Source organism: Gasterosteus aculeatus, chromosome 4 (assembly GCF_964276395.1).
Source record: "Gasterosteus aculeatus chromosome 4, fGasAcu3.hap1.1, whole genome shotgun sequence".
Classification (NCBI taxonomy): Eukaryota; Metazoa; Chordata; class Actinopteri; order Perciformes; family Gasterosteidae; genus Gasterosteus; species Gasterosteus aculeatus.
This window is the reverse complement of record NC_135691.1, coordinates 25,214,090-25,286,178: the sequence shown is the minus strand read 5'-3', so window position 1 is coordinate 25,286,178 and position 72,089 is coordinate 25,214,090. Positions and strand designations below refer to the sequence as shown.

The 72,089-nt window shown below is 42.3% G+C and overlaps 2 protein-coding genes, 1 long non-coding RNA gene and 2 other non-coding genes across 9 annotated transcripts in view; all 5 read left to right on the top strand.

The window, feature by feature from the left end:
• The first annotated feature begins 5,426 nt into the window (after positions 1–5,426).
• Positions 5,427–7,576, top strand: LOC120818255 (uncharacterized). Of its 2 annotated transcripts, none has more exons than XR_005712108.2 (4): positions 5,427–5,545; positions 6,500–6,600; positions 6,720–6,907; positions 6,996–7,576. It is a non-coding gene; the product is annotated as an uncharacterized LOC120818255 (transcript). The 2 variants fall into 2 exon arrangements; XR_013467324.1 differs by having other exon boundaries at positions 5,465–6,078.
• Positions 7,577–15,673: 8,097 nt separating this feature from the next.
• On the top strand, positions 15,674–18,097 carry LOC144406228 (uncharacterized). Of its 2 annotated transcripts, XR_013467427.1 has the most exons (5): positions 15,674–15,777; positions 15,857–15,905; positions 17,025–17,125; positions 17,247–17,434; positions 17,523–18,097. It is a non-coding gene; the product is annotated as an uncharacterized LOC144406228 (long non-coding RNA). The 2 variants fall into 2 exon arrangements; XR_013467428.1 differs by lacking the exons at positions 15,674–15,777; positions 15,857–15,905 and adding an exon at positions 16,424–16,586.
• Positions 18,098–22,442: 4,345 nt separating this feature from the next.
• On the top strand, positions 22,443–23,998 carry LOC120818256 (uncharacterized). Its single transcript, XR_013467426.1, has 4 exons — positions 22,443–22,635; positions 22,887–22,987; positions 23,134–23,321; positions 23,420–23,998. It is a non-coding gene; the product is annotated as an uncharacterized LOC120818256 (transcript).
• A 10,809-nt stretch (positions 23,999–34,807) lies between these two features.
• ntf3 (neurotrophin 3) lies at positions 34,808–61,481 on the top strand. Its single transcript, XM_040175299.2, has 2 exons — positions 34,808–34,962; positions 59,984–61,481. The coding sequence occupies exons 1-2, from the start codon at positions 34,945–34,947 to the stop codon at positions 60,842–60,844; spliced, it is 879 nt and encodes a 292-aa protein (XP_040031233.2). The 5' UTR covers positions 34,808–34,944; the 3' UTR covers positions 60,845–61,481.
• A 9,080-nt stretch (positions 61,482–70,561) lies between these two features.
• LOC120816923 (uncharacterized) overlaps positions 70,562–72,089 on the top strand; it is a 4,998-nt gene continuing 3,470 nt past the window's right edge. Inside the window, exons 1-2 of one of the 3 annotated variants that reach the window (XM_078101476.1) lie at positions 70,562–71,357; positions 71,577–71,659. In XM_078101476.1, the coding sequence (XP_077957602.1) occupies positions 71,618–71,659 (42 nt within the window). In that variant the 5' untranslated portion in view covers positions 70,562–71,357; positions 71,577–71,617. Of the gene's footprint in view, positions 71,405–71,576; positions 71,660–72,089 lie in introns of all 3 variants that reach the window. The other 2 variants (XM_040172607.2, XM_040172606.2) reach the window with 2 other exon arrangements.

Genomic DNA, 72,089 nt, shown 5'->3' with positions numbered 1-72,089 from the left:
GTGGCAAGACTGTCAGCTATTGCTCCACAAATGCAGTTTTTACACTGTATTATTCATCAGTCCGTGTTGTGCGCAAAGCTCAGTGGCGAGCTAAAAAGCACCATGGACACTGTCATGAACATTGTAAATTTCATCCGCTCAACCTCCAGTCTGCAACATCACATTTTCCGTCAGCTGCTTGCTGACACGTTTGCTGAACGAACACACCGACTTACTCATCCATAACGATGTCCGATGGCTCAGCAAAGGAAAGGTTTTAGATCGTTTCTCTGAACTGCGGCAGGAGATTGTGTCTTTCCTTCGCACATGTAAACACAAACGCGCAGGAAACCTCTTGGAGCGCATGTTGGACGAACAGTTTATGGCAGAAGTGTACTTTCTGTGTGACATCTTTGGACACTTGGAAAAATTTTGGAATCTCGAAGTGCAGGGGCGGGAGAAGTCAATCGCTGATTTGGTAGAGAAACTTCAAACATTCAAAACAAAGCTAGCGATTTTCACAACAGATCTGACAACAAAAATGCTGCACTTCCCACATCTCCGTGCATTCATGAGCACAGCACCTGGAGCACACATAACGCGTGTCATGACAGATTTCATGACAAAATTGACTGAGAACTTAACTGAGCAATTCCAAGGCACTCCTATTGAGGTACCGCAGTTTGCTCGTGATCCATTTTCCATCAAACCTGAGGCAGACTTCTGTGTAAAAGCAAAAGAGGTAATGTATTGTATTGATGAGAGCATCTTGCAGATGGAGCTGGTTGATGTGCAGTTCTCATTTGCTTTAAAACAGCACTTGCAGTCTGAGGGTGCAGTGGACTTACCTACTTACACCTTGACCAATGAGAAGTTGCATGAGTGTCTTAGGATTGCCCTGACTACTTAGGAGCCAAACTAGGTTGAAATAGCAAAATCAAGTCAGTGCAATTTCTCTCACTGACTCAGCAGGTTCAAAATGCACTGTTTTTGGCATGTAATGCCAGTTTACATTCGTCTGGATAGATACTGTTCTACTGATTTAAAAAAAAAAATATGAATGTTCTAAAAGCACTTTGTCTGCTATGTCTGATTTTTTTTTTCTGCATGACATTAAAGTGAAAGAAAGGGTGCATTACTGGTTTATTCCATGTAGTGTAATACAGTATATACATTAACATTATACTAAGTTATTTATAGCAATTTTTAACCAAAATAATTGGTGTGGCCCACGAGCACCCAGTGATGTTCATATTTGGCCCACTTGGTATTGAAGTTGAATAGCCCTGCTCTAGGTCGTCTTTGACAAAAAAACGTTACTCCACCTTGTCACAGGCAGACGCTCCCCGTCCCCGGAATATTGAGGTGCGAAGATCGGGACCTCAGTCACCCCTCTGTTTTGAGCCATAATGGTTTGTGCCATCTGGGATCAGCCCACCGACTCACCTGGGGCTCGTCACTAATCAGAGCCAGCCCTGTACTTAAGCCTGTGACTCCCCAAAGCTCCTTGCGAAGTCTTGTGCATGTTCCATCACATTCCGAGCGTTTTCCCGATCTCCTGTTCTTGCCTGTTATTGACCTCTCGTTTGTCCCAGACCTCGTTCCTGCCTGCCTGATCCTCAACGGTACTTCTGTCTAACTCCACGTAATCCCGGCTTTCGACCACCCACCTGTACTCCGGATACGACCACGCCTGACCCCCTGACGGTGCCTCTGTTTATCCCCGCTCTCCTGGCTTTCGACCCTCTGCCCGCCTACTGGACTCGACCACGCCTAACCCTTGTCTGTACTTCCACAATAAAGCTGCGCTCTGCGCTTGGGTTTCACTCCTGTCTCTTGTGATGCGTTACACACCTATTGTTCTGGCGGTGAATTGCTCTGCAACACACGCAAGCCTTTTAGAACCATGAATGAATTTCAAGACGCTTTATGGCAGAGAAAGAAGTTGCGACCACAGCGTTGTGAGCGACGTTTCCTCGTTCTGCGGAGCGAGGCGCAATGAACAGACGTGTATGAGCTGTGTGTCATTTGTGTGTCCGGTCCACAGGAGGGTGAGGAAATAATAAGTAATGAATGATTTCTTTGTGTAAAGGTGCTCTGTTGACAGTTAGCTAGCTAGCATGGGGATTTCTGTAAATACATATATGAGTGTTTGTGTGGGTGTCTAGTTCATTGTCCGGCGTGCCGCACTAGCCGAAATGGCACCACGCCGTCACGTCTATTGAGAGTACTTTGGCTCTGAACATTTCCTGTACTGTAATATTTTCTATGACTGGTAAGATTTACCATATGTTTTGCGCTTCGTTTTGAATATGGTAAATAAATGTAAATTCTGCGGAGCGAGGCACAATGAACAGACGAGCAGTGTGTCATTTGTGTGTCCGGTGCACAGTACAGAACTACAGAGAATGCTGTAAAGCTATGAGGAGCTTAGTAAGAAACATATGCAGTGTATTATCACCCTTAATACACAGTCAGTTTCCTCACAGCCCTCAGCAACACAGGTTGCTACGCATGACCGAGAGGCACTAGACAGTAGTGACCAGTCTAAACCCAGTATTCTTCAACCAAGTGAGAAGGTAGTCTCCATCAGATAATTTTGTAGTTTTCTTCTTCTGTTCTCCCTGGGTCACGTCACTTCCTGCCTTGTCCTATCGTCTCCTGTGATTGTCTGTCCTGTCATGATTGTCATGATCCCTTGTGTATTTAAGCCAAGTGTGTCTGTTGTCACTTGTCGCGTCATTGTTCAATGTATGGAAGTCCAAGTCCCGGTCCATCAGGAATCCGGAATCAGGAAACATTTATTTGCCAAAATATGCCAAACATACAAGGAATTTGTCTTGGCGGTTAGTGCGCGACAGTAGACAGACAAGACAACAGTGCACGAGTAATAAAATAAAGTAGAATGAAATGCTAATGCAATGGGTTAGTAGAATAAGGCTAAGGCTATGGGTTAGTATAAAACAAGGGAATAAAGTTAAAAATTTTAAATATTAAAAAGTTACAAAGAAAAATATTAAGCATAAAGTGCACTAACGAACAAGTAACAGACAAGTGACAAAGTGACGAGTGACGACAAAGTGATGAATTGCAGTTAAAGTGGCATGTGCAGTATGAAGGGGAGTGACCGGTGGAGTGTTATAGTCAGTCAGTGGGGGATCATGTCCACGTCCACGGTCTTGTTCTGGTTCTGGTTCCTGTCTCCGTTTTTGCCCCTTGGCCTTTTGCTTTTGAAAATCTTTTGACGATTAAAGTCCCTTTTCTTTTTTGAAAACTCTGCGTCTGAGTCCTACCTTCCCCGCCATGCAGCTTCCTGACAATTATATCCTCATGGAACTAAAACCTCTTCTCTCAGATGCTGAAGTGAAAGATGAGACAATTCTCAGACATGTGGTGAGAATAACAAGTGAAGTAAGTGAGAGTCAGTGGAGGTTAGGCCCAACACCCCGCCAAAAAAAAAAAAAAAATCAAACTAATGTTCGCAGTGCACAATTTGGTGCCAGTGCAACACAAGAAGAGTGTGCTCAGCAACAGCTCACCGAACGTGCAGCTGGAACGGACCTAATATAACAACTCTCAGCCAAAATTGAGGCACTCACCAGAGTAGTTGACTCAATGAAACAACCCATACAGCCACAGAAAACAGAGCAGGTGTGCCAGTGCTCAATGAGGAAAATGACTAACCCAAGAAGGGAGAGAACTAATGGCTGTCCTAGGTGTGTGCAGCAGGGCCCGTCTAACTGTATACTTTTACTGTGGTGAAGAAGGTCACAGGGCCGTGGGTTGTCTCAAAAAACCCAAGCACAAAGGAAACTGGAGCCGGTCGCTGCAGGGGGACTCAAACTTGATACAGGGGCTCAAGTCAGTATGATTGACCGGTCCTGGAAAGAAAAACAACTACCTCACCTTGAGACCCGGCCAATTGCTGAACTGATGAAAGATGACGATGAGCTGCAAGTGTATGCGGTGAACGGATGCCTCATCCCATTTGATGGTTGGGTTGAGATAACAGTGAACTTGCCTGGGAATGAGAATCCCAATCTTCTGGTCAGTGTCCCTTTTTTAGTGAGTACTCAGTGGTTGGTTTCAATGTATCGGAGGAACTAGTATTGAGTCAACCAGAGAAAATCATTCCAACATTGGTTACCCAGTTAAGTGGGGCCATCTCAATCCCAACAGACAAAGCTGAGGCTGTAGTAAGCTGCATGTCCACCACAAAGCTCAGCATACAGCATGGATGCTTGAGAGTAGACCAACATGACATGGTCATTTCCGCTGTTCCATCCAACATGGGTCCAGCTGACCGCCTTGTATGGTTTGAACCGGATGAAGACATCGTGCCATTAGAACAAGTAGATGTTGGTGAAGGTCTGCTGGAAGTCCAAAAACAGAAGCGACCATATTTAGTCGTGCCATTAGGGAACAACACAAAACATGACATCGCCATACCACAGAAGACAGCTCTGGGTAATATTCAACCAATTGCTAAAATAGTTGAAACTTAGTCTGCTGACCACGACTCACAGGATCACTTAAAATAGGATGTGACAATCAACAGTGCTGTTGTTCAATCTACCGGTGAAAGCCCATCATTCTGGCACCCACCAGTTGATGTCAGCCACCTAGAAGAGGAACAGCAAGAGGCAGTAAAGAAGATGTTATATGAGGAGTCAGCAGCTTTTGCACAAGATGGTGATGATATCGGCTGTATTCCAAGTCTACAAATGTCGATCAATCTCAAAGATGAGATTCCTGTTGAGAGAGCATACTCTTCTGTGCCAAAGCCATTACTCAGGGAAGTCAAGGAGTACGTCCAGGACCTTCTGGAAAAGGGATTGATTGTTAAATCCAAGTCTTCTTACTCTGCCCCAGTGGTGTGCGTTCGAAAAAAAGATGGAACATTATGCCTCTGTATAGATTATCGTCTATTAAACCAAAAGACGGTTCCTGATCGTCATCCACTACCCAGGATCCAAGACCTGACTGACAGCGTTGGTGGTTATTCATGGTTCAGCATCTTGGACAAGGGAAACGCCTACCATCAGGGTTTTATTGACCCAGTATCCAGACATCTGACAGCATTTATCACGCCTTGGGGACTCTACGAATGGGTGTGTATTCCCTTTGGCCTTTCGAATGCGATTGTTTCACAAAACCAACACACCACAGACAGTAGGTGATGTCAGAAGGATCCCATGTTTTCTAAGCTACTACCGATCCTACATTCAGGATTTCTCTTGGATTGCAAAGCCTCTTTACGAGTTAGCTAGCTACTATGTGGATTTCTGTAAATACATATATGAGTGTGCCGCACTAGCAGAAATGGCGCCACACTATCACGTCCACCGAGAGTACTGTGACTATGAACATTTCCTGTACTGGTAAGATTTACCATGTTTTGCACTTCGTTTTGAATATGGTAAATAAATGTAAATTCTGCGGAGCAAGGCACAATGAACAGAAGTGTATGAGCTGTGTGTCATTTGTGTGTCCGGTCCAAAGAATCATCATCATCATCTGCCTACTTGGTACCAATCCTGGTGCCTGTAACATCCACAACCATCAGGTAAGACCGTAACATTCTGTAAAATGACATTCTGTAATAATCCTGTAAAAGTAATTTAAAGGTAATAAGCAGCTGTTTTTGACAATTTATTTTAAGCTTGTCACAAAAAAAGAAGCATCCTTTTGAAATGTCGCCAGTTGGACTAGTTTAAGAGCATACTGTGTTAGATCGTAGATGAATATGATGAAGATTATGTGACTCTTTTAATCTTGAATATACTGAAATAGGCCATAAAAACACAATCTGTGTGGTGAATTAAAGTGTTATTTTACATTCTAGTGACACTATGTAGAACATTTTTTTAAAGAAATTGATTTTCATTTGTAATAAAAAAAAACTGCATATATAAATAATAATACATATAATTGATGAAATAGTTTGCAAAAAGTGTTGTTGCTAACAACATTAGAGACAGACTTTAACTGTAAAAAATGAAATGTTGATTTTGATGCAGTTGATTTATTTTTTATTGTGCTACTTGTTCTCGGTTGTAACCCTTCTCGTTCCCCTCCTCGTCGCGTGCAGCCAGTGAGGTACGTTCCGTTTAATGTTTTGTCATTTGTTTTCAATACGTTTGCAGCGTTTTCCCAAAGTTTACAACTTCGGGGGGGGGGGCTGTTATACTGGTAGGGGAAACACTGGTTCGTATGATGTCAATGCGTTTTACTTCGCCGGTGGATGCCAATGTGGACGGCTAGTTGGATATAAAGGTGTACGAAGGTGTATGAAGATGGTGTGGAGAGAGAAATGTCCATCAATGAGGATTCGTGGTCTCGTGTATTTCCTGGAGGGAGTGACACAGACGTTACAAATGTCTTATTTCATAATGATAATTTTAATTCTTTCTACATTTCGCAAGGTATTACTTTGTTAGAATGAAGACATACAAAATAAGTTATAGCTATTTGTAATATTTCTGTATTTGCTCAGCTCTTTACTTCTGTGCGTCAATAGGTTCATTGTTTACCGCCTGGTTTTCTCCTGAAAAATGTCAACACAACCCATGGAAGACTGGAACACTGACTTCTGTGATTGCTTTGAGGAGGCAAATACCTGTAAGAGACAATACACAAAATTTGACAATTTGGATTGTGTTTGGATTGAAGCCTTCTTTAGCAGCTCCCCTTACAGTTTCTACCACTCAATTGTCGTATCTACGGTGTGTGCGTTTTAGGTTGCTATGGCTTCTGGTGCTGCCCATGCCTCGCCTCCACGGTTTCGGTTCGATTTGGAGAGAGTCGCTTTCTCCCACTGTGTGACATGTGCAGCGTGACCATGTACACAGTCGCTGGGATACCACTGTGTGTTCCTCCTGCAGCCCTGGCTCTAAGGGCTGCCATGCGAAACCGATACAACATCAAGGTATGATAATAAACAAAGTTTAATAAAAGTCAAACAAAGTTGCTTTAAGGCTTCAGCTTTACATTAGTTTTCCCTTGGTTTTCTGCAGGGATCTATCTGTAACGACCTTGCCGTCTCCTGTTTCTGCGGATGGTGCTCCTGGTGTCAGATGCATCGTGAGTTGAAACATCGCAGAAAAGCTCCTACTGTCGTCACTGTGCAGCAACCGAGCGTTTTGCAATTGCAGCCGGCTCCAGTAATAATGGCTGCTTACCCCCCCACAGCTGCCTATCCAGGGACAGTCACTATCTTAAAGTGAGCTTTGTGGCCTCTCATTAGTCTGGTATGTTTTGTGAATGACATACCTCGGCTCAGTTCAAGTTCCTGTTTGTTAAGTTAAACTGAAATACTAAAAGCATTCACTGGGGAAGTTTGAAGATCATTCTTAATTCATATTTTTGATTAACGAGTTATTTCAATTTTAGACAAAAGATCGTTTTTTTATTTTAAATCCTCATTCCTGGATTCATTCTAAACATTTTACTTTCTGTGAGGCTTCTGCCGGTTCACCAAATATGCACAAACTTGTTGAACGCACCTAAATTGACAATATATGGCTATTGTATATTTTTATACTTTATTTGACATTTATCCCTATGTCTCTGTTTTAATAAACTGTATGTAACCATTGACTGCTTCCTGTGGTAACTTGATTTTTCAAAGGACAGTAGGGTGAGGGATTTTAACAGAGCTGTTGAACAAAGCTACAGTTCTGCTTGAGGAATCCATCTTCTTCAGGTCTCTTCATTTTTTTTCACAGTCGGTATGATAAAGCATCAGTTTGCAATGGAAATTGTTTTGATATTTAAGGGTATGACTCATTAAACAAATAGAAAGCAGTCTACAGATTGGGTTCTCTCTCCTTCACAACCACAACAATAACAAACGCAAAGGAAGGTAAAGTCTCTTTTAATAATCTTTTTGGCCGAGGCAAAAATAGAACTCAGGTAGCCACAAGGCAATCTCACAAGCAAAAGGTCTCTCAATGTTTAACAGAAGAATGCGGGTCGGCAACGGGAACCCCGGTGAAAGCAGGATAGCGAGGTCCAGGCCGAAAGAGAGCACACCAGACAGCAGACGGCTCACGTCAGCAGGAGGCTGGGTAAAGCAGAGGTTTAGCAAGGATACAGTACTAGTTCAACACGAACCGTGCAAAGTAAATGCTCTGGCGGAGAACAAAGGGAAGAGGAAGACTAGAAATAGAGTCTTATAAGAGGAAGCGGGAACAGGTGAGGGAAAGAGGGTGATGAGATGAGAGAATGAGAAGCAGCTGGGAGTAAATGAGCGCGTGTAATGAAGTGTGTGTGTGTGTGTGTGAAAGGAGGGTGTGTGCGTGTGTGTGTGCAAATGACAAGAAAGAGGAAAAAGAAGAGGAACGTACCCGGTTCATGATAGTTATTACCGAGGAAATACTTAAGTGCACAGAAAGCCATGAGTGTCAAAAACACTTTCTGACACATGTTCCCTGGAAGTTGTTGACAGGAATTCCCTCACTCACTGAAAAAGAAAAACATTACCAAGGTTGTGGAAAAAAAGCACATTGAGCAAATCCTGTTTCTTAGTAGTAGTTAATAGTTAATATTTATGATAAAAGTTTACTGTTGGTTGATTTTTCAACAATTTTCAGTGTAGAAAAGGGCCACCGCATGCTATTTCTGAAGCTTAAAAAAACGTATTTTATATTTTTTTGAATCATTGGAATCTTATCGGTTGTTGGCCGGTTGCCTCCATTAAAAGAACGAACACTGTAGAGAACGTGCTGCAATGCTGGAAACACATAGCAATGCTTTGACATGAACAAAAACAAACACCTTCAGTGATCCGAACACGTTTGCGCAAAAACAATCTTGCCTATACCCTTTTGAAAAGGTTCGATTCTCTGGGGGCAGCAGCTCCTCGTATTAAATCAATCCATGAATTAAATAATGTCTGACTTGATGAAAAGAGGTGGAGCAGGAAAAAAGCCTTTTACCAACATCTGCTCCTCTTTTGTCACCTCTGACATGCAGACACATTGTCAGTGTTCCTCATTACAAGACAATAAATAGCATAGGCCTTTTTCTTTGTGAGACATTATGTCTTTTGATTTTTTTATTCATAATTGTAAAAGTATTCTTGAGGATGGGTTCATTTTTAGACATGCAGTTGTCACGATCCAGCGCTCCCTTTCCCCGGAGTACTGAGGCCTTCAATATCTGGTCCCCAAACTCCCCCCTGTTAACTGTCTAGTTGGTCTGTCCCGTTTTGTGTTGGTTTGTTCCATTGTGTGTCTGTCTGTTGTGCACGCCCACTCATCCCTACACACCTGTGTCTGGTTCCCCATCAAGCTGGTCTGTGTATATATACCCCTTATCCCTCTGTGTTCTTTGCAAAGTCTTGTGTAGTTATCACCACATTCTGAGCGTTATCCGGATCGCCTGTTTTGTACTCCTGTTGAAGACCCCTTGCTTTGTTCCAGACCTCGTTGCCTACTGCCTGATCCCTGTCTGTACCTACGCCTATCTCCGTGTTCCTGTATTCCGACCTCCTGGCTGTCTACTGGATACCACCTAGCCTAATCCCTGTGTAACTGTTGCTCATTAAAACTGCGCTCTGCGCTTGGGTCTACTCCTGTCTCCTGTGGTGCGTTACAGAAGACTTCGCCTCAGCCAGACCCGGCGGAGAGTGTCACAGGCCTCCTCCTGCCTTTGAGGATGTCGGAGCCGGATCAGCATACAGTAAGAGGCCCCAGTATGCAACAGATCACCGAACACCTTGCCGCCGTACAATCTGAGCAAGGTCATAGACTCAGCCAAGTCGGGGACTCCCTCAACAATTTAGCAGCAGTCTTTCAAGATTTCAAACATCTCGCGATGAACCTTTCTGCTCAGACCCTTGCGCCTGCTGTTCCAGCTGGGTTTTCTGGTGCTGTAGACCCCCCGGCACAAGCCACTCAGCACTCTGCACTCCATCTAACCGCACCCCAGCGATATGATGGCAGCCCTGAATCCTGTAGAGGCTTTCTAACCCAGTGCTCTTTGGTTTTTGAACAGCAACACACAGTTTGTCTCAGGTCGTGCTAAAGTGGCTTTTATTATCTCTAGGCTCACAGGAAGAGCCCTGGAGTGGGCCACAGCAGTGTGGGATCAACAGAACCCCGTTTGTTCAGACGGTGATGTTCATGCAACAGTTAAAACGCGTGTTTAACATGCAGGAAGCGGCTAAACGCCCCCTGAATTCTGGTTCTGCTCTGATGACAACCTTCTATCACGGCCTCAACGACATCATTAAGGATGAGCTGGTAAATCGGGAGTGGGGTACTACCCTTGAGGACCTCATCGACCTGGCTGCTCAACTGGACCGCCGCATGAGAGAACGACAGCTGGAAAAGAGTTCCAGGCGCAGCAATGTCCATTGCCCCAGGGTCTCTCCACATCCCGTCTCTCTTTCGGCCCAACTCAACGGATGCAACTCGGAGGGGACCCGATTGTTTCTTGAGGAGTGTGAATGACGGAGGGTGAAGCGTTTGTTTTTACTGTGGTAAAGCTGGACACTTTCGGATCACCTGCCCACGTTTGATGACTGGATCAGAACAGCCTCTAAGAGAGTACGCTTCTCTGTCTGAACATTTTTCAGCAACAATGCCTGTTACCTGTCTCTGGGAGTATGGGTCAGGCAACCGTTTCAGCCTTGATAGACTCTGACTCTGCAGGAAACTTCGTAAGTCAACGCCTGGTTCAACAACTTCAACTGCCCACGTCACTCTGTTCTCCTCCACTACCGACTACATCCATTGACAATCAGCCCCTTGGTTCTGGCTTCATTACCCAGGCTACAGTCCCGGTTACTCTGGTTGTGGGTGTTCTTCACTCTGAGAAATGATCTGTTAGTTATAGATCACATAACGAACAATGTTATTTTAGGGTTACCATGGCTCACTTATCATGAACCACAGATTTCCTGGTCTACTAATGAACTGCTCCGTTGGGGTAGCAAATGTGTTTCCCATTGTCTGGCTACACCCATCAGAGCAACCACCATAGAGAGCCTGTCAGTCGCTGTCACACCAGATGTCCCCTCAGCCTATTTAGACCTGGCAGCCTCCTATTTAGTCAGACAGGCAGACTATTTAGTCTTCAGCAAGAGGAGCGCCACCTACCTGCCACCACACAGACCATGGGACTGTGCCATAGATTTGGTGTCTGGAGCTCCTCCACCCTGAGGTAGGATCTATCCATTATCATTGCCTGAATCCCAAGCTATGGAAACTTATGTGGAGGAGGCTCTCGCCAATGGTTTTATCCGCCCGTCCACATCCCCCGCAGCCTCGAGTTTCTTTTTTGTTGGAAAGCAGAACGGTGGTCTCAGGCCATGTATAGACTATCGGGGTCTGAACTCTGTTACTGTACTAAGTATCGCTATCCTTTGCCTTTGGTGCCTGCAGCAGTAGAACAACTCCGGGAGGCTCTGATATACACAACTCTATCTTCGCAGCGCCTATAACCTCATTCGCATCAGGGACGGTGACAAATGGAAGACTGCTTTTCACACAACGATAGGCCATTATGAGTATCTGGTGATGCCTTTTGGATTAGCCAACGCCCTTCAGTGTTCCAGGCTTTTGTTAACGAAGTTCTCCATGAATACATTGGTAAATGTGTGATCGTGTACATTGATGACATTCTGGTCTACTCCTCAGATCTGGGTGAGCATGTCAAGCATGTACGCCAAGTCCTCAACAAGCTCGTGGGAAACGTCTGTCTGTCAAACTGGAGAAGTGTGTTCCACAAGACCGAAGTACAGTTTCTGGCGTACAGAATATCCTCCCAGGGGGTCCAGATGGATGAGGGTAAAGTCAAGGCAGTGGTAAACTGGCCTGAGCCCCAGACCGTTAAAGAGCTTCAGTGTTTTCTGGGCTTTGCAAATTTTTACAGAAGTTTTTTTCGCAATCAGTTGCCGCACCCTTAATGTCTCTGTTAAAAGGGGCCACAAAGGGGCCTCAAGCATCCGGATTCGGATCTCCCCTTCGTTGTTGAGGTAGATGCATTGGAGTCGGGGGTGTGAGCTATCCTCTCCCAGCGCCATGGTAAGCCCGCCAAGTTACACCCATGTGCTTTCTTTTCTCGCAAATTGACCTCCGCAGAAAGAAATTACGATGTAGGAAACCGAGAACTCCTGGCGATCAAACTTGCCTTTGACGAATGGCGGCATTGGCTTGAGGGCGCCAGGCACCCTTTCCTGGTGCTAACGGACCACCCTAATCTTGAGTACATACGGTCAGCCCAACGGTTAAATCCACGCCAACCTTGTTGGTCTTTGTTTTTTACTCGGTTTAATTTTTCTCTAACCTTTAGACCAGGCTCAAAGAATGTGAAGGCAGATGCCCTCTCTCGGCTCCATGATTCCTTCTCCTCCCAGAACACCCCGGAGCCAATCCAACACATCATCGCCCCCATCAGACGTGTATTAACAAGAACTAAGAAAAGGGATCATGTCACTCCTGTATTAACTTCTCTGCACTTGCTCCCTGTTAAATCAAAAATAGATTTTAAGGTACTTCTCCTCACCTACAACGGTGCCTCACCAGCAAGTGCGTTGTATCTTCAAGAGCTTGTAACACCTTATTGCCCTACAAGGCAGCTGCGCTCCATAGATGCTGGGTTACTTGTTGTTCCTATGGTTTTAAAAAGTAGGCTGGGGGCCAGAGCCTTCAGTTATCAAGCTCCTCTTTTGTGGAACCAGATTCCACTTTCAGTCCGGGGGGCAGATTCGGTCAGCTCTTTTAAAGTAAAACTTAACTTTCCTCTTTTGATTCTGCATATAGTTAGGGCTGGCTCAGGTTAGCCCGGACCAGCCCTTAGTTAAGCTGCTATAGGCTTAGAATGCCGGGGGAATTCTTAGGACGCACCGAGCTCCTCTCTCACGCTCTCGTTCTACCATAAATCAAGTTTTATTAATGCACCTGACTAATTCCACTTCTTTCCGGGAGTTTTTTTTTTTGTGCTTTCTCCCCTATCAGGTCTCCGTAGATCGTGGTTCCTTCGGGACCCTGGTCCTGACACCTACCGTGGCCATGCTGACGCCTGCTGCTGCCATCATCATCATCATCATTATCATTATTTTAGATATTAATCATATTACTGTACTCGTAAACCAACATTACCCTCTCCTAAAGTCTCTGTGCTCTCCCTCCCCATAGGCTTCTGTGGATGGTGGCTCTATCTGATGGTGGTTGCCCCTGCAGTGGTCCTGCTGTGCGCCTGGCTTACTACTCACAATTACTTGAATCATTTCTGTCATAGGAATTGCATGTATTATACATTGTTCATTCTGTACACATGGCATCCATTGTAGTCTGTCCATCCCGGGAGTGGGATCCCTCCTCTGACGTTCTCCCTAAGGTTTCTTCCCTCTTGGAAGGGTTTTTTTTTGGGGAGTTTTTCCTGTGCCGATGGTGGGTTTCGGATGTTGTATGTGTACAGACTGTAAAGCCCTCTGAGGCTAATTTGCGATTATGGGCTATACAAAATAAAATTAATTGAATTGAACAGATGGGATGTCCTGGAACACATTCAACAAGCCTTGCCAGTTGATCCTGCGCCCCAGGGGACTCCTGGTGGCAAGACCTATGTCCCCACAGCTGTCCGTGCTCAGCTCCTCCAATGGATTCACTCGTGGATTCGCTCAAGTCATCCAGACGTGATGTCATACAGTACGTCAGGTCTTGTGCTGTGTGTCCGCAAACAAAATCTCCCCGTCAACTACCCTCAGGCCTTCTGGAACCCCTCCCCATACCTAACAGACCCTGGTCCCACATGGCTGTGGATTTTATCACTGACCTTCCCTGTTCCCAAGGTTTTACCACTATTTTGGTTTCAGTGGATAAGTTTTCCAAAGCATGCCGTCTGATCCCTCAAGAAGCTGCCTTCTGCCATGGAGACCGCGGAGTCTCTATTCCACCATGTGTTTCGGACTTTCGGCCTACCTGAAGAGATTGTGTCGGACAGAGGGGTCCAGTTTACCTCAAAAGTATAGTCATCGTTTTTCACACTGCTAAACGTGCAAATTAATCTGTCATCAGGTTATTATCCACAGAGCAACAGAGTCTGAACCAGGAGATTGGCCGGTTCCTTCACACCTACTGCTCTCAGCAACAGGGGGAATGGAGCAGGTTTTTGCCATGGGCAGCATATGCCCAGAATTCCCTGCCCAGTTCTGCGACAAAGCTCACGCCGTTCCAGTGCGTCCTGGATTTCCAACCAGCCCTGTTCCCATGTCTTATTGGGTACAGTTGCCCTCTCATTACAAGATAAATCCAACTTTCCATGTCTCCTTGCTCAAACCTGTTGTCAGAACCCAGGATGGCAAGTCAGGCCCTGAAGCTCAGTCGGCACCACCACCCCCTTTGCTTCTGGATGATGGTGTGGCATATACGGTCAGATCTCTGCTGGACTCCTGTCGTCGCCGGACTGGCCTTAAATACCTCGTGGACTGGGAAGTTATGGGCCGGAGGAGAGGGCCTGGGTTCCAGCCTCGGACATTCTTGACCCTTCCCTCATGGCTGACTTTCATCTGGTCCATCCAGAGTGTCCTGGCCCACGCCCACGTGGTAGGCTGCCTCGTAGAGGTCGGTCTTGGGCTTCTGGAGCCGCCCGTGGAGCAGGGGGTTCTGTCACCATCCAGCACTCCCCTTCCCCGGAGTACTAAGGGCTTCAATATCTCGTCCCCAAACTCCCCCCTGTTTACTGTCTAGTTGGTCTGTCCCGTTTTGTGTTGGTTTGTTCCATTGTGTGTCTGTGTTGTGCACGCCCGCTCATCCATACACACCTGTGTCTGGTTCCCCATCAAGCTGGTCTGTGTATGTGTGTAAAAAAAAAAAATATATATATATATATATATATATATACACCCCTTATCCCTCTGTGTTCTTTGTGAAGTCTTGTGTAGTTATCACCACATTCTGAGCGTTATCTGGATCTCCAACATAGTACATGCACACACACACACAACACCCCTCTCAGTTTGATGGATGTTTTTCCTACTGTTGACTTTTTGTCATGTCATCAGAACTGGAATTCTGGGAAACACCCTCCTTTGTCTTTTTGCTGGTATCTGTGTGGTTTTACCAACATCTGCTCCTTTTGTCGCCTCTGACATGCAGACACTTGTCAGTGTTCCTCATTACAAGACAATAAATAGCACAGGCATTTTTGTGTGACATATCTTTTTATTTTTTAATTCATAATTGTAATAGTATTCTTGATGATGTATATCTTTTTAGACATGCAGTATTGATGGATTAATATTCAAGATAAAAATCCTTTGTGCAGCAGCAGCTACCCAGTGTGCCTTCGCTGGACAGAACCAGCCGGGTTTTGTGTTTGTAAGACCGCAAATGTCCAACATAGTACATACACACACACAACACCCCTCTGTTTTTTCTACTGTTGACTTTTTCATTCATGTCATCAGAACTGGAATTCTGGGAAACACCCTCCTTTGTCTTTTTGCTGGTATCTGTGGGGAGATGCTTCATCAATATAGTCTTTAATTGATCAATTTAATGACAAATGTAATTCTAATAACTCTGTATTCAACAAACAAAACCTTTTGGGAGCATGTCCACCGCTTGGCCTTTTCTTTTTTCAAATAGAACAAGTTAACACGTAATAGTCATCAAAAGAAGCCGTCCGTGTACAGTCCTTGTCGTGTGGTTTTCATTTCATTTGTTGATTCAGGTTTTGCAGCATTGCCATTGTTCAAACAACCAAACGACCCAACTCCCAATCCCTGAAATGACGTTATTTTTAGCTTCGGAGTGGCCAAGAAGGTGTTGAGCTCATCTCGCACAGGTAAAACATTTGGCGTAGTTTCATTTTCTTCTGCTCCAATAAAGTTGAGTTGTCTAACAAACGCATGATTCCACTCCAGGAAGTATCCATTATTCATTTACGGCTTCAGAAGTGTCCACTTCCATCAGGTAAGATCGTAACATAAGACATCTTTTATTCTACCAGTAAAGATAGAGTTGAGTTTGATATTCTGTAAAAGTGATTTAAAGGTACCAAGCAGCTGTTTTTGACAATTTATTTTAAGCTCGTCACAAAAAAAGCATCCTTTTCAAATGTAAGTTAGATCGTTATTGAATATGATAAAGATTACGAGACTCCTATCATCTTGAATGTACTGAAATAGGCTATAAAAACACAATCTGTGTATTGAAGCGTTTTTTTTTTTTTTAAGAAATTGATTTTTATTTGCAATAAAAAAAGCTGCATGTATAAATAATAATAAATATAATTGATGAAATCGTTTTGGCACTGCAAAGAGTGTTGCTAACAACATTAGATACAGACTTTAACTGTAATAAATAAAATGTCACTTCATGTAATATTTTGATGCACTTGTTTATTTATTGGTTATTGTGCAACTTGTTCTCAGGAATATGCATTATTTGTTTAACTTGCACTAAGTAGGGACTATGTTTACTAATGCGTTTCGCGGGAAGATTTTTTTAGTGTTACAAAGGCCAAGACGCACGTGAAGCGTAAAGTAGCGTTTTAACTCCGTCAAAGGATTAATCATCAAGACAAAGTGCTCATTCAGGTGTTCTCGGTTGTAACCCTTCTCGTTCCCCTCCTCGTCGCGTGCAGCCAGTGAGGTACGTTACGTTTAATGTTTTGTCATTTGTTTTTAATACGTTTGCAGCGTTTCCCCAAAGTTTACAACTTCGGGGGGGGAGCTTTTGAAATCTGGGGGGGGGCTGTTATAATGGTAGGGGAAACACTGGTTCGTATGATGTCAATGCGTTTTAGTTCGACGGTGGATGCCTATGTGGACGGCTAGGTGGATATAAAGGTTTACGAAGGTGTATGAAGATGGTGTGGAGAGAGAAATGTCCATCAGCGAGGATTCGTGGTCTCGTGTATTTCCTGGAGGGAGTGACACAGACGTTACAAATGTCTTTCATAATGATAATTTTAATTCTTTCTACATTTCGCAAGGTATTACTTTGTTAGAATGAAGACATATAATATAAGTTATAGCTATTTGTAATATTTCTGTGTTTGTTCAGCTCTTTACTTCTGTGCGTCAATAGGTTCATTGTTTACCGCCTGGTTTTCTCTGGAAAAATGTCAACACAACCCATGGAAGACTGGAACACTGACTTCTGTGATTGCTTTGAGGAGGCAAATACCTGTAAGAGACAATACACAAAAGTTTGTCAATTTGTATTGTGTTTGGATTGAAAGCCTTCTTTAGCAGCTCCCCTTACAGTTTCTACCACTCAATTGTCGTATCTACGGTGTGTGCGTTTTAGGTTGCTATGGCTTCTGGTGCTGCCCATGCCTCGCCTCCACGGTTTCGGTTCGATTTGGAGAGAGTCGCTTTCTCCCACTGTGTGACATGTGCAGCGTGACCATGTACACAGTCGCTGGGATACCACTGTGTGTTCCTCCTGCAGCCCTGGCTCTAAGGGCTGCCATGCGAAACCGATACAACATCAAGGTATGATAATAAACAAAGTTTAATAAAAGTCAAACAAAGTTGCTTTAAGGCTTCAGCTTTACATTAGTTTTCCCTTGGTTTTCTGCAGGGATCTATCTGTAACGACCTTGCCGTCTCCTGTTTCTGCGGATGGTGCTCCTGGTGTCAGATGCATCGTGAGTTGAAACATCGCAGAAAAGCTCCTACTGTCGTCACTGTGCAGCAACCGAGCGTTTTGCAAATGCAGCCGGCTCAAGTAATAATGGCTGCTTACCCCCCCACAGCTGCCTATCCAGGGACAGTCACTATCTTAAAGTGAGCTTTGTGGCCTCTCATTAGTCTGGTATGTTTTGTGAATGACATACCTCGGCTCAGTTCAAGTTCCTGTTTGTTTAGTTAAACTGAAATACTAAAAGCATTCACTGGTGAAGTTTGAAGATCATTCTTAATTCATGTTTTTGATTAACGAGTTATTTCAATTTTAGACAAAAGATCGTTTTTTCATTTTAAATCCTCATTCCTGGATTCATCCTAAACAATTTACTTTCTGTGAGGCTTCTGCCGGTTCACCAAATATGCACAAACTTGAACGCACCTAAATTGGCAATATATGGCTAGTGTATATTTTTATTGTATATTTGACATTTATCCATGTATCTGTTTTAATAAACTATTAACCATTAACTGCTTCCAGTGGTAACTTGATTTTTCAAAGGACACGTAAGTGAGGAACCTGGTTCCTGGGAGTGGGTTGAGGGATTTTGAAAGAGCTGAACAAAGCTACGGTTCTGCTTGAGGAATCTTCTTCGGGTCTCCATTTCTTTTTTTTAGTCTGTATGATAAAGCACCGGTTTGCAATGGAAATTTAAATGGATATTAAAGGGTATGACTCATTAAAAAATAGAAAGGAGTCTACAGGTTCTTATTACAGAGGAAATACTTGCACATAAAGCCACGAGTGTCAAAAACACTTTCTGACACATGTTCCCTGGAAGTTGTTGACAGACAAGAAATACATTATCAAGGTTAGGTTCTTAGTAGTAGTTAATATTTATGATAAAAGTTTACTGTTGGTTGATTTCTCAACAATTTTCTGTACGCATGCTATTCCTGAAGCTTAAAAAAAATGATGTTATAGTTTTTTTTAATCATTGGAATCTCATCGGTTATTGGCCGGTTACCTCCATTAAAAGAACAAACATTGTAGAGAATCCCCTGTGATTGTCTGCCGTGTCATGATTGTTTCCACCGTAGTGCAATCACCTGCACCTTCCCAGTGTATTTAAGCCATGTGGCTTTTTATTTTTTATTTTGAGTCTGCGTTTTACCCCCTTGGCTTTTTGATTTTGAAATCTGACGAGCTCGTCGTATTAAATCAATCCATGAATTAAATAATGTCTGACTTGACAAAGAGGTGGAGCAAAGCCTTTTACCAACATCTGCTCCTTTTGTCACCATGCAGACACTTGTCATTGTTCCTCATTACAAGACAATAAATAGCACAGGCATTTTTTTTGTGGGACATTATCTTTTTATTTTTTTATTCATAATTGTAAAAGTATTCTTGAGGATGTATTCCTTTTTAGACATGCAGTATTGATGGATTAATATTCAAGATAAAAGTCCTTTGTGCAGCAGCAGCTACCCAGTGTGCCTTCGCTGGACAGAACCAGCCGGGTTTTGTGTTTGTAAGACCGCAAATGTCCAACATAGTACACACACACACACAACACCACTCTGTTTTTTCTACTGTTGACTTTTTCATTCATGTCATCAGAACTGGAATTCTGGGAAACACCCTCCTTTGTCTTTTTGCTGGTATCTGTGGGGAGATGCTTCATCAATATAGTCTTTAATTGATCAATTTAATGACAAATGAAATTCTAATCACTGTATTCAACAAACAAAACATTTTGGGACAACATGTCCACCACCTGGCCTTTTCTTTTTTTCAAATAGAACAACTTAACACACGTAATAGTCATCAAAAGAAGCCGTCCGTATACCGTCCTCGGCGTGTTAAAGATAGTTGGGTCTGACATTCTGTAAAAGTGATTTAAAAGGTAACAAGCAGTGGTTTTTGACGATTTAATTTAAGCACGTCAAAAAAAGCATCCTTTGAAATGTTAGTTAGATTGTAGATGAATATGATAAAGCTTACGAGACTCTTATCTTGAATATACTGAAATAGGCTATAAAAACACAATCTGTGTATCGAATTAAAGCGTTATTTTACAGAAATTGATTTGCAATCTGCAATAAAAAAGCGTCATGTATAAATAATAATATAAGCGAGAAGCAGGAGTTGTGTGCTAAATCCTGCGCACAGCTCCTTTAAGCGACGGTGCTGCGTTCCGGTAAGGATCCAGGGGGGTACACATCAGGCGATGGTGGATTCGGGCTGCACGTAGTCTATGATCCACCAGAGGCTGCCCTGCGGGAACTGTACGAAGTACTGGGGGATAAGTCTGTTCGGACCAGTGTGTACCATCCCAAGACTGACTGACTGTTTGAACGGCTGAAAAGGACGTTAAAATCCATGATTCGTAAGTTCATTCACGACGATGGACGTAATTGGGATAAATGGCTTGATCCTCTGTTTGCATTACGGGAGGTTCCCCAGGCCTCCACGGGATTTTCTCCCTTCGAGCTGCTGTTTGGCAGGAGACCACGAGGGGTGCTCGACCTGCTTAAGGAACACTGGGAGGAGGATCCGAGCCCCGGTAAGAACGAGATTCAGTACGCCCTGGACCTGCAAGCCAAACTCCACACACTGGGTGAGTTGTCACGTGAGAATTTGCTCCAGGCCCAGGAGCGTCAACAACGGCTGTACAACAGAGGGGCCAAGCTGAGACAATTCACAGCGGGAGAAAAAGTGCTTGTATTACTTCCTTCTTCTAGCTCAAAACTACTCGCCAAGTGGCAAGGGCCCTTTGTGGTCACACGGCGGGTAGGGGACGTCGACTACGAGGTGGTGCGATCTGACAGAGGGAAAGCTACACAGATCTACCACCTCAACCTCCTTAAAGCATGGAGGGAGGCGGAGTCCGTGTCCCTGGTGTCTGCAGTAGCGGAGAGAGAGGAGTTGGGGCCAGAGGTCCCAAAGTCCACCGATCCGACCCGGCTCCCGTCAGACGGCCATCTCTCTGCAGCCTAGCAAGCGGACATAGCCCGGTTGCAAGACCAATTTAATGATGTGTTCTCTCTGCCAGGTCCCACGGATCTCATAGTACATCACATTGAGACGTCCCTCGGGCGTGAGGACACGGCCCTACAGGTTCCCCGAACACAAAAGGAAAATGGTTCAGCGAGAATTGGCCGCTATGCTGGAGATGGGGGTAATAGAGGAGTCCAACAGCGCCTGGTGCAGCCCCATCTTTCTTGTCCCCAAGAAGGATGGCTCGATAAGGTTCTGTGTGGATTATCGCAGGGTAAATGCTAAATGGACTGTACTTGTATATCGCTTTTCTAGTCTTCTGACCACTCAAAGCGCTTTAACACTACATGACATCATTCACCCATTCACACCCATTCATACACTGATGACAGGAGAAGAACCATACACAGAGCCACCTGCCCATCAGTAACTAACATTCACACACTGTAGTCACAGCTACAGGAGCAATGTTGGGTTAAGTGTCTTGCCCAAGGACACAACCAGGGCTGTAGTGGAGGGTAAACGCACGTAAACGCCGTTTACGCACCTCTGGAATTTTGGAAATAGCGTTTACGCACCTATAAATAGCGTCTACGCACCTCAAAGTTCCCTGCGCCTTGTATTCTTCCGTTGGAATACTGTAATCCGAAATAAACTTGGTGTCATTTTAAAACAGCTAAGACTACGTTTCCTATTGTTGAACATATAAACGCCGTAGTCTGAATCATGTTCATCTGCGCTGTATTACGGTCTGTGAGCATCCAATCAGTGCCTTGCGGCTGCAGCAGCGACCAATCAGGATCCAGGTGGATCAGCCCAGTGGTCCCCAACTTTTTTACCTCACGGACCGGTTTTATGTCAGCGCTCTGTGTTCGCTGGTCAGTAAAAGGACAAGAAAAACGCCTGGTGACGCGTAGATTAGAAAACAAGTCAGTTCTCAATGTGAAAAAAACCCTGCTGTATAGGCTATTTATGATGACATAGGTAGTACATGAGTGTTCCTTTAACTTATGTTGTCAGTGTAATTGACAGGCTGCTTAACTGGTTAACTCTTAAATTCAACATATTTTTTCAGGCAGTGAGAGGACAGGCAATGATGCAGAGAGCACAGGGAGAGGAGAAACACCAGGTCCAATAGAGAGAGGAGAAGCACAGAGGAGCCATCAACCCCAGAACACGTGTTCTGGGGTTCATGGCTCCTCTGTGCAAGGGAGGACCTGACGTGGAGGACAAGGAGGCCCTCTGGGCACTACTGTAAAAAGGAGACTCCGTATGTAGATAGTTCTTAATCTGCAATTGTGTTGTTGTGTTGTTTTGACATACTTTTCTTTACTGTTTTCTTAAATTTAACATAATGCAATATAGCCAGGACAGCCTTACAGAGTCGCGACGCTTCGCATCGCGTCGCTTCGCATCGCGTCGAGGTCTGTATGATCACAAAATTCAGAGTTTACCCACCTCTAATTTTACCACTACAGCACTGTCCGCAAGGTTTTATAAATGAGGCCCCAGAACCGCAGAGCCTTCACATCTTCTGCCGCAAACTAAAGACACACCTCTTCAGACTCTAACTTGACTAAAAGAAACAAATTGTAGCACTGAAATTGTTCTTATAACGGCACTTATCTATAGCAAATTGTAAATTGGCTTATTTAGGAAATTGCACTTTCTTGTTTCTTGCTCTTCTGAGTTTGTATCCCTATGGTTGAATGCACTTATTGTAAGTCCCTTTGGATAAAAGCACCAGCTAAATTACATGTAATGTAATAAATAAAATGTATGTCACTTTGTGTAATATTTTAATGCACTTGTTTATTTATTGGTTATTGTGCAACTTGTTCTCAGGAATATGCATTATTTGTTTAACTCGCACTAAGTAGGAACTATGTTTACGAATACGTTTCGCGGGAAGATCTTTGAGTGTTACAAAGGCCAAGACTCACGTGAAACGTAAAGTAGCGTTTTAACTCCGTCAAAGGATTAATCGTCTAAGACAAAGTGCTCATTCGGTTGTTCTCGGTTGTAACCCTTCTCGTTTACCTCCTCGTCGCGTGCAGCCAGTGAGGTACGTTACATTTAATGTTTTGTCATTTGTTTTCAATACGTTCGCAGCGTTTCCCCAAAGTTTGCAACTTCGGGGGGGTTAGTCACTAAACTTCGGGAGGGGGGTATTCACTCTAGTCTTCTCTGCCCCAAAGCTGCGAGCGCCACACGGATATATTCGCGCCATATTCGTGTCAGTGTGGAACTACCGTGCTTGGGAATATAACAAATAATATATAAAAATTGACTTGTATTTTTTTTGGTGGGTTTTAGGTTCTCCGTTTACCGCCTGGTTTTCTCCGGAAAAATGTCAACACAACCCTTGGAAGACTGGAACACTGACTTCTGTGATTGCTTTGAGGAGGCAAATACCTGTAAGAGACAATACACAAAATTTGACAATTAGTATTATGTTTGCATTGAAAGCCCTGTGTCTCACACGTACCACAAAGCCTTCTTTAGTAGCTCCCCTTACAGTTTCTACCACTCAATTGTCGTATCTACGGTGTGTGCGTTTTAGGTTGCTATGGCTTCTGGTGCTGCCCATGCCTCGCCTCCACGGTTTCGGTACGATTTGGAGAGAGTCGTTTTCTCCCACTGTGTGACGTGTGCAGCGCGACCGTATTTGTGGTCACTCGGATACCACTGTGTGTTCCTCCTGCAGCCCTGTCTCTAAGGGCTGCCATGCGAAACCGATACAACATCAAGGTATGATGTATGATAATTAAACAAAAAGTTTAATAAAAGTCAAGCAAAGTTGCTTTAAAGCTTCAGCTTTACATTAGTTTTTCCTTGGTTTTCTGCAGGGATCTATCTGTAGCGACCTTGCCGTCTCCTGTTTCTGCGGATGGTGCTCCTGGTGTCAGATGCATCGTGAGTTGAAACATCGCAGAAAAGCTCCTACTGTCGTCACTGTGCAGCAACCGAGCGTTTTGCAATTGCAGCCGGCTCCAGTAATAATGGCTGCTTACCCCCCCACAGCTGCCTATCCAGGGACAGTCACTATCTTAAAGTGAGCTTTGTGGCCTCTCATTAGTCTGGTATGTTTTGTGAATGACATACCTCGGCTCAGTTCAAGTTCCTGTTTGTTTAGTTAAACTGAAATACTAAAAGCATTCACTGGTGAAGTTTGAAGATCATTCTTAATTCATATTTTTGATTAACGAGTTATTTCAATTTTAGACAACAGATCAGTTTTTTATTTTTAATCCTCATTTCTGGATTCATCCTAAACAATTTACTTTCTGTGAGGCTTCTGCCGGTTCACCAAATATGCACAAACTTGTTGAACGCACCTAAATTGAAAATATATGGCTATTGTATATTTTTATACTTTATTTGACATTTATCCCTATGTCTGTTTTAATAAACTGTATGTAACCATTGACTGCTTCCTGTGGTAACTTGATTTTTCAAAGGACAGTGGGGTGAGGGATTTTGAAAGAGCTGTTGAACAAAGCTACGGTTCTGCTTGAGGAATCCATCTTCTTCAGGTCTCTTCATTTTTTTACAGTCTGTATGATAAAGCATCAGTTTGCAATGGAAATTGTATTGATATTTAAGGGTATGACTCATTAAACAAATAGAAAGGAGTCTACAGATTACTGACAAAATACTTACCAAGGTGCACAGAAAGCCATGAGCCATCAAAAACACTTTCTGACACATGTTCCCTGGAAGTTGTTGATAGACAAAAAATACATTATCAAGGTTGTGGGAAAAAATCACATTGAGCAAAGCATGTTTCTTAGTAGTAATTCATATTTATGATAAAAGTTTACTGTTGGTTGATTTATAAAAAAGGGCCACCGCATGCTATTCCTGAAGCTTAAAAAAGCTTATATTATAGTTTTTTTTAATCATTGGAATCTTATCGGTTATTGGCCAGTTGCCTCCATTAAAAGAACAAACACTGTAGAGAACGTGCTGCCATGCTGGAAACACATAGCAATGCTTTGACATGAACAAAAACATACACCTTCAGTGATCCGAACACGTTTGCACAAAACAAATCTTGCCTATACGCTTTTGAACAGCTTTTATTCTCTGGGGGCAGCAGCTCGTCGTATTAAATCAATCCATGAATCAAATAATGTCTTGACTTGACGAAAAGAGAGGTGGAGCAGGAAAAAAGCCTTTTACCAACATCTGCTCCTTTTTTGTCACCTCTGACATGCAGACACAATGTCAGTGATCCTCATTACAAGACAATAAATAGGACAGGCAATTTCTTCATGAGACATGTCTTTTGATTGTAAAAGTATTCTTGAGGATTGGTTGATTCTTAGACATACAGTATTGATCGATAAAAGATGATAAAAGAAAAACAACCCATCTAATTACGACCTTTTGCTAATTTAGTTCCTATTATGGGTGTATGCAGGATTCTTTGTACTGTCTTCGCTTTCGGACTTCTAAAGATTTAACGACCTAAACTGAAATAATTCAAATCATTTGTCATTTATTTAATTAATTTAAAGAGTATTTCCTGCTACAACCTCTCATGAACCGGCTGAAATGCAGGGAAACACCTTTGCCACGACACCTGAGTACTCACTGCACTAAATATTTAACAACAAACACGCATTTCATTTGACAAAATAGTCAGCAAGACAAACAAAATGTGCACCAGCTGGCCAACATGACATACACCCACCCTTGTAAATATTTGCCTTAATTATGACTTTTAGGTGGAAATTAGTACAACGTTATTACATGCAACATATTTTGTTTGACATCTGTTTAACCCTTTGTGAGCCTAGTGTGTGCTTGCACGGTTTATTAAATAGTATTAACCCGCATTTACACAGGGAAGGGTTGCCTTAACGCCTTATTTCCCCCTCGTATCACTGGCTGCAGCCGGCTAGAACTCGGATGCAACTGGAGCTGTTTTAAAGTGTTTTCAGCGTTTTAGTGCCTTGCTCATGGGACCCCAAGCCTGGGCATTGAGTGATGGGATTATTTGTCATTCACACTTTAGTCTGAAATGTTCTTTGCGTGTCAACGTGCGTTATTGTTTGCTGTGTGTCACGCATGAAGTGTTAAACAAATATCTCTTCACAAACCGGTTTTTAAACCATTTGTGATGACTAAAGGCCTGGTACTACCAGAAAGGTGGCTCAGCAAACTTGATCCAAGGATCTTTGCCAATTGTATAGTTTTAGACAAAACACACTCTCTCAAATTCATCAAATGCCAACGCTTTTTAATTGGCCCTGTGCTATAAACTATGACTGGGTAGAGCCTAGAGTCTGCTTTGGCGTAAAGGCTGGCGTCTGCGTCTTTACGCACTGTTGCCCTGTTTCAATTCATGGTTCTAAAGTCTTGCGTGTGTTGCAGATCAATTCACCTCCAGAACAACAGGTGGAGTAACGTGTTTGGTTGAAGACGACCTAGAGAGTCACGTCTTTGTGTGTGGAAGTTGTTGGTTTGTTTATTTATTTATCATACACTTTATTGCCCCGTGCATCGCCACTGCTGCTTTTCATCGCAGACACATTTGTCCCGTATTTTCCTCCACAACTTTGTTCCTCTCGACCAGCAAACCGGCGTTTGTGGCGATCTCCCTCCATGAATCAGAGGCCATCCGCACGTCCTTATAGTCCGCCAATGACGGCTTGTAGAAGCGGTCATATTTACGCATTTCTTCCGACAAAAGCTCTTCAATCTGATTCATTCTCTCGTAAACAGTATTCGTTTTAATAATGACGGTATTGTGCTATTAAAAAGGAAATGTGAGACTCCGTAAAGGATGTACAGTTAGCAGACCAATCGCAGCCTTGCGGGCTGCGTGAGGCTTGCATAGCTTTTGACAACTAGTCTAGAAAAATGGGTCGACGCACGCAAGGAGGTGTGAAAAGGCACGCAAGGGACACGCAAGGGGGTCTTGCGTCTGTGTTTCCCTGCGTCTCTCTGAAAACGCAGAAGCATAAACTAGGCTTTAGGTACGCTGGGCAGTTTCTGCCTGTTACATGCATATTGTATAGTGTATCTTTTGAAAATAACAATAAGTACGTGGTTATGTTTAGGAAGATGCCCCTGGTTTGGGTTAAAGTAAGTTTTCATCATATATTACCAATGTTTCTTGCATAACTGCTATTGGGCGACTGTGGGTGAGTGGGGAGCACGGTCGTCCTCCAATCAGAGGGTTGTCGGTTCGATCCCAAGCTCTGCTAACCCGCATGTCGATGTGTCCTTGGGCAAGACACTTAACCCAACATTGCTCCTGTAGCTGTGTCTACAGTGTGTGAATGTTAGTTACTGATGGTGATGTCATGTAGTGTTAAAGCGCTTTGAGGGGTCAGAAGACTAGAAAAGCGTTATACAAGTACAGTCCAATTACCATTTACCATTAGTAAGGATACATAGTAGTCATGAGGCAAAGCTCTGTCAGCTGCTCAGACCTGATACTCACATAATGCAACAGCAAATAACTTACAGGCCAAAACAAGTTCATTTTTATTTACATAGCCGTGACACACTGGCACACCTGGCTTAAAAAAATACAGAAAGCATCTAGTTATGCCAATGACAGTAAGCTTAAAAACTCTTATTGGTTTTCAGATGCAAAAATGCCTGATCAATGAATACCATTGCAATGAAATGGTGAAACAAGAGTTGATATTTGTTAAAAGCAATGTAGTGTAGCACCATCTATTAGGAGTAACTGACAAATAAGAAGATATTGGATGGAGACAAATGGCTACGTATTTCTGTGGAAATGTGAGTAATGTTGCTGACTGGGTCTGAAATAACTTTTTAGTGAAGTATAACATAAGTATTAGATCATTTATTATCATATACTTCCATAAAGGAGTCTCAGAATGCAGTCCAGTAATGAAACATTCACATGAGTAACTGGGCTGCTTGACTGCAACGCATTCAATCCAGAAAAATTGAGAAAGAGGCTTCCTCAGGATTTAAAGCACTAGACTTTAAATATTCAAAAGGTTTTATTAACCCTGGCCAATTCGTAATGCGCCGGTGCATTTCTGCACACGAGCGTTCTTTGAGTGCACCATTTACTTGGAGGCTTCAGTTCTACATCTAAATGTGCAGAAATGTCAATATTGTCCTTAACCTAGATGAGTCCAGGTTACGAGGTTTGCATGCAGTCCGAAATGTGTAACCAAGAAGACTGTATTCATGGTGTGACTTCCACTTCAACATTTCCGAAACGCTCTCTTGCACATGGTGCTTGTGTGCCGATGTTTGAGTTATTGTTGGCACACTGTGCTCCTGAATTACAGTGAAACAATTAAAACAACCGTGGCTGTCCGTCCAGATGTCAAGATGGAAAGGGGAGGGGACCGGGGACGTCTCCAGGAATCCATTTGGCCATGATTACACACACACGTGAAAACAACACCCACGGACTGTACAGAAACAACGCTGACGTCAACGTTGCGTTTCCTTATTTGCTGACGTTTGAAAAAAGCAGGTAGGAGTTTGACACAGCAGCTGAATGCAAAAGTCCTGAATCAATTCGTTCCAGCGGCCCTCCTGCCCACAGGGGCCCTTTGAGGAGAGAGAAAGCTTCCAAAAATTCCAAAAGTTATTAAAGCTTATTAGCTGTTTACAAATGATTCACAGTATAAACTCCATAAATCTATTGGTCTGTGCGAACTGATCATACCCAGCTGGGGCGAAAGAAACCTAATGACTAATTGTGAATAATAGTTAGACTGACATTGAGTTATATGTCCTTCCTCCTGTCCTTCTTTATAGGAGCCCCTTGTCTCTCTCTCTTCCCCTACTTTCATACCTTCTCACACGGCATCACTCCTCCTGCTCCTGCGTCTCTCCCAAGAGAGCAAGATGAATAATGCAGTGTTCTGCTCTGATAATCATCGTCATCGTCATCATAACCGGCCTTTCCTCTGATTTATTTTTTCCCCTTTATTTTTTAATTTCATAAAACATTTTTAGTTTTTCTTACTTTTCCTCTTTGTTCCCTGCTTGGCAACAAAGAATTACGTCCATCAAAGCACTCCTAACACACTGTGCCACAACAGTTTGATTTTGGAGCTTTTTTTGTGCGTGTTACAGCAGTAGATATCATAAAACACTATTTACAAATAAATGTGAAACTACTTCAGAGGTTGACTTGCCAAAAGAGGGCAGCCTCGATGATGTTAAGGTGAAGGCCAACGCTTATGACTGGTGTTTATTCATTATTTGTTTTGGATAGTGATTTATGTGTACGCGGTCAGTCTATATATCAGACTCAGGGATTTTCCCAGTAAACACTAAATTAGGGTTGGGGTGTAAATCTCTAAGGATATTTAAAATAAAGCACAAACTACAAACTATCTGACTGGAAGAACAGGCAGGGCTACAGCCAGGATTCAGATATTAGGATGAATAAGGTTGAATAAGGTTTTCTAAAAAGGAGATTATTTAAAGCAATTCTGTATAGTATGAAATATCATAGAAATTATTATGAATTACAGAAATACATTATTGATAAGTCTTCTTGTATTCTTTTATGTTTGAATTGCTTTTATGGATCCTTTTAGTCTATCTTTCACTAGACACTAGACAAAAGCTCACTCGATTGGAAAAATCTACAACGAGGACCGTCTGCCAAAAGCCCCATGGGCCATTGATGGAGGGTCCACCAGAGACAAACAATCGCAAAAAAAAATCTATGATGATGATTTGTTATAAATTATAAGATTAAAAAGATTCAAACTACCTTTCTGCCGTGAGGCAAAAAAAAGAACTCTGGTCTAAGTCTTTGTTGTGTTGGGTTATGGTTACAGGTCTTACCCTCATCTACCCCGAGTTAAGGGGTAATATAGTATTCACCAATGTGCGGAAACATGTACCTGAGCATTTATGTTGTACAAGTAATTTGTATTTTTGAAATGTGTGTGTATGTTAACCTACATTTACGTATTTACATATTTGTTTCCCAGAAATAAGTGCTGTATGTAGTGAAAATGTACTAAACACGTTCTTTTACACCTATATGATTCAGGGTTCAGAAGGGAACCCAAAAGCAGACCGGAACCAAAGCGATAGTGACAAAAAAGTACTTATTAAAGAATAGGGTGAGGATTGAAGAGGCCCGCTGGTCGAGACGGGAGGGTGGAGGTGAGTAGATACCTCGTGCAGGGAGCCCGGTCAAAAGAATGTGACTAGCGATCCGGCGGGGACAGAATGATGACAGGTCCTCCTCGTTGTCCTGTAGATCATTAGGATCAGGAGCAGGTGTGTCGGCCCGTGGCGCCGCATCTCCTCCCACCAGCAGGACTCACGAGGAGGCGTCCTACGGATGCTTCAGTGCAGAGAATGCGAAAAATCTCTGGCACCTAAAAACCTGAGAGTGGACACACAAACACTGACAAAACAAACGCACACATTCTTACAAGAAATGTATACAGACATGTGCTCACACGTACACACACACTGTCCCACACAGTAAACCTAGTCCCTCGGGACCAGCCGTCTATAATCACGTCGTGTCTGTGTCAACACAAACACACTCTCTCCCTGTGAGGTCTGTGTGTGTGTGTGTGTGTGTGTGTTCACTGAGGTGTTTCACCAGCATGTGGGGAGGCTTCCACTCCCTCAAAGCTACAGGTTGCGTGATCAATAAGCGCACTCTCACACACACACACACACACAAACACACACCTCCTGTGTGTGAAGCCCATAGCCTTCACGCCTCTTCTACCCCTGTTTATTTATCTAGGTGTCTGCGAGGCAGTAGACTTTTGCCTGCCCTCGTTCGCCACAACCTGCTTTCCCTCATGTCTCCCCTCCACTACTCCCCCGACTCCTTCATTTTTTACCTCCTGTTTCTTAAACCTTCCTTCCTCCCACCTCCTCGCCCTGACTCACTCATTCCCCTCTCAGGTGTTTGTTTTGTGCTTCAGCGAACATCTGTCTTTATCAATTGTGTGTTTATGTTTGTCTTTGCCTTTTTTCAGTTTGAATGACCACGCGTGTGTTGCCTTCATCCCCTTTCAATACGCGCTGGCTGTTTGATTTTCCACGGGACAGAGGGAGTTAACAAAAACACGGGTCCCATTGATTACTCGGCGTTGATATTTGAAACAAGAGCCTTTGTTTGCTGTCGCCGGTCGGAACCGTTCGCTGAGGCCTATCACGTGCAAACAAGGAAACAAACGTGCGCGTGCTTTGGAACTAGCAGCCCTGGTTCCCACCGTAAATCACATGGAATTTACTGTGCAAACAAAGTTCAATCCGGTTTATGTAATTTAGGATGTTGATTGTGATCTTGTTGCGATTTCACCTGTCAGAGAAGACTCAAGTCTCCCTGTTTGAGGTTATTTGGGTTAATACAACACAACGTCATGTTTTCAGCTCTGTGGACCAAACTCGCCACTTTAAAATTTGGAATTCAGTCAAGTCAATACAAGTCATGTTCATTTCTGAGGAGGTTTGAACAAACACAAGGAAAGATGAGCAAAAGCAGAGAGTGCGAGAAGGGCCGAGTAGGAGTGCAATTCCCACGGTAAGCTACTTTGTCCCCTTAAAGCTGGGGTGCACATTATATACGAGAAGTGTGTTATGCTGTAATCCAAGTTTAATGTAGAATTGTGTAACGATGGTTTATGAAGGAGCCCAGCCTGATATTCATGCCTACCTCCTTGGTCTAATCTGGTTCCGTTCTTCTTTTGAGATGTTTTGCTTTGGATTATTTTCGATGGCTGGAGCCTGAATCTTCTCAAAGCCCAATTTACTACCTGATTAAATTGTATGTATGTACCACGACAGAGTGATATGTGATACCTGTACGGCTCTCACTACTCCATTCAGCACTCTGAGGCCGGCTTTCCCAGGCGACGGAGCTCTGCTCCATCTGTTTTAAAGCAGTGATTAAAAAACTCAAATAAGTTGTGCTCTGCACAGAAGGGTTCACTGTCAGGTCAGAGCTGCAGTAAATTTTGTTTTTCTGCCCAAACTAGTTCTCAAGCTTTGCTGCGATTGATTTATCGAAGACGGTATTGTTCATCTTGGTTAAGAGTGTATGAGTCACTACCAAATTACCATTTACAATTCAGTCTCCTGACAACAGAAAGACAGGAGAAAGATAAAAAGAATTCAATGGGCATATCCACAAATCAAACGCGATGTTATTGACTTGAGACCCGAGAGCACAATGTCAGCCCTGTGGTCCAAAGCCGAGTCAATAAGCTCATGAGCTGTGTCGATTAGACACGTCTCCCGCTGCCAAGACGTACCTAATCTTCATCCGATTAAGTAGAGTAGTGAACAACGTGAACCTTACGGGACAGTAATGCTTGTTCCACTCGGACAGCACGGTGGTGCCGGCAGCAGGTCACTCTGCAGTGGATTGAATCCGTCTAGGAATAGAAAGATACAGTATATAAGATATATATATATATATTGTATATATATATATATATATATATATATATATACATCATTTGTATTTATCGCAACTAAACCTAATTTTTTCCTTTGATATTATTCAGAAATATTTTTTGTATTCAATGTCTCACATATTTCCTCTTACATCTCTCCTTTCTTTTTAGCCTTCCCTCTTCCTTATTATTGTCTTCTCCCCCCTCCATGTCTTCACTGCTTCTCCTCTTCTTCTTCGTCATCTTCTCCTTTCTCAGCTGACTCCTTTCCTTTTCTCTGCCTCTCCCTCCTTACTTTTTACTCTCCTCTAAACTCCCTCTGGCTTGATTCATATTTGATGATATCATCGCGGTCCGGGATAATTGTCACGTGGAGGCCCCCAGGGGCCCGCTGGAGCTGTGCATTGTCATTGTGCTCGTTAAAAATAAAAAGCGCTATTTACAGTGATTATGCCGTGCGTTAAGGGAACTCTTGTGATGTGTTACTAATGCTTAGCCATTGAGGAAGAAACACAAGTTTTCTCTTCCCTTTGTAACATACAGAGATAAGTGAAACACGCACGGAGACAGCAGACGCGTCTGCAGGATCTCTATGGAAACTTCTTTATTTGGCCTCCTGCTTTGAAGAAACATCTTACTTGTAAAAGTTGACACTTTTTCAGTTTAATTTCAGTTATTTACATGAGATAAGTACAGCTAAATATTGAGAAATAAAACAAAACATTTACAGATTAAACCAGGGGATTGTTGAGCCACAGATTCCATTAGACCTCTTCTGTTTTAAAACATGCCACTTGTTTATGGGTTTCTACCTTCCTTACACTTTCAGTCACATTCCTCTGTACATGGATTCAACTGCCCCAAAAAAACGAAGAGAGAATAGCTCCGATATTACTGGTGGTAAACACATCTCCAGTAAAACTTGCTTAATTAGGTTGCTTAACTACTAAAACACACATTTAGAGAATTTGCCCTTATTTGGCTTAACCTTCTGTCAGACTGTGAAAGAATTTGCCTTTACGGTTGTCATTCAGCAAGCTCCAACAGATAACTATACACATGTAATACCTTCTACATTTCTACAGTTTTATAGTCCATCCAACACCCACCTGTCCAATTATCAGTCAGGTCAAATCTTGCCTGTGTATGTCGGCCAATGAAAAAAATAAACACTCTGTAGCTCTACCAAATGTGCATTTGAGATTGAGAAGAGATGCAGGAGGAAGAACAGATGTGCAGCTTGATGTCTTGGAATGTGAAATCGGAGACAGAGACAGAAGAGATTGTCCTCAAAGGTATGTTCACAAACACATCCATGAAATTAACCAGCACATTGAAAATCAGCTGTGTTGGCAACAACAGCGAGTCATCGGACTTGAAAGACCAATAAGCCTTTGGGGCAAGGGACTACATCTCTGGTGTCACAAGTTGCCGCTAAAGTAAACCAGTAAAAAGCTCAAACGTCAGAGGGTTTCTGTCTCGTGTGTTGCACCTGTGTAGAAACTATCAGAAAAAGACCAGGTAAAGACTATGATACATAAAAGATGAGTGCAGTGAGAAACCATGCTGTGTGACTCCAGTGAGAGATCCTGTCCAAAACAGTATCACAACTCCAAAGCCGTTTTTTAATTTTCCCTTTGAATGCTCATTGCTTTCAATGGGGCTGCTGCGAGGAACAATTGGGCGTCATCTGCTATTGATTCGGGATGGTGAACCTTAAGGTGATAACAATGAAGGCATTGAATTGCTTTTCCATTGAGGATTTGACCAGCTCTTATCACAATCTTCAGATGCTTATTCTCACTTTTGAACCTAAGACGATATAACCCTATAGCCACACGCTGGAAATGGGTAGTGAAGGACAGGGGAGGTGTAAACAACTCAAATGTGGCATCCGCTGTTTCACATTTTTTAGTGGTTGCTTAGAAATCCCCTGATATGGCTGATGGAGAACATATTCTCTCCCAGGATGTCCTGTGGACGTGGACAAGTAATTAATTACAGGTCCTTAAATCACAAAAGGAAATATGAAAAACATGTGTAAATCATACTTTATGCATCAGTTTTCACCAACACTTTCAACTTTTTAAGAAGGTTGCGCTCACTTCTGATGTTTCTGTATTTTACAGCAACTTCAATGCTTCTTTGCGTTTGTTTGCTCCTATGATTACCTCAATACACACAGTAAAGTCCACAGTGTTACATACGCTGTGCCAAAGTCCAGTTATTTCATCAACAGCGTGACTAAGATGCCTCCTGCTGGTGTTCATTTGGAGAGTTAAATCATCAACATGGGAATGATATTTACACTCTCCAGAGGTATTTAACCTAGTGTTAAATTTGATGACCCCAAAATGTTTTAGTGTTACATGTTTACTCTATTTAGAGTTAACTCTAAAATTTCAAAATTTGGGAAATAGTTATTGTTTGATTGATTGATTGATTGGGACCAAATGCACTTTGCACACCATAGCGTTGAATTGAACTCTTGATGTGTTACTTTAATAGTTGGGATTTAATGTACAGAATATTAATTAATAGTCATTTTATCATTTTACTTTATGGGGAACTTTCCAAATGTCAGCCAGCCCAACCTAAAGAAATACAGGTGGCTTTGGTCTCACACACACACAACCAACCACACACGCTCCCAATTGGGTGCCCTAATTCATCGCTCCGTTGACAGACAGTGGCAGCATGCATGCATGCAGGTCTTTGCAGCGGCGTACGGCAAGAGCCATCTGTCCTGTAAGAGAAAGAAGGGTGTAGATTATGCTGTTCAGAGAGAGGGGAGGGAGAGAGGGAGAGAGCGAGAGCGCATTACGCGCACCCTGATCCTCTCCGCGCAGAACCAGTGTGGCGCGCGGACAGGCGCGGCAGCCCTCAGAAAGTGGGGAGATTTCGCCCAAGGATTCTGTCTACAGATTAATCACCTTCATGTCGACTGTGTTGGATACTAACCCGCCGATGCTATGGTTACCTTTATTACGGTAGGCACTCTTTCACTCGCTTTATTATACGGTGCTTCGCAGAGCATTCTTTTCTTGAGAGAATCTGACGCGATCGGAGGCTGATCCGAAGTCTTCGATGTATACAGCTGATTTGAGTTGAATTTTAAATGCATCAAATGGAGAGCTGCTCGGGTGGCTTTTAAAAGTTTAGGAAATTGCCGCACTTTTGCACAGCAGCAGAGTTGCATGACGCATACAGAAACTAATGTCTTACTCTAAACTGATCGTTGGCGGGTTTATATAAGAAAAAAAAAGAAAGAAAAAACAACTAGTGGAAGAAATTTCCTCTTTATTATTCTCTCTCTCTGCCTGTCTCTCAGGTAGACAAAGGGGTTGGGTCTGACTTGCTTACGCACACAAACCTTGGAGACTCTCTGGAAGTTGTTTCCACATGCACAAGTCTTTACCGCCGCGCTAATTGTTCCTCGTTATGTTCGCTGTTTGCGGGAGTGAAAGCTGAGCTTTCACAGATGACCCCCCAGCACAAAAGCCTTCGTTCCTTTCCTTGGCCCGTGTGGGTAATTGTATGCACGATGCGCACGATGATCGGAGTAAACTTCCTCTCCGTGCGCAGTGGTCCTATTCGACGTCTTTTGAGTTATTTTGGACAAATGCAACTAAGATTTATTTTGTTCAAGTTAGTGTCAAAGTGTTGACCCTTTTTTGACACTAATTTTTTTGTTAGTGTCAAAAAATAGTTTTCCAGTTGCTTAAAAGGGAAATATTTTTAAGTTCAGCCAAATAAACTGTGAAAAGGTACTTGTTATCTACTTTGTGGAGCCGAAGTTTTACCGTGTGTCTTTAATGACAGTGTCAGCTGTTTTAACAAATGTGTCCACAATGTCATTATTCCCCAATATATCAACATAAATAGTAAACGTGAGAGTTCTTCCTATAGTGACTAACAAAATTGATTTCTTAATCAAGTATCATCAAAACATCTCGACCACAGGAGAATGCCACTACGGCTCCATCAAACCACAGACAGGAGTCCCAGTGAAAGCAACTTGCCATGTTATGCATTGTGGTCAGGGCAGGAAGCGCAGGAAGCTAAGCTCCTCCTGCGATGCCTCAATCACCTTTAGCCCGAGGAACTCACCAACCTTAGTCGGCTTCAATGTCCACTTATCCGTTAGAAAATGCTCCAAACGTAACTCCAGCAAGTTAGTAAAAATGTTTTACAAATTAGTCCAGAAAATTCGCACACGGCTAATTGTTCCTCGTTGACGTTTTGAAACAAAATGATGAAATGAATCACTTCTTTCAGTGAGATACGTGCATCGGCCATTGTAGGCGCATCACGAGCAATTTCAGGGCCTTCAGTTGTTTTAGGGGTCAGAGGGGGATTTCTCTGCCAATTGTCAGTCTTGAGCCGTCATTTTACACTTTTGTCTTCCCTATAAGCTATAAGTGGCTTATAAGAGCTGTTGCTCTTTTCCGCATGACGTTAGTCGGATCCAATAGGATCAGACAATCAAAAAATGATTGAACCCTGCGTCAGAGTCATTCAGCTTCAGTCTATCAACGTGAAACTTTCCATGCTTACTGTCCACACACTGGGCTCTCATGTAGATGCGTTTTTAGCCTGGTATTTACAGTGAGGGGCAGAACGACTGCTCTTTTCTTCGGAGGAAGTGCCACGATTAAAACTGAATTCAAGACTCCCACAAAGCTCTACGTGCTGAGTTTAACAGTGTGTGTGTTGGAGAGTCTGGAGCTGCCAGAGCAGCTGTTGCATAGGCGGATTTGAGGCGAAGCCTATCCTGACACGCCGGAAGACAGAAGGTCGAGATTAGGTTGGAGGCAAGGAATCAAGAGAGGAGGCCGGTACCATTCTAGTCGCTCCCTGACTCCAAAAAATGGCCTTCCGGGGCGAGCTAGTGGGAATCTTTCGACAACATTTGCGGGCTGTTGCGTGCACAATAAATCTCTGAGTGCGGTGCAGCTGCGCCGACTGACTTTAACAACTTATATTTTACCACAGGGGAAAAGAGAAAAGGGTTAGTGGTTGGGCTCATGTGACGAACATATAGGAGATGAGGGTATAATGGGGCCACAAAAGTGGTGAAAAAAAACAGAGAATGTTACAATGGAGAGTTGCTCTTGTCCCTTTTGGCTCTGCATTCCAATGTTTCTGAGTGAATCCAACTCCCCGCCTCCCTCTGCCTCCCTCTCCCTCCTCGTACCCGTTTCATTTGTTGCCCAAATTCATTTCACTAATGTGGCAGGAGTTGTCTGGCAAAAACCTGATGATATGAATAAACAAACCTGATCTTAGCCTGAAGGTTTTAGAAACACGTGCTGGTTTGAATCGACACAAAAACAAAAATAATGAGTGGATCTTTGGGAAAACGTGCTTTGTCATGTTAAATATGGGTTTGAATAATATCTGATGGACTGCAGTAACTTCTCCTGGTCATCAGCTATACACTCAAAACATAAAAAGCCTGTTCTGAACTTGGTATGGTAAAGATGAGTCATATTGGACACCAGACTCCTTCTAGACCTTTCGGGAGATAACAAAAGCATTACAGAGGGTAAGAAATCATGTTGGAATGATGCTTTTTCATTTCAGCAAAAATATGCTCCACAGTCTATTTCAAGTCTATAAGAGGCTGGTTTATCAAATCTTTCTCCAGGGATTAGCCGAGGAACGTTTGTACTATCTAGCCGTTGGGATGTTGTCAACATGTAGCTCATGTCAATAACAGTACAATTTCATAGTTTCAAGTCAAAGTCGGAAACAAAACCGTAAAGACTAGGTAGTTTTCAGGAGTTATACAGGCCATAATTCCCTCTTTAATATATATTGTAAGTGGATGCAAAACAACATTTCAACTTCCAAATCTACCTTGGTGTACATAATTTGGCTCTTTTAGTTTATCTTATCCTTTAACTGAAAGTTGCTACCCAGACACCTGTGATCCAGGGATCATGTGGGTTTTGATTTAAATCCAAGCTCACTTTAATAATCTAGCCACATTTGTGCTGCATTGGTCAATATCTGGTTTGATAAACCCAAATCATCCAGTCATAAGCTTGAATAAAATCTTTTTTTTCCATTTGACATGGGAATACGTAAAGAGGAAATTGGTGGGTGATACTAAATGAAATTTTGGAATTATCCAATTTCCAAAATGAAATTTTAGAATTATCCAATTTCCAAATCCTGCTACTGGTGTTTTTTGTACAATTGGAACCTCCAAAAGCACAGACCGTGGCTGATGTCCACTCAATAACTCTGCAACTCTAAACGCACTTGAAAAAAAAAACCTGTCCCTCTCAGGTTGTTTGTGTTTTTTGAGAGGGTTTTGTACCGAAAGTCAAGTGGAGCTCAAGTAGACGTCAAATGTGGTTGACGCAAGTCTATTAGAAAAGACTGCTGGGGTCGAGCCCCCGAAGTGTTTGTCGGGCCTCACAGGTTAGTGTACATGAGCGATGTCTGCTGAGATTCCGGGTACTGGAGTCCTTCAAACCAAATACAAGTAAAGTGACACAAGAAAATGTGACGCTTCATTCTAGAACTTGTTTTGGAACAAGTTTGGATTCCTCTCCCACACTTCCCCCGCCGATTCTATGTGGATCAAGATGTTACCGCCGATTCTATATGTTTCACCGCTCTGAGATGGTTTACACATTTAGCCCAGTGTTTATACACGGCACATTCTTACTCAAGCTGTGAGGATTTGGATTGGACATCCTGTGCTCAGTGGAAACAAAGCAGTGCGAAGTAGCAGAAATGCTCACTCGCACACAAACACACACACACACACACACACACACACACACACACACACACACACACACACACACACACACACACACAGAACGACATTCATTTGGGGGATATAATTTGTTTAACCTGTCACCTATGACACTTACTGGGATGCACACAAGTAAAACCCTTACCTGAAATTCTAGTGCAGGAGTTCCTCGCCTCAACTTTCACACAGTTCCAGGAGACGGAGCAGATCGAGATCATGTGGTCTCAAGGTGAGGGTTCCCAGCAGTTCAGTCATATGACGGCTCAGCCCTCGTCTCTTCATCCACTTGGACCCGGTAATCTGCCCCCCCCTGTCTCAACGAATGTCGTTATCTGCCTCAGATTCACTGTCTAGGATCTTTATGTTGCTCCTCTCGCTCTTTACATTCTCCCTCTCCATCTCCGACTCCCCCCCCCTCCGTCCCCGCATTAGAGGTAGACTCGCTGACCTCCTGATAACATACCGATGCCGGCACAGCTCATGATTGATAGGCAGTTTGACCAAATGGAATCAGATGGACTATCTTTCACTTTCTAATCAGCCTTAACTTGGCAGGCATCTCAAGCTTAGATTTGGCCTTTGTTTTCGCTGTATCGTAGTAGCTTTGTCTCTGTCAACATGTAGGCCAGTAACAGATTTATGAAAAGCATGCTGCTGATCAAATGGAATACTTCCCCTTTGCATTTGATATTCAGCATTGGGGGGGGGGGGGGGGGGGGGGAGGCATTTAATCTTTTATGTGGTTTGGTTTTGTATGCCTTTAATTTTGAAGTCAGTAACTCTGGACTTTTTTTTTTAAACCAGAGATTGAATAAGTACTTTATAAGTCAAAGTAGTAATATCACAATATAAAAATAAAAGTGGTAGTATTATCTAATTATTAATGCAAAAATGGATTCATTGCTTGAGTGCTGCAGCAAAATTATATACAAATATTTTATAAATTACATACTACCAGGTAGCCTACAAAGCCTCGAAGATACAACAACATCGTAATCAATTTATTGATCACATTTTGTAGTGAGGTAAAGAGTAAAGTATTTTACTCCCAGACATTTAGGAGAAGAAATGTAAAGTATCAGAAAATACATGGTTTATGCAAATATTTCCGCCAGCCTCATCCAATGATCTATTGGATTATATTAAGTGATTATATCAGATTAAGAGCTACAGTAAAGCGATTGGCATTTCCTAATTAGAGCAAGGAAAGTACAACCAAGTCACATTTACTCAATATGCGTCTGTTTCACAAACCAAGTGACTTCTTCTTAATGTACAACACATTTTATAATTTTCCGTGACATGGACATGTCTTGGTCATATGGTTTTACTGTCTTTCCCCGCTCTTACACCTCCATAAAAAACTGCATTGTGTTCAAGGCTCTCGTGTGTCCTCCTCGCTTCACACATGAATACTTCACAGTGATGGATTCCCTTTTTTTAACAGCTTGTAACGCTTCACTGAAAGGTACAGCTTCTGCGCGTCTCGGGATGGTTTGCCTGGAACCAGGATGCCGTTTAAAGCCAGCTCAAATACACCAGTAGTGGCCATCTTTGTTTTCTTCCTTTAGAATGCAACGCCTATCTGTGACAGCTGTATGGATTGACCGGTCAGGTCGGTGGACACCTTTGATATTGGAGCTGACAGATGCACAGAAAACCTGAGGGGGAAACCACTCACTCACGCACAAACATGCACAAACCCAATCCATCTTGTCTTTTCATTTGGTTAAACTCTGACCCTAACGTGAGACTGATCCTAACTTCAATCCTTGCCCTGAAGATACAGAGCCCTAACCCGACACATGGCCCCCTAGGAAGTGAGGATTGCAGTAGAAAAATATCCCCGGGGGGTTTCACGTCACACAATTTCTGTGGTCCCTTCTAAACCATCCATCTTCAAAATAGCAAGTTGATTTTCTTATTTTGTAAAACAATGTTTAATCCTCAACATTGGAAATACTGTACATGGTTTTCACTTGCAGCTAATCTTCACGGCCGCATGTAGACCTCTAGATGGGTAATTAAATTCAAAAGGCTTATCTGGGGTGATCATAATCAGAGGGCTAAAGCTTGGTATCAATAGTTGAATTAATATCGTTTTATGTATCACCGTATCGTGTTATCATCTTTATACAACTTTGTCAAATAATAATGCACCTGGTATCCTGACCGGATGCCGGTTTGGTGCATTCGTGAGCCGATCTGGGCTCCAATAATCGTAGACTGCAGAGCTTTGTGTGAAGGTATGGGTATGGTGGATGGGTAGCAAAGGTATTTAAGTAAAAAAATATCGAATTGCTCCGCATTGTAAGGCCAATAGGGGCCCCCTGTTTTTCTAGAGGATGGAGGTCGTGTTCTCTGCTCCTCTGGGCTTTGTGGCTCAATGCTCTTTGAACTAAACCACGATCTTTTCCTAAGCCTAACCAAGTGGTTAGGTTGCATTAGTAAACAGACAAAGTAAGTAAAGAAAAATAAGTTTATTTTTAAAACACACCAAGCATGTAAAGTAAGGAAACTTGAGACATCCCAGAAGGGACGCTGGAGGGACATTATAGCTTAAAGTTTTGGGCCACTGACGGTACTCCAAAGTCGGCACCCCAGTCGTCGGCGGCGGGCCGCGTCGGACGCCCCAGCGGCCCGGATGTGGCCTGCAGGCCGGAGTTTGAGACCCCTGCCTTAGATAATATTGCATTGCATTGTTGACCTTTTGATAAAGGGCCTCCTTTTTAAATTTAGTTCTGAAGCACTATAGATACCACATTTCACCAAATTGTTTAGTTTCTTTTGGTTTCTATCAAAGCATGAATAAATTGCCTGAAGCAACAGGGCAGGATGTGAAACTCAGATTGACTTTGTTACTAGTTGGGCCTCATTGTTATATCTTTCAGCTCAGCACTGAACTCACACAAGGCTTGTGGGTGGTAAAATAATTAGTAAAACCCAGAGGAAAGACACACTATTACACCAATATATGGCTTTGTTGCTAAACACAACTACTCCTTGCCACAGCGCGTGCGGGTGGAAAGTGGTAGTTAGATAATTACATCCAACACAAAATATGGTGGAGGTGGAAAAAGCAGGACCTTCTTTTGTACTAGAAATTGACTTTATGAGACACATAGAGATTATCACTTACAAAAACATTTGGGGTAAATCGGTCATGTCATCAAACCTAGATATATTCCAATAACTACACCAACTTGAAGATGCATCATCTCAAACATGCAAGCCGATGTACTTGTGCTGACATGAAACTCCTTTTAGTGGCAACCTTAAGGTGCCGTGCACACCTTACTCCTCTCTATGCTATTTGCAAGAGATGTGATAGAACGTTGCAAACGTGAAAGCAATGCACCTCACCGGTAGAGAGTGCAGAGCATCTTGTATTCTTAATTTGATTTCTACACTTACATAATCAGCCTTTGGCAATTCTAAACTTGGCTGTTATGTGTCGGCGTCAAATACGTTTACACACAACCCCTTTTTTATCCATCAGATTGGATGAATGAGAGCCAATATACATGCAAATGTTAACATCTAAAATAGCATCAGGTCATCTGATTGCTGGCATTCATTCGCCTCCCACCACATGTCAAACATTGCTCCTGGTCAGGTCAAGGTTTTCGAAAAATACTGAAATAAAATTTGAAAGGTTAAAAGTTATAAGATAAATCCCAAGATTGGACAATTCAGTGCCAGTGACCTGTCAATCACAAGGTAGCCCCGCCCTAAAACACACCCTGCTTTATGGTCGGTTTCGCTCTTAAGAGGATCATAATTTACTAAATAAAAAAATTACAATGTCTATAGAGACAATAAATCACGTGAGGATTATGGTCATTTTTCTTTTTCCAAGCACAGGCGTCGCTAAAAGAAACCTATGGAGCTTGAGCCACTTCAGGGTTCCCTTCCCAGAGCCGAACATTGCGGTCTATTCTTTTGTTTCAATTATTATTGTGGACGCATTTGTCAACCCACGTGTTAGTTTCATTGTGAGAGCTTCTGCAGTGTTTGTGTGTCAGTGCGAGAAACAAAAAAATCAAGGCAATGAGAGTTTAATCCAATTGGAAATAAGTGCATTCCCTCTTAAAAAGTAATCACCGAAGTCAGAGATATGGCCGCCTGTGCGTTTACAGGCTAACCCCCACGTTTCCTTCATCAACGCCTTGTCAACACTATTTGACGTTATAATAAAATACTTACATACTACAGATGCTGCTTAGAGTGGTTCAGGAGCAGAACAAAGACTTTTAATGAAGCCTTCCATTTTACAAATCCAAATAAGACCAGATCTCCAGCCAAATTGTTGACAGGCCGTCCAGCGTTAATGCACTTCTGTCAGAGATCAAACGATTATGGATGGCACCAAACTGAAACAAAGTGTCTGGCTCACTGAGGAGTACTGTATTCTCAGGTATTGACTGGTAATATGGGATGGCTGTGTACTGGTGTCTTGGATTGAGAGCTGAGACATTTGATGGCCAGTTCTTTGGGTAGGAGGTAGGAGGTAGGCGCTTAGGTAGGAGCCAAAAACACCGTTGTCTTATTTGGTTGGCCTGAAATGACATACGGACATTACATTACATTAGTGTAGTTGAGCCCCAACTACACAGCAAATGGTTCTCCCATCACAATGTGTTTGGAGTCATCCTCACAAAATTCTTGTTTTTGGATCCTGAAATACTTGGAAACATGGAGGATGTCCAGCGTTTACAGTGTAAACATCAGTACAGAGATACAAAGTACAAAACACAATATGACGGTGTTAAACAGTGTTAAACATCCATCCAGTCACCTGTTTAATTCACGCCTTGGCTTCAACCGTGGTGTACACGCGCAGTGGAAAAAGTCAAGTCATTCTACAACCCCGTCAGATGACAAATAGTGCCCGAGAGGATGGAACAGTAGAATAGATCCTATCGCTGATTAATCCATCAAGACATTCCTATAGCGGCCAATCATTGTCTGCTGCTGCTGTTGTCCACGCTTTTCAAATTTGAGTGCAGTTCATTTGTTTACTGCTGAGCGGAGGGCCGATCATGTGGCACACTGTATAAATGACTCTTTCTATCCTTGTCTAATGTTGCATGCTTCGAGCTAATTAACTAATTAATGCTAATTACGCAAAGGAAGTAGAAAAGGAAAACAAAAACCCGAAATAATATCACTTTCTCCAAATCTCTGTTTTTTTCTGCTTTGTTTATTACTGCCGTGACTGTCCGTCGGCTCCCCACGCACTACTCTACACAGCGGAGGGGGAAAGGGGGACAGTCAGCACACTTTAATCGTTTTGGACGTTGTGTTTGAACTACACACACAACTAACTTTCCTGCCGTTGCTCACTGACATAGTTGTTCCATGGCTTTTATTGGCCATCAAACCTCACGTTTACACAAATGTTGCCAACGAAATAGAGTTCAAGCGTAAATGAACACTTGAAGACAACGCTACACCCGGGGGGACAGAGCAGCGACGGATCTCTGATCTGATGATGAAACAGAAGTATTTAAAAGAGAGTTGAAAAAATGTATTTTGACCTAAATTGAAATTGACATCTGCACAAGAATGAGACATGAAGACCACAAGGGTTCGTTGACTCCAAAACGTCTGAAACACTCAAAGTGCCTCCTAATTTAGGTATTGTACTGTTCACTGCAATATGCAAAAATACAGTCAGCTTTTTGAGGGCCCTTCGGGGCTCCTTGGCTGAGACTGTCAAGTCTAAATGTACGACTTTATTTGAACATTTTTTGAAACGCAGCCCTACTTTTATTTTGTTAATGAAAATAAATATATTTATATTTGCAGTCATACATGTATGTTCGGTTCTTTGTTACGTGACAAAAAATATTGTCAAAGAGTTTTGGAATCATCCTGAATTCATTTGATTTGTTCGTCGTGTATTGATCAAATGCAGATGTTGATACAACTCTATCCCTCAATTTAATGACTAAATAGTTACAATGCGATCTTCCAGACCTTTGCTTTTTAGAAATTTTCTCTAACTGGACCTCTTTACATTTCAGTTCAATACCCTGCCCTAGCAGCCTGATCTCCAAAACCTGTTCTTAAAAATGTATACGAAAATCTTGAACATACAAATTCGTAGTGATACATATGAAATAAATACGGACTGCAACTGATGACGTCACCCTATTCAAAGTGAATGGGGACCTGCACCCCGTAAACACACTTTGTGAAGTCTAACGATGTAAAATAAACGTGTTATGATTACATTTTTAACGAGAAATCAATGTTAACTTGTAAGAATAGAATACTAACCCTAACCCCCTCAAAAAATCCAACATGGCGGAGAGACGTTCACTCAAGAATCCAACATGGTCCGCCATGTTGTTCACTCAAGGGGGGTGGTTAACCCCCTTTTACGAACAGGTTTTGGAGATCACGTTGGCCCTAGACTAATAATCCAGGAAATACTACCATCATGTACCCCCCCCACACACACACACAGAAGCAAGGCCGAATCCACTGTTGTGCCGTGAACAGTCTATTCCCATGTCTGTGATTCTATTAGGTTTGGCACCGGAGCTTTCCTGATCCCAGCGGTTGATTTCTGTCGGTTATTACGACCCATTCCTGCTCTCTCCCTCTTGCCCTCTTGAGCATGTCTCTGTCTCACCGTGTGCGTTCCAATAACAAAAGTATTTTACGGCATTCCTTCGCTTTCTATGGAGACCTGGCGGAAGTGTTGTGGAACAAAAAAGTCTACGGACGGCCTTTCAACAGCCACACGTAAAGACGTAAACGTGCAGGGCCCCCTGGGGTGCAAGAGCGCAAATATCTGCGTGTTTGAGTGTGTCACACTAGTCAGAGTGTGATGATGGAAATCCAACAGTGCGGCCGGTCCTGCTGCGTCTGTCTGACCTGTTGTTCGAAGGGGGACTGATGGGGCCGCCCCTCTCTTTTACACCAGGACTCGTATATCCAATAGACCAGACAGGGACAGGGACGTCCCACTGGGGGTCAGGAGCCGGCCTGTTTGTGGCCTCCCAGTGGCACGTAGGAAACTACTGCTGCAGTACAACTGCTTTTTCTGAACATTTGAATGGTCAGTGTGCAGCATTAGAGGGTTTATTGGCAGAAAGGAAATATAGTGTTATAAAGTATGCTTTCCTAAGTGTATAATCTAAACCACGTTTATAGAGCGGCCCAGAAAGGAACGGACACCGGCTCCAACACGCTTGGGAAAAATCCTAATCTCGCACACTGGACCTTTTAAAGGCTTTACCTGACATCACCTTTGAGGGATATTTCACCAAGTCAATTTACTAGTCATACAGAGTACTATTAAGTCAAGTCAAGTCAAGTCATTTTATTTTGTATAGCCCAGAATCGCAAATTACAAATTTGCCCTATTACACTTATATATCTATCTAGATACACACATATTTATGTATATACAAAACCCCTAGTTCCAAATCATTGCCATTTGAAGGTCATTTTCTCCGAGTTGACCAATTCAACTGACACTCCTAAAATCTTAGTTCTGTATTTCATGGGCTTGAGTTTAACCAGTCATGGGCGTAGAGCCTGATTTTCAAGCGGGTCCAGGCTGCAGGAAGAATACATTTGTTTGATACTTTGTGGCTTTTAGCTGACGAATGGACTTACTGACAGAAAGTTACCAGCTGTAAAAGTCCATTGTCCTGCGTGGACCTCTGGTTTACTCGCCAAGACAATACAAACTGAGATTTCCCTATTACACCATCTACAGCTTAGTGGCTGGTTGTGAGCGTCCGTTGCTCTACGTCAGTCTATCTGCCCCTAATTACACTCACTACTGTACAACGTCTCAATGGAAGCTTAAGGGTCAAATGGAAGTCAGGTTTGCAAACACTGTCAACTTGTCCACATTTGATCCAGTCACAAGTAGGAATACCCGGAGTTATTAATAAACTCCGACTGATGGCCTTTAGAGATTTCGTGATTTGCAATTTGTGTAATAAGTTTCCCGCACTGAGAAACAACAGGCATATTCTCTTTCTTCTCTCTCTGGATCAGGAATATACTCTTCAACTCACACTTTTATTGCACTCTTGCACACAAACACACACACACACACACACACACACACACATTACACTCAAACGCTCACTAATCTTCCCCATTGAATTTAGATTTACAGTATAGAACCCGGTTACGACACGTTGTAATTCCCCTAATAAATGCGCCCGCAGACGCACACCGAACCAAAGACTCTCGCTTTTGCAACCGCACATGTACACAAACTTGTGTGCTCAAGGGACATGGCAAATGACTCACCTGGCTAGTGGCAGCCAAACATTCGGAAGGTAATTCCCTGTTATGATTGGAATTCTGCCCTGCCCTCCGCTTACCTTGACATAGTGGGGGGTGAAAAGAGAGCAGGGTGGAGGACAGCTGCTTCGACAGGGTGGATAAACACTTGACAGCCTAAATCAGGAAGTGGTGCAAATGTATTCTCTTTGCTCAAATAAATGTGGTATTGAGCATTTTCCCTTCTCTTTCAAATAAATACACTATGAAATGTCTAAAAGGGAATAGTGCAGCGTTTTAGGGAAAAGCATTTATAAAGTTATTGCGAAGGGTCAGATGCCAAGACATTAGCTTCACATTTGCAACATTCTGACTCTATTAATATCAGTTTGGCTTTCTCTCCAAGCTGCGTACAAAACATTTTGGCCATTTCAGGACAACAGAAGCCATTAGTGAATAGTTTTGTAATTGAATGGGAGCAACTTAGCATAGGCATTGATTCCAAGGATATCTAAACTGCTGGATACAGATGTGTCCAGCAGTGTTAATCAGATTATCTCTTTTTCTCACACCTCGACCACTCAGGACGTGCTCTCAATCTTGATATGGCCGTCCACGTTTCCTATGATTACAAATTATAATACTACTAAAGTACGTTGGAAACTGAGCTAAAGACTTGGTCTCTCTTTCTGAGCTGTAACATCTGGAGTCTATTGGACAGTATTAGGGTTCAGACATTTTCGGGGGGGGGAAATCCCTCGGGAGGATTTTGTCGGTTTGGCACACTGGTCGCTGAGCTGCATTTGTAATAGGCTGACTGCCTCTTCCATGTAAACTACAACGCGCAACACCCATCGCCACCTTCTCATTTTGGTTTTCCTGAGTCAGGACGGGTGGGTCAGGGGTGTGTTATTCTGTGTCAAATCATATTGCACAATACCCGTTATGAGTGCAGCTTCTATTTTGCGGTTTGGCTCTCGCTACCTGTTGCAATATAAACCTAAAAGATTCATAGTTTCTCCCTATTACCACGTTTAATTCCTAGTAGACAAATTTAGAGAACTCTGTTGGCGGCCCGTGCGGATATCAGTTGGGTCTCTGTGCCCAGTGCATGTTAATCAAAGTCTGATTCAGAGGTTGGTGCATGTCAATGGGGTAGGAGTCTATATCTAAAGAGGCGTTTTTCCAAAGTGTTGGATCCCGCCTCCCCCCGGTATTTTGCACATTGTAAGTGGCGCTTTGGCCGGCCCCTCTCGCGAAAACCTCTGGCTCAGACATCCCAAAAAGAAGCCTAACAATCACATTTTCATTAAAAATGACTAAACCAGATATTAAGCTAGCTTTTCTCATGTCAAAAAGGGACTAGTAATACACTGGTATTACTTGGAAGCGCAAATGTACTGTAAATGGGGGAAGGCACTATATTTTTGGTATCACCAGACAAAGATTTCATAACTCACAGCATGTTTTAAAGTGATACTCATCTAAAGGCAGTTTTAAAGAAAAAAGGCACTGGCCAATGATGGATAGATAGATAGATAGATGTTATTGTGCCAAAGGAAATTTGTCTTGGAAACACTGCCCATCGTAGAGCACACCTGTAGTGTAGTTTGTAGTTTGTTTGTAAAATAAAAAATACATAAAAATTAAAATAACCAAAAACAAATGAGAAAAGTGTTGCGGAGGTATTCAGAGTGGATGCATCTGCTTCATACAGTGACCTGTAGGAGTACTATTCATTCATGTCATTCATTGCCCCAATAGTGATATGCAGATATACTGATGTGTTACCTCAGGTGTTGGCCGTGCCAACACCTGAGGTAACAGCGGCTGACTAATCAGATTGTGTGAAAACACGTCGTGAAAACAGGGTTCAAGGTTTTTCATTACAGTTTTTGTATTACAAGCAATAATTTAAAAAATGTCAGATTTGACAGTTGCGATATGGTATGATATCAAAAGTTATTTTATGCCAGTTGTAAGGAGCTGAGGGGCAGAGTGGTGGAGGGGAGATATATGTGGAAGGCGGGCCACCTAAACGAGCGTCAGAAACTTTTGACTGCTGCGCCGCCATTTATTCACCATCCTCTGTGCCATCCTGTTACACAGTATAAATAGATTCTTAACGTCTGCCTATTGGCAAAATGTGTGTTCCTTTCTGACATTGACATTGTTGTCTGTGAGCCTAAAATCCTGGGTTTCAATGCGCAAGAGAGTTTTTCCTTCCTCCCTCTTCTTCTGTAGTGTTTGACAGCAGTTGACTTACCTTATCGAGTAATACTGCCAGGAGATTACTGGCATCCAAGTTATAATCAGTGAGATTATCTACTCACTCTTGTTTTTAAGATAGCTAAATTTACCTTTATTGATACCTCAATTGATTGTACTGGTGAATTACAGTTTTTTTAATGTACCAGCGACTTTCTTTTCTTCCTCCCCATTGACTGTAAACGTGTTCAGTTTCGGTCGAACACCATTCTGTGGAAAGAGGAGGGTCTAATTGGACTTGCTGTTCTTATGAAATCTAGTGCAGTGGAGATGGACATTTAACTGAATTTATCTAGAAGGCCGGAAGACCAACTTTACAAATATGTTGTTTACCTTGCCTCCATCATTACTCCATGTTACTCAGACGGATGGGCCCGGCGGCTGTCCTGCTCTAACACGCTACTTCTGCCGGTAAATGTCATTTTACCCCTTCATGCCATTTACAACATGCAGTTGAGGGGCGTGTAGGGGATGGTGTCAATAACCTCTAAATTAGATATGCAATTTTTAAGCTATTTAGAATTGAGAATTTATCCAGTCAAATGTCTTTCCAGAAACTCTTTATGGACAGATTAATGGTGTTCCTAATTAGAATGGATTAGCTGTATGTTGTAATATTTTAGATTTTCTAATAGCAGAAATATAGAATGTTTCGTGTTTTGCCCACCATTCACACCCAAGCTGGGTTTGGACTATGCAGCGACTATGGGTAATTTGGCCCACTGTTGGGTGGCGGTCGAGCAGCCAAGCAATTTCTAATAAGTTGATTCAAAGGATTTGTGTTTTGAATGCAAATAAGGTTCAATAATGAAATAAAACAAAACACACAAACACAAAAGAGAGTTATTTTTTCCTGCGAGGGGAGGATAATGGGACCCCCCCGCACCCCCACAACATTTTTTTATTTGAATTCTTAATGGTGTCCCGGATCATTCAAAAAGTCACTCACACAAACTCAACAAAGCCAGACATGATCAGACTTACATTGCCACAGGCTCCTCTGACAACAACATAGAAGCGCGCGCGCACACACACGCACACACACACACACACACACACACACGCACTCACTCTCTCTTGCTGCATGTGGTGGTGTGCTGGTGTAGGAAGTTGTATCAGTGACTTTCTATTACAAAAAGGGAAGATGATGGAGAAGATTACAGAACTAAATCTTAAATCTAAGGAGAATGTAAAAAGGCCTAAATACCATAGTCAGCCCTAGTTTAAACCCCCCATTCAACCATGTGAACAGCATGAAACACCGCTCTGAAAGACAACCTTTACTCTACATTTTGACCCAGCATGTGTATCCATTGAATCTGAGAGGATGATGTCAGTTAAACCTTCTGAACCCTGCAAGCTGCTGCTGGGTTTGACCAAATTGACGACATTTAAGAATCTGTACGAACAGAAATGATCCTCAGATTATCACGTTTGCCAAGATCTCTGAACACTCCTTTCTGGAATCATGACATTACACGTTAATTACATTTTTGTATTTTATTGTTGGGGATTTACTGATTTACGGCAGTGTCATACTGCCCTACAGTTAGTTTTAAGTTGTCTATACTTCTAAGCATGATTCTGCTGAGGCTCATAAAGAGGCTCATACACCGCAGTAACAACAAGGCCACAGCGACTAATCATGGGACACAAGGGAACGCAGTTTCATTGCCCGGTGGCACATGTCCCCACCCTGTGGATAGATCTCCCCAACAACACGTGACATAACGGGGCATGACCTGCATGGCGACCACGGAAAACAGAGTCTGTCCAACACGCCACCTCTGAGGAAACCTGTCTGTTCTCCTGCTAAGACGCTGCCACGCTGAGGCCGATTAACTGCACCAATCCCTTAGGAGTTAAAAGCTCAGGTTGGGGGGTGAAGGGTGCGCAAGCCCGCAAGCACTTCCTCCCGTGGTTCACACTTAGACTGCGTGCAAGAGACACTTTTAAAAATCTCATCAGTCTGGTATTTGTGCCGCGCTAACTGTGCATTTAAGATCTGTGCGTTTTGCCCTTCCGTGCGGCGACTCTTAAGCCTTCAATTCAATCAGATTAACAGCTTCAGTGAGCGTGGAGCCATCGGCGTTGGCAATTTACCCGGCCCTGTTTGCTGGGGAAATGATTAGCGGCGGTATTTTGGACACAGCGAGGGATATGAGCAAACACACTGATGGAGGAAGAGCTTAGGGAAGCTGCACACATGCACATCCAAATCTTTATAAACGCTGTTTGGGTTGGATGGAGGATTTGGGGAGATTTACTGAAAAACTCATTTTAATGAAAACATTATTTAAAAACTAAAATTTGAAAAGAAAGGTTATCAGAGGTTTTCAGAGTGTGTACATGTTACTTACGAGTGACATTTTACTCTTCCTGTGTGTGAATGGGGCTGGAGAGAAAAGGACTGAGGTGAGGGTCAATATGTGAGATCCTGAGAGGATAAAGGGGGATGATGTCAGAGCGAGGGGGCAGTAGTGCTGGACACTGACCCAATCGGCCTTATGAAAACTATAAGAGCTCTCCGAGATGTTGGCTGTTGATTTGTGTGTTAAATTGAACTTGGGCCAAGTGATTGTATTTTTCTGTGTGTGTAGCAGGTGATTAGGATCCTGCGTAATGGATTAAAGTTATTTAATTACTAAATGGAGGTGGAAATCATGAAAATAGAATGAAAAAAAAGAAGATAAAGAAAAAGGGAAACAGACCTTTTAAGACAAAACTTAAAAACACTATTTACTTCGCACACACACACACACACACACACACACACACTCACACATATTTCAATTTAAGGCCTAGATTTGAGCTGTAACCGTAGCAACAGGGGTTGAGCTGTTGGTGTGCCATTTTGAGGCAGACTCTAAAATTCACAGATCTTCCAATCTTGTTTTATTCTTTTAATATTTCTGTGTTTAATGTCATTTTCTTGTGTTATGCAAAGTATTTCTCATAACGTGAATGTCTGTCAAATTACAGTTTGTGTTTTACATGTAAAAGTTACAAGTCAATTGTAGAAGGTCAACAGATATTAATATTAATACAGATAAAGTAAACCGCCAATTTAATTACACATGTTTCTACAATGGGACATAACTATTGTAGAATCACAGAACAGTTTTCATCCTCACTACGTCTTCTTCCCCTTGTGTCGTCGTTTCCTCCACACCGTCTTATGTCTCAATTACCACCTCCTCTCGTCCCCATCTATTGTCCCTGCCTGAGGAGAAAGCTCAGCCAAATGACCTCTCCTCAAATGTCTGTCCGTTGTCACTGAATCAAGGCAGATTAAACACGTCATCCTCAGTCATTGTGGTGACTGATGCATTGTATAGTCAGCAGCTCTGTGAGGGCAAGTTGATTGGGAAAGTTTATGACGTGGCCTTATTGGACTGTGAGGTCGAAGATGATCTTTCAATTTACCAGGCATTTATGTTCTAACCCCTCATCCATGAGATTAGACTGTGACAAAAAAAGCTTTTATTTGTTCACAAGTACATATTCTTGTCTTGGACATTGCTGCGCACACTGCTTTACAGGGTGGCTAGAATATATTCCTTAACATTTGCATGTTTGAAATGTGCTGTAATCGACTAATCCAGCGATTCCGAAAGTGTGGGCCGCGGAGGTACTGCAGGTCGGCCGCGAGAGGTCATTTACAATAAATAAATAAAAAGTTTTTAATTTTGAAAAGTTTGAAATTAATATAAAAATATGTATGATGCGGCACATTAGTTATGTGAAATATTAATTGATGAAGCACAAACGAACAGATTGATTAATCGGTTGATCCATACTGGTTGCACACGGCGCTCAAGGCGCTCTGCCAAACATGCCAAAGCTCGTCTACGACTGCGAGATGCTGAGCGGCGCTCAAGCGCGTGAGATATGGAGCTTGTTTCAGGGCGCGTCGGAGAAACAAAGCTGTCGTTCTTGCCGAGCACATAATGAGATTAAAGAGCGAGAGACGGTGCCCTTTTCTTTACAGTAGCTGAACCATCTTAACGGGGAAATAAGTTATTCTAAAAGGAGCCCTTGGCAGGCAGCGCGGCTGGAGAGCAGCCGAAGATTTAAGGCTTCGATCGGACCCTGATAGCACCGTCTCCACCTCCCCACACCCCCCGTCCACCCGCCCCATAACGTTTGGCGTTTGACCGCCATAGCAGTCAAACGTTTGGCGGCAAATCACCAGCCGGTCTGCGAGCTGGACGCATTGGTCTTAGTGTGCCGGTAATGATGGTAAATGATGGTTGTAGCTGGTTGTCATCTACGGCCCACTACGGTTACATAAAGGTGTCGTTTGTGTTTTGACAACGCCTTGTCTCATAATTTCGACTTTCTATCCCCTTTCTTCAGTGGGCTTCTATAGTTGTGTGAGTGCATCACTCTAGCCAATCCACAGACGGGGTTTGTAACCAATTAGATGTAGATACCATGGTGACTGGCTCCGCCCCCTCACTGTCAGAAAGAACAACAGCGAGCGTGTAGAAAACTCATTCGAGCGCGAGCAGAGATTCTCCTCGCGAGCGAGGAAGTTCACGTTTTGCAAGCGACCAAATAACCCGCTAAAGACGGACTTTTGCTCGTTCGAGACGGACTTTTGCTGGCGGATGTTTGATTTACGCGCGCGCATCAACCTGATTTGCGCTCTCGAATTTTGACAGTGATTTGCGCTGATAGACTGCAGTATCTTATGCACCTTATTGTGCGGAAAACACGGCACATGAGCTCCGGAGAAAATGGTATACAAAATATACATTGTCGGTTAATACATTTTTAATCGGTTAAATTCTTAGTTTATGTTTTGATCAGAGTTGTGATTAAAGGTTTGGGTGGGCCGCAAAAGATTTTCAGATTTCAAAGTGGGCCGCGGCATTCTTGAGTTTGGGAACCGCTGGACTAATCTATCGACTATTTTTTCGATTAATCGAGTAATCTAATGATTATTTCCCCCCCCCCAAAAATAGACTCAATGTTGAAATTTGAATTCAAATGTATTTGAGTAACAAGTTGTGTAAACATGTAAACATCATGATAAATAAACAAAATAGTAATACAAATTAAAGTGCAAATATGCTTTTAAAAGTCAAAATAACAATCAAGCCTCTGCAAGTGCAAAGTAATTCTAACATTCAAAGTCCAAAACTAAAAAAAATAGTGCATCCTTCCCGACAATTCAAGTGCAAGTAAGGGTTCAAAAGTAAATCAAAATGACTTCAGGGGAACACACAATTAATACACGTTTCAAATTGCAATGTAAAAACGTGAGCATATTGAAATTATATAGCATATTGTAAAATGCGTTCTGGAAGGTAAGGTGTAACCTGGATGAAATGTATTGACCTTCTGCATAAAGCCCTCATCCTCAACCATTGATAGAGGTCTCATGTCATTGACAAGCATGTTGAGGATGCTCTCCGTCAAGACTCCTGCCATCTGAGGGGTGCATGAGCCTCTCTTCAGGACAAACTCGTCCACACGCCTTTGCTTAGTACTAAAAGAGAGAGAGAAAAACCCCCACAAAGCTTTAATTATCACGTTGTAGGCTCATAGTTTTGTATAATGGTAGAGTAGATCTCTCGTAATTGTGTTGAAATGAAATTACTAATTTTCCACAATATTTAGTTTGAAGAATGCTAAGTGGAGGAGGTTAACTATTCAGAACGAACGAAAAGACGGGCTACTCTGATAATTCACTACATTGCACGTAACATAACTGAAGTCGCGTTAGCAAGCATCCTCAATGAGGCATTCTGATAATTCACTGATTAACTACATTGCACGTAACATAACTGAAGTTGCGTTAGCAAGCATCCTCAATGAGACGTTCTGTTTTCCAACATGTAAGCGTAAACCTTACAATAAGTTAACAAGGCTAACGTTACTTAGGCAGGTAACTTAAACTTACCCATCAGCAGGAGAAGACGTGGTGGCTCCAGGATGCCTCCGTTTCAAATGCTCATGCATTGCCGTGGTGCTGGAATGAAATGCTAATTCCATTTTGCAGATGTTGCATTGTACTTTTTTATTTTATTAACAAAAGACTCTACATTTAACATTTACATTTAGATTTAACATTTAGATATAACATTTAGATTTAACATTTAGATATAACATTTAACATTTAGATTTAGATTTAACATTTAGATTTAACATTTAACATTTAGATTTAGATTTAGATTTAATATTTATATTATTTAACAACTTTGTTACTGCCAAACATTATCCTTGGAAAAGTTATTGCATGAATGTACATGAATTTCTCTCTAAATGTTTGAAAAAGTGACATGTGAATATTGTCGTGCTTTTTTGTTCATATTATAATGCTAAATGTGGAAAAACTGCGCAGGATTTTAGAACGTGCAACATTTTACAAACGGCGCCCCATACAGATTAGATTAGATTCAACTTTATTGTCATTGCACACGGTACAAGTACTGAGGCAACGAAATGCAGTTTAACATCCAACCAACGTGCAAAATAGCAAAAAGTGCAGAGTATGTGCATATGTAAAGTGTAATAAGTGAATAAATAGATATGTACAGTAAGAAATTGTTGTGCAATATGAACAGTAAGAAATGGATATGCAATAACAGTGCAAATGTTCAGTGGCTGGAGGAAGGTGTGTGGCAGTCAAGCCAGAGGTGTCTAACGCACCTGCTATAATGACGACTGTGTAGATCAGATGTGGATTGAAGCAGGTTTGGATCGGTTGTTGACAGCGCTTGTGACGAAGCGTAAATGACTCCTGTGTACCGGCGCCAATGCTAACATCTGCGTGCTTACATACGTGCGCCAACATGGTTGGAGACGAGGGACGTGGTTCAGAGGCAACAGAAAAAAAGCCATAATTACTTCTAGGAAATATTGAAGATAATTCATGGCAGTCGAAAGGGCTGACAAAGCCCCCAAACACGTCATCCCAGTTCCAAACTTTCACTGCCACAGTGAAAATAACATTTACATTACAGTTCCTTGAGCAACCGCTTTTTGTGTAAAGCGCGACACTTTATTTTGTTTAAGTTTGTTGGAAAAAAACTTACTGAATGGGGACTTCACCCTAAAAGCAACGGGCTGTTAACAAGCCTCCCAGTCACGAATACCCAAACTCCACAGAATCTCTGATGACCTCCAGATGAATGTGAGGAATTTTGTTAGTTTCCCCTGAGGTTGCAGATGTTTCTTCCTGCCCAAACCTGCTCTTTTAGTCATTATTTCAGTCGCTCTTTTAGTCGCTGTGAATAAGCCTCAGTGAGTGAGTGCCCCGTTACAGCTAAAAGGATTACACGGCCCTCTGCGGGCCGACGATATGTTCTGACCTTTTTGGCCGAGTGAACAATTTAAATCCAGCAGGAAATCTTGGACTTGCTCGAACCTCAAGCTTTAAGGAAAGCTGCTTCCAGCGCGTCCAAACCCAACTGTAACCTCGCAGGATATCAGTGTCAACTTACAGGAGAAGCAATAAGTCGGCTTTACACAAACTGGTTTATTGGAGGGTTGTTCAAACATGTCTAAAGGTAAAGTTCTAATACCACATCCAAAGGGTCATATTAAAAAGGCGAGATAAAGCCCGTCATCGTGGAGTGTGGGTTGAACTGTACAAATGGGGAAAGCAGGTAACAATTACCGGATGCAGTTTATTCCGGTAGCTAAAAGCCGTGGAGGCGTTTTAGAGGCAATACAAATATTCCCATTCCGTCTGTCTGAATCATTCGTAAAGACACCATACGAAATATTTGTCTAAGTATAATAATTATCAGCTGCAACTTTATAACAGACATCCAAAAATTGCATACATATTCAATACAATGAATCAGAACCAGAATGAAGAAAATCTTCTCTCACATGATCTCTCAACCTATTTGAGTCATGAAGGTGTGAGTTACACAAACAAGATTTGCATTGGAAGTATTGTGACTGCTTAACTCTAACAGATACCACAGCATAGTCTTCCCAAATATCTTCTGTGTCTTTCCTTCCTCTTCTGACCCATGTCAACCCGTTCACATGAGCTTTCCAACAGACATAATACTTTTCTACGCCTACATCTATTAGCATCGCCATCTGACCCCACCCAGATGCACAGAAAGGCTTGAGAAGATGTCTATATTGCACCCCGCATTCTCCAGGAAGTATGACCATATGACCACATTTTGATCTGTTTTTGTTAATAATTAGTTTGAATGTGTAATCTGCATAGGAGCGATAGAGATAATTATATTTATATATATAATTATATTAGCTTATACATACATAGTCCTGTCACACAAAGACTGAAAGACATGGAAACAAGCAAAAACAGTTTGGCATTATTCATCAGCTGTATGGTCACACATTTCACTTTGTTATTTAAATATAATAAACAGAGTTTGTCTTGTATTGGATTCTCCTTTACGCCTATAAAACAGCACACACACACACCCACGTGCTTGGCTTTCTTAGCATCTCTGAATGTCAACACCAAACAGTGTATTACAATCAGGTCTTGTATTGCAGTGACTTTGGCAGCAAGAGGGGAAATACATTTGTCTCACTGGATTTTGTGGGCCAGGCGCCTGATTAACAAAGACATCCTTGTTCCTACATTCAGATTTAATTACCAAATCAGTGATAAAGAAATTGAGCTAAAATCTCAAAGGCTGTTTCACAATAAGTGATAATCTCAAATGGATAAAAAGCCACGGAGGGATAATCACATCTACTTCTGTTAAGGATAGAGTGAGACTCGAATGCTTACCATGCTGCCTGAATATACCTGCATTCACATTTTTAGAGGCTGACTATTTAAGTCCACCTTTCAAAAAACCCCAGTCTGTCAAAATATGACACATGATTGCAAAATAAGTTCAGTGCAAGGTTGGGTCAACCATCCTGGTATGGGGTTTTCTAGGATAATGCAACTACTCGATAAAACATTTCACTTATTAACTTGAATATTTATTAAATGTCTATTTTTAATGGATTTCTGAACGGATGCTATTTTAAAATATATATACTTTAAATGCTTAAAATGTCACGTGCCCCCTGGAGTGCCTTCAGGTACCCCCAGGGACACACATACCCCCATTTGAGAAGCAATGATCTAAACAACCCACAAAGAAATGTATTAAAGTAAAAATGTGAGAGGATTTATGGACGCTTAAACGCATTCAAACGTTCCATTAATGTGTGTGTGTCATGTTTGTTCATGTATGACCGTGTTATGACACTGAGAAGAAAGGCTTCTTTGAGGTTTAATACTTAGCGTCAGGGTGCCGGTTATTATTGAGTTATTGAGTCAATGGGCATCTTGGAGAGTGCAAAAGTACCAGTTTGTGTAGTGCACATGACTTTGAGTCTCCGCGTTTCCTTTGGACGGATAAGCAGAGAAATGAGAGTGTGTTCTTGTCTTTTCTGAGCCGATGACTGTAAGGTGACATTCCTGCTGAACAGATGCCTTTCCCTCTCTCAGCTGTATTATTCAGCCACAACATTGCTGATGGACACGACTAAACTATTTTTGTTTGCAGCAATCGGTTTGTTCAATGCAACTTCATTTTTGAAAAGAGAGAGTATGTATTTTGATAGAAGTATGCCGTTATCTGATTAGTATTAAATTGTATACATTTTTCTTGAAGGGAATACTGGTGTTTACATGTCAGGTCGTCAGGTAAGATTGATGGCTCAAAATATTTTAATATATTAAAATAAGCACATATTGGTTAGTGTTTTTTTTAATTTAAACTTGTGTTCAAGTGGAGAAATCTTCCGTGACTGTGCAATCATTATTTCTTGACATTTTCTCTTTCTATTTCTACACATTCTCTGCATGTGTAGCTGTGACGTTCAACCCCATCAAATATCTAAAAAGTAACTGCTTGTGTCGGCACAACCGCTCGACCGACTCTCCACCGGTCCGTCTGTGTTTGGCGGATTCCCAAGGTGGGCTGTGTCGTCACATCCAGGGGGCAACGTTTGGAGCCACCCGCTTTGAGATTTACAAGTACTCTTCAAAAACCTGTGGGTGACGTCAAAGAGACAACGTGCACATTGTGTACACTCTATGGCAGTATTCAAACTAGAGGACTTGCTAAAACGTCTTACGTCTTAAGTCCTGCGAGTGGTGTGGAAACAAGCATGGTGCCGAAACATCTGCTTTTGTGAGCGTTCACAGACCAACACAAAAATGAGAAAAATGCTTTCTCACACCATCTCATGCTATGAACTCCTACTGATCACCGAAGGGTTTTTAAAAAGCCTCCTGGGTGATGGTTCGAAGAAAAAGAAAAAAAAACTGGAACTTGTAAAGGCTTGATGAGATGACAGCACCCAAATGGAATGTGAAAGTAAATGTCACCATTGAAGGGACGGACCCAAGAGATGACATAAAATATTTGAATAAGAGCAGACACTTTGGGCAGGGCTCTTCCTTCATTTTATTTTTGGCTCCAACTGGAGGAAGTAAGACTAGAGCCGTGCCGCAGCTACAGTGTTGGTTTGATGCATATTCGTAGGAGAATGAACAACATTTAAAAAAAAAGCTTTTTGTAAGATATCAAATTCACGATTGGACGAGGGTTCGTTGTCTGATTCAGTATATTTTCCCAACACCTTCCCGTCCCTGTCGAGGGACTGTGTTAAATCTGAATCCGCATGAAAAAAATGTGATGAAGACAAGTAGCAGCATAGCATTTCTCTCAAAAGTGTCTCTGTCTGTCTCTCTGCAGATCTTACAGGTGAATCTAGTGATGTCCATCCTGCTGTATTTGATGGTCCTCGTGTACCTCTATGGTATCCAGGCAACCAACATGGACAGCAGTCGCCCGGGGCAGCAGCAGCCGACTCCTGACCCCTTAAACTCACTCATCATCCAGCTGCTTCAGGCGGACCTGACCAGGGGGAAGACCAGGGGGAACCAGAGCCAGCAGGGGAAAAGCCGGAGCACCGAACCCCCGGACACGCTGCCCCCCTACCTCAGCGCAAACTCACCTTTGGAGGAGCAGGGCGATGTTGAGCTGTGGGGCACGGGGGGTCACAGCGATGCCACCGCTGACCAACAGGTGATGCTTTTGAACTCGGACGTCCTCAGGCTGCACAAGCGGTATAACTCGCCGCGGGTGCTGCTGAGCGACCGGCCGCCGCTGCAGCCACCGCCGCTGTACCTCACGGACGATTATGTCAGTGGTGGACTGGACGGATCAGCTGGAAACAAGACCAGAAAGAAGCGCTACATCGAGCACAAGAGCTACCGGGGGGAATATTCGGTGTGCGACAGCGAGAGCCAGTGGGTGACAAATAAAACCCAAGCGGTGGACACGAGAGGTTTCCCTGTCACCGTCCTGGCCAAATTTAAAATCAGTGCCGCGCAGGACATCAAGCAGTTCTTTTACGAGACACGCTGTCGGACCCCGAGGCCCTTCAAAGGTGGCTGCAGGGGCATCGATGACAAGAACTGGAACTCGCAGTGCAAGACAACGCAGACGTACGTGCGAGCGCTGACGCAGGTCGGCAATTCAGTGGGCTGGAGGTGGATACGCATAGACACGTCCTGCGTCTGCGCGTTGTCAAGGAAACGTCGAAGGACGTAATCAAAACCACGCGAGTCCTACTGATGACTACCTGTTTGGAGTTCTACTTCCTAAATAGGATTTTGAGGTGGAACTGTACATATAAATTATTTAAATTATATGAAATGCATGTAGTTTATACATGTTAATCTATCTATGTATGACTTATGAATTATGGTTATTTATTGAAGGAGGTCTTCGTAAAGGAAGAAAATGTCTACAAAAAAGCAATGAAACAAGCTATGGACTCACTTTGAGACTTTAATACGGAGCTGGGCTGCCAAGGTGCTTCACGGTAAGATTTTACATGTGCCTTGACCAGTGTGTCTGGTCATTCACACACAAACTGTTGCTGCACACTTTTTGGTGGGGTGAACCTAAAAAGGCATACTATGACAAAAAACACCTGTGGGATTTGTGACAAAACAAATCAATTCACACCACGTCCACCTCTGGTCCATTCAGTCCTCTGAGGGGACAGTTTTGACAAAATGGAAAATTGGAATTCCTCTCGTGGAACCTGCTGGCAGTGACTGACGGAGATTCATGAAGATCCAACCATTCATCAGACCACCTTGACTCTGTTCACCACGCTTTACTCTCAGCTGTTATGATGTTTCTGTTCCTTCCTTTTAATAAAAAAAATATATTTCTTATAGTTGGAAGCTATTCATTTAACAAATAACCATTTCTAAATTTGAAATATAGAACGTGTAGATTCCAGTCTCCCAGACGTGTGTTAAGTGGCTTCTAAGGAGTTGAGCCACTGAGAGAAATAATGATGGATGTTTGGAGGTCTGATAGTAATTTATTGTGAGATATGATCAGATGTTTAACAATTGACGGAGAAAAGAGATATCAGAACTTTAGAAGATGTGGTCAGTGGTGGAAAGTCGTGGAGGCAACAATCTGAAGATGCCTTACATCAATTAACTCAGGAGACATTGTTTCTAGAGGGACGTGTGCAGTGAGGAAGGATACAAATTAAATCAAACTCAAACTTTAGTGATGGTTATCCCAGTAGAATTTTTACACTCTATTATATTGTTCACAGTGATTAGAGTGTGATGAAGACTGATTACTTTCTCAGGTTGTAATCCTTGGCCTACAGGGTCAAATCGAAGGGGGTCATAATGTTCCTTGTTGTCTTTCTGCTAATACATAAAAATAAATCCTAATCCAGCCTGAAAAACTTAAAAAATCACTTAAGAGAAGAACCAATGAAAACATAACCTGTATAAATAGGAACTAACGTGACATTTGCAGTGCTGAGACAGAAGTCTCAACAAATTCTTGACATGAATAAAAGAGACACATAAGACGGAACAACTGACAAAAAAAAAACCGGCTAAGCAAATCTTAAAATGTGCAGCGAGAGTCGGCAACGGAACAGAGAGGTCCTTGAGGAAACCCACAAATCGGTCATTATCAGATTCCTCACAGCATGGAGGTCACATGTTGTGTGTGTCAACAGTGAAGGTATGCTACATGGTATGTGAAGAGACAGGAACAGCCTCCAGGTAAAGAGTGGTACGTAAAAGATTACTTCTGGGAAGACAGTGGTTCACTGTGGAGGTATGAGTCATCAGTCAAAGCAACAAGTAACTACTGCGTTGTTAATGTCACAAATTACATTTTTTACTCAATGTTCATTGTGAGATCGTTAATATATATATTTATTATACTGACGTTAGCCTGCTACAACGGGGGGATGGCAGCGGTACAAATATAAATGGCCGTTTATTTGAATGGAAACGTTGTGTGCTTTTAATGGCACTATGCTGGTTGTCTCTATTGACCCAGGTGTTTTAGGGAAGGGTGAAGTGGAATTAAGGAGCTGCACATCCATGCAGAGCAGGGATTTAAGGCCGTAAGCTTCTGTTCTAAGAGAAGCTTACCACTTCAAGCTGTAGCATGAGCAGATCAGCAACACCTCCAATGTGCTGACTGAACGCGTGGGCTCATATTTAAAGGATCTAGGGGTAAAGCACATATTTGTTTGGATAAAATCAATAGAACCTTTGGTTGGACTAAAAAGTCTTTGTCATTTAGATCCACTTAGGAAGTTAAAACGTTTAATCCGCCGCATGTTGGTGTGCAAAATGAACACAACACAAATCACTTCTTTCTGCGTCATCATACCCTCTTGTATCCCACTGGCTCCTTCCCTCTTTCTCAGCATGGCCAACTCTTTTAATCTGTGATGCTCCATCAAGAAGCAGCTCCAGACCGCATTGGGGGGGGACATTGCAAAAAGTAGTCTGAATAATTGTGTGTTTGTGAAATAACTTCTAAACAAAGACACCCTTCTCACCACAAAAGTGCTATTATATATTATATTTATATTTCGATCGACGACATTAACAAAACGTGAAAAAAAATGTTTTAGATCCCTAAAAGAGTACATTTATACGTTCACCATTTTTTTCTTACTTTTTGCGACATTCCTTTCCAACCCTGCTTGTTACTTCGTCAAAGGGAAAGTCGGCCTAGACATCGGCCTGGGTGAAGAAAGGTAGGCGAATTGGAATTAGGGAAATAGGATTATTACAGTATTGCCATAATTTACATGACAGACGTCGGCATAAAGCAGGCTTACTGAGCTTTGGTGAGACTTTTACAAGGAGGTTTGCAAAAAGCAGGTAAAGGTCACAGGTCACATGTTTTTACAGATGACAGGCCATATATAAATGTTCATAAACTTGTCGTACGAGCCTAACATGTCAGGATATGAGTTCTGTGAGGCAGCCCGTCTCTCATGCCTGATGAGTTGCCTTTCCAAGGATTAAACTTAATGCTATAACGAGTGGTTTGTTCATCGTTAAACATTCCACTGAACAGCTTCGAGGGATCCACTAATACCATGTTTTCAAACTTACAGGAGACTATTTCGAGACACAAGTCCTAATATGGTCCTCACTAGGGAAGTTAATGGTGTTACCAAACACAGGGTACATACCACAGTACATTTTAGATCTATGCACGCTGCAATTGCAAGGCTGCATACGCAAAAATGATATTGAGCCAAAGACGTTGTAATGCAATACATTTACAGGGACATTTCCTGCCACTGATTTATTTTTCTATCAGTACTATTTAAGCATGAATGCTTCATTGGTGAAAATCTGATGCAGAGGCGGAACCGGAATTTGTGATGGACAAAACTTGAACAATGTTTCTGAAGCGCAAGTGTCCTAAATACTTATCCAATAATGACTGGATAAGTATTTCGTACACTTGCACTATCAGCATGCCACATCGTATTAATACTGGCAGAGTTCTTCGATGTTGTAAGACAAAAGGAAAACGGAGGCGCTGCCAGATGCTCACACCACAGAGCAGTTGGTATTAACACTGGCAGCTAAGCGGATAAGCTGTCCCAAATTGAGACATTTAACTGGGGGACAGTGGGACGCATGTGTACAGAATTGTACACTGCAGAGGGTGAGACCATACATGCATGCAGAAACACATACGTACAACCCACACACTCTCACACACACGCTAACACACATAAGGGGATATGTAGAGGAAATGAGAAGGTGTGTTTCACGGCAATGATTGACAGGTGAAATTAGTTTCGATGTGAGGTGAGGCCGTCTCTAAGCTGTCATGCAGTGTGAACATCTGGACTTAAATGCAGCAGAGTGTATGTGTAAGTGGGTCTGTGCATATATGCGTGTGTGAGAGAGTGACAGGGGGTAAACGTATGGCAACATTTCAGGCTTTTTAGAGCAGATAAAGCCTACAGGGAGTCCAGTTTCCTCTATAATAGTTTTGAGGGAAAGCCAACACACACAGAAAGTGCAGTCTCTGAGGTCTCCTTCACCATATCCGCCTGTATATTTCCATTATTAATACTCAAGTTAAAATGGACAGACCAACAATCAACAACTGGAGAGTAAAACAATACAACAGAACAATGTAACAATTTGGACAGTGTATTTCTGAAATAGAGAAGAAATCCGAAGGCGGAAGTTCCAGGACCACACAGAAGCAGTCTGAGTTTGGGGGGAAAGTACTGAAGCTGAAGCGCAGGAAATCTGTGTAAGCAACAACGTATCAGTATACAGTTTGTGGAGAAGTAGAGGAAATCTAAGGGGCCATTTGACTGCAAGAACAGGATTTGGAGGAGAGCATAAACGATCTAACCATGAAATCTCAAATAATGCTCTTAAAATTGAGCCACGTTTCAAAAAAAAAAGAAGCAGGAAAAAGCTCCATTGTTTTAAAGCGATTATTTGTGCGGTACTCTGGGCTGTCTGCAGCGGTCCATTTGGGAATGGCTTGTGGACCATATAACATTCAGTTCTTTGCTGATTTTGGTGTATTTGTTGTCAGAATCTTGCAGAATGAAACAAATATTATATATATTTATATACACAATATTGTGACCCTTTTTTCTATAATAGTAACTGAACCATTTTATGTGATTTTAGCTGTACTTATGAAAGGTATGAAATGTAAAGATCTCTCTCACAGAGGTTTGCATCTTCGAGAGCAGGTATTGTTGTTTTCCAATTTTAATAGACATTTCATTACTGTTGTAAATTGTTCGATTGCATAATTAATATAGTTCATGCTGCTTCTGTAACACAGTTTATATTAAGAATCTTACTTAACAGGAAGTGCTTTTACTTTGTAGAGAAAGGAAGTAGCATGACATGTTGTTGCTTGATGTAAACATTGATATGTGAACCCGTAGCAGTCCGAGAGCCCGTTCTGCACACTGTTCCAATGCTGGACTTAAGAGAGTAAAAAGTTACCGTTCAAACACAAGGTGTTCTGGTCCTCCTCAGAAGCTCCACTTCATAACAATTACGCCCCGCAGCTCAACAGTCACCCCGACCCTGTTCTGCAATTAAAAACCAGTGATCAGTCATGCCACCAGATCTGATTCAAGCGCAATGAATTTCTAGTTTCATTGGACCAAACATGTCTCCAAGACAGTCAGAATCAGATGAATGTGACAAAAGCTAAAAAACATAAAGAAACAAGCCTTTGTGTGTTCCACTCTTCACCCTGTCTTCACTTCCCCTGAGCTATTTCATCTCCAGAGAATGAAATTCACTATTTGAATAAAGCCTGTTTGTTGTTAAGGAGGGGCCACACTGGTTTTGTTTGAATAGTCTGCTGATTCACGTGTACCTGAATCCTTGCCTATGTTTGATGCCCCAGGGTCATATTATGGTTTGAAATCCCCTTATCGTTCAGATTGGGTGCTTTTCTCTCCCTCTGCCGGAGAGTTCAAGGACTCAGCTTACACTGTTGGGCCTGATCGGGATAACGTTCCTCATATCAAAGTCTGATCCAGTATGTACAGCAGGGGTGTCCAACTCATTTCAGGTTGGGGCCAGATACTGCGCACTTTGAATGAAAGCGGGCCAGACCATTAAAAATCATCAGGGTGGACGATACGGCCGGCGGGGATGTACAGAATGCGTGGTAAAGCTTCTCAAATATACACAATATTTTAAACGCCACAGAAGGAAAAAGAACAACAGACAATGGATGCCAGTAAAATCCCTGGTTTCGCTCCAAACTGGGAGCAGCCATCTTTCCAAGGGCGCGAACACTCGCGAACCCAGCAAACTCTGTTCCCCTCACGGCAGTAACTGAAACAATGTTTGTTTGTGTCCCACATCTTTGGAACCTAATTGCGTTTATCGATAGCACCTGTACGTTTTTTAACGCATGCAACTATTCAACCGTTTATTTTTTAAACGGTAAACAAAACTTACAAACTTACTCAAAGTTGCAAGAGGTGCACGCAAGTCTTGAAAGTCTTGAAATAAATTTCCACAATTTCCAGATGTTTGACATGTCATTATATATTATTAATTATTAATATTGTCATATTAGAGTTATTAAAAAGGTAAACTATGTTGCATTGTCGTTTGCCTTTTAAAACTCATAGCACAAGTTGTTCAAAAACTTTAGGGTCCATTGACATGAAATTTAGAGATTCATGAACAGGAAACAAATTTTTATCCGGCACCATCACCAGGTCAAACGTTTTAATCAGTCCAAATAACCATATAGCCAATGTCAGACTGCTAATTCATAAAATATATGAATAAATTCCTTGTGGGTGTGAGGTGAATTAGGCTGCTGGCAATTTTAATCCAGGCAAATACAATATCTGTGCAATGTGGGGAAGTTTTATGACCATAGAGGCTTTTGCAGGTTCCTTTTAATGTAAAAAGTGCAGAAAGCCTTTGTGGAACACTAAAGCAATGACGGACTGTCTAACGGCGCTAACAACAAGATGAACGTTAAAACATTAAGGTGGATTTCTGCAATAACTGCTACTGGTGCATTGGGAATATGTTGGCTATCACTCTTGTTTTAATAATGTATGAGAAAGCCAAAGTGATGATTTCTCCAACTTCTCAGATTGCCTTGAAAAATTACATCAAATACCTAAATTGTTTTTACAGGGATCTGTTCTTCATTTTTACTTAATAAATGTTATAACCCCAATAGAATTAGTCCCTTCGCATGCGTGTTATTTTAAAAATCTTTATAGTTTGGCATTAGGTTTCGGCTTGTAATAACTTTGAGGTGTTTTTTCTGTTTCCCACGTCGAAGAGCGGACCAGCCTGCAGGACAGAAATGTGAGCTCACAGCTTCAGCGAGTCAGAGAATCTCTCCACAGCCCTCCTGTTCCCATAACTCTCTGACATAATGTTATTTTTGTCCTCGTTGAAGTGGAGTCATAACCTGGTAACACTAAATAATACCTCGTCTGTTTCTCTCACAGCTTCAGTACCCCAGTTTTGGTCATAAAACCTCGTATTTATCTTCGTGTGTCACAAAAAACGGCAACTGCAGTCACTAAGCGGATGGATCACCCAGAGAATTACCATTTATTTTACCGCGGTTCACAGAGGGATGGTATCATTAATCACTGAGTCTGGCAACCAGACAAACATGAATCAAAGAGTTATCCTCATAGAGTGAAAGATTCATATTTTGGTTAAACAATTTTCCGTAAAGCATAAATAGAATAACTGTGTTTGGTTTACTACATCTTGTCACCAGCCTTTTTTCAACAGTGAGTTTTTGTTACTTCATGGATCATAGTCTGTAGTGCCCCAGGTTATCATTGGAAATACATGTTTTTATACATGGGAACGAGGCGGATGGATGGGGATGAGATTTGGTAAACATATTCATGGTCCCCAGAGGCTGGATCCACATGACTTTGTCTGTCCCCTGTCCTTTCCCATAGCGCCACCCTAAGATTGACATTTTTAGTGTTGTTTTAGAGTGAAATGTGGTACAGAGATCGATGTTGCATCTGGATGAATGAACTAACTTCTGATATCTCTTCACGCATGAAGAGCTACAAGCGGATTGACTTCAGCAGTCTTCTTAAAGATTAGCAGCAACAAAGAATCCAAATGGCCACCATGAATTTTAAATGTGTGTTTTTTTGTCAAATTTAATCTGACCTCATTGTGAGTAAACACCTGGCCTTGTGTTTAGTGCTATATAAAGTGCTTGATAATCTGGTGGCCAAAGGGCTAAAGCTGCAAACCGTTATCCTTCCAGAATTATACTTAACTGAACAAATGATTTCACTTGCAGACCAACTGGAGATCTAGTAGCTCTCATATAGGAACATTTTAGTGTATGCATGTATCTGAATGTAATGGCAGATTTGAACAAACAAAATAAGACAACATGGATGTTGGCGCACGCTTAATAATCATAATTACAACCTGCTCCCATAAACACACATTTAAACACACGTCTCACAAAGACAAGGAAAGACGCGTCAGATCCCCACGAGCCCCAACTCGTTAAACATCACCCAGTGGAGCCCAGCCTGTTGAGCCCGTGAATTTAAGCCTCTCGCAGTGCACGACTTAGTGGCACATGGATCAGGCATTACGACACGAGGTTAAGGGATTCCTCATGACGAGAGCTTTTCACAGAGTCATTCTAGGTCACCACACCGCAGCCGGCTCACGTCTGAGTCCGGTGGACAAATGTTATCTTTGGGAGGAGGACGGATGTGATGTCACGCAGGTGTCGTGCTCCAGCTGGCTTGTATTGTGCCCCTCTGGATCTCTGGACCTCTGGACCGAGTGAGGCTTTGCGGTGCTCAGTGTAAGTGCAATCGATAGCTCAGATGTCAAAGTTTGTCTGCAGCTGTGGAAGCCCTCACAGCTGGGTCAAATGTGTCCACATTCGTGCCTTATGAATAGATCAGATCGGCTTATTACAGTCCTGCGAAAGCTACGCAACCAGATTTTATTTTTATTTTTTGTCAGGGCATTTGAATTTTAAGGATGAAAAGACAATTTATTTTGATTTAACACATATAACACAATTTTCTCGAAGATGATTACCAACCCTATCTTCAACTCGCTGAGGGAAACTAGAACTCAGGCCCAGTCGGTTCTGACTTGAACCTAAGGGTCGTTTTCCGTTTAAATTACAAAGACAATCCTGTTCAGGCACTGAACTTAGCATTCAGATTTGTATCAACTTGAGCATCCATTCAGAGTTAAAGCCAAAACAGAAACATCCCTGTTATCCGCGAGGTCCAGAATAAAGCCTCCAACATGTCGCTCCCATTTAGAAAAATACACTTGTGTAATTAATGGTAATGCTTTGCTAAGTATTATAGTTCAAGTATTTAAAGTCAAGCCTGTTTCCTGTTCTGAGCAGGCTGTTGAGTGATATCAGGGCATCGGGGATGTTCAGGGACCTGAGGTCAAAGATCACAGCTTGCTCTGCGGGTCGTGTGTTTCTGTCTGTGTTTGTGAAAGCACGTGGAGGCCATCAGTGTCTTTTGCGGTTAGAGACTTTAAGTTTGACTACATTTTTTCTGCTTATTACATGCTGTGATCGAACCTCCCTTATTAAGGGAGCTGCAGACTTTTTTTACTGTCAGTGTGGCTTTAATTAAGGCTTATATGCGCACGCGCACACACACACACACACACACACACACACACACACACACACACACAGTTATCTGTATGTATACCAGGCTTCTCATTATGACTTTGTCTAACAATCTATAAAAAGGATATTAAAAGCTACATTGAGATTAACATACATCATTCTTCAGTGAGAGGATGAAAATGTTGCACCTCGTAAAAGAAAAACTAGTGGACATAACAATCCCTCACAGTCATGCTTGACTGCATTTTCTCCTTCACACTCTGCTCTCACTTACCTCAACAACAATCCCTGCTGTTCTGCTGGCACATGAACATATTAGCTCTGGAGATAACTCCCTCCACTATTTTGTCTCAATGGGTTTCACAACATTTTATCTACAACTATTTTAAAATTAGTATGTATTACATATGTATTTATTATCCAACGTGCAGGTTATATATAAGGTTTTATCATAAATGATTATAAAGGTTGCAAAAGGAATTTTTGCATGGGGGAGTGTCGGGGGTTAAATTTGGCTGCAGTTTAGGAGAACATACTGCATATAATGGAGGGTGAACCATAAAATATTCATGGTTATATTAATAATATTAATTAATAATTAATAATCCAGTTTTGTAATTAATTTGTGCACACTATCTAAATAAGGCAATTGTTTATTGTTGTTTTCTATTTTGTCTTTTGTGTAATCTTGCTTTGTCAAATAAAGTATCATCTGCTGTATAGAGGATAGTTCCTCCAGTATTCTGAAGAGAAGTTGCGCTATAACTGCCCGTCAGCGCCACTGTGGTACGAACCTTTACACAATCAGAAAAAGACTCTGACTCCTCCTCTTCAGATGAACTCATGTGATCCAGCAGCGCTGCAACAGCTCCCTGATGTGTTTTTCTTGAGTGACGGAGTGAATTCACTGAAAAGACTGTTGACATCTAGGCTTCTGTATATGATGAGGCTGCCAGGCTCCTTATTAGCAGCCAGCGGAAAAGGACATGGGGACCAAAATTGTTCCCAAAGGATGAATACAGCTTGTATTGTTGCAAATCTGCACAGGCAGAGCTGGTGATACTTGGTAGGCTAGACAACACCCTGAGAGATCCTTAAGACTATCGAGTCTTTATGCTAAATGTGAAGCGAGAACTACCCCAGTTTAGATTAGCATAAAGCCTGGCTATACAGGACACGATAGCTAATAACATTATTCTGCAAAATACCAAACTTTTAATTGAAAGTATTTACTCACAGTTCTTTGGATGGATGGAAAAATAGAATATTACATTAAACTGAAATCCTAAAGGAAAGCCCCTGTAGCATTGTTAAGAGCTGAGAAACATTGACCTGAAGTACTGATTTCAAAAAAGAAAATGCTCCTTTATGCTAACTATCTATCATGTTCTGCTGGCTTATTGGCTCGCTCTATTAGTGTGACAGTGGCAATTCTGTCACTGAACTGTGGAAATAACTAGCATGTAGGTTGCACGCCGTCACTGCACACGCACCTTTATAACTGTGATCTCAAACTTTCTGTTGAGACTTTAAACTGGAGAAGCACGCAGGACGAATCCGTGGTTCTAACGTCATATTACAGACAAAGGACACAAGCAGAGACAAGCCACAGGTATTGATCACCACAGCGGACACTGGTTTGACAGTGTTGACCTACATGTGAGTAACTGATGGACTAATAATGAGTGCTTGGACTCTTTTATATGCTATTGTCCTTCAAATGCAAAAATAAAAAAGTATGAAGTAAACTGTAATAATTAGAATATATTTATATACTTATATAATTCAAAAATATATATAATTATCTGGCAACGATGTAAACGTCCCAAAGTCTTCTTTGTGTCGTGAGCAACAGGCGTGTCCTGGATCAACATGACTCACATGAAAAAGTTTCAAGACATCATCATGTCAAAGGTACGTAATAAAATGCTGGAAGCAGCTTTACTGTAATGACAATACACAGGGATTGGCTTGCAGGTATTAAAAATGCTACTGCTCACAGCGGCAGGGTGTCAGCAAGTGTCTTAGGGCGTTCTAGTATTATTTAACCAGACAGATGATTTTTCCACAAATATCTTTCAACGGAACCAAATCGTTTCTGCTGAGATGATGGAAAACAGCAATTAACACCAAGTAAACGGCTTCCTTCATATTGAAGCCTCATTTTCATGCGTAGTACAATGCCTGTAAAAAATAGTGAACCTACATGGACCTCATGTGTTCGTAACTCTACCAAATGATCAAAATTACTTTCCACCTCCGCCTCAAAAGCCTATTTACTATGGAAATACTCCAGTATATTTATGTTAATTTGACCTATCTTACGGTACCTTTGTACATACGT